The sequence below is a fragment of the Cricetulus griseus genome, chromosome 3 (assembly GCF_003668045.3).
Source record: "Cricetulus griseus strain 17A/GY chromosome 3, alternate assembly CriGri-PICRH-1.0, whole genome shotgun sequence".
NCBI classification, from domain to species: domain Eukaryota; kingdom Metazoa; phylum Chordata; class Mammalia; order Rodentia; family Cricetidae; genus Cricetulus; species Cricetulus griseus.
In genome coordinates, this window is record NC_048596.1 from 168,419,459 (window position 1) to 168,491,547 (window position 72,089).

General features: G+C 43.6%; 2 long non-coding RNA genes across 8 annotated transcripts; one reads left to right on the top strand and one right to left on the bottom strand.

Annotated features, from left to right (window-relative positions):
• Positions 1 to 4,660: 4,660 nt before the first annotated feature.
• On the bottom strand, positions 4,661 to 49,134 carry LOC113834615. 4 transcript variants are annotated; one of them, XR_004769257.1, is made up of 4 exons: positions 47,937 to 48,449; positions 47,647 to 47,819; positions 45,844 to 46,913; positions 4,661 to 5,665 (listed from the first exon to the last, which is right to left on the bottom strand). It is a non-coding gene; the product is annotated as an uncharacterized LOC113834615 (long non-coding RNA). The 4 variants fall into 4 exon arrangements; XR_004769258.1 differs by lacking the exons at positions 47,647 to 47,819; positions 47,937 to 48,449 and adding an exon at positions 48,493 to 49,134; XR_004769256.1 differs by having other exon boundaries at positions 47,647 to 48,441.
• LOC118238590 lies at positions 46,387 to 49,946 on the top strand. 4 transcript variants are annotated; one of them, XR_004769263.1, is made up of 4 exons: positions 46,387 to 46,526; positions 46,665 to 46,966; positions 49,132 to 49,171; positions 49,278 to 49,946. It is a non-coding gene; the product is annotated as an uncharacterized LOC118238590 (long non-coding RNA). The 4 variants fall into 4 exon arrangements; XR_004769262.1 differs by having other exon boundaries at positions 46,665 to 46,765; positions 46,878 to 46,966; positions 49,132 to 49,946; XR_004769261.1 differs by having other exon boundaries at positions 46,665 to 46,704; positions 46,878 to 46,966; positions 49,132 to 49,946.
• The last annotated feature ends 22,143 nt before the right edge of the window (positions 49,947 to 72,089 follow it).

A 72,089-nucleotide genomic window follows, 5' to 3' on the forward strand; every position in this document is an offset into this window, starting at 1 on the left:
TTTACTTGTTTGCCGTGTTGAAAACTCACACATGCTAGACTAGTGCTCTACACTGAACTAAATCTTCACACATTTCAAATCATACATTTGGAATCTGTTAGTAGTAAGTTATGATCTTTAGAAGATAGAAGGTTGTGTTTATGTTACTGTCTTTTCCACAATTCCTGTGTTCCTATATTTTAGATTTCCACATCTTCTCAAGGCAGTTTCTAGACACAGCCACCAGAGTGTCCCTCAAAGACGCAGTGAATTCCGTATCTAAAGCCAGACCTCACTCAGTCCATTTTCCAACTTAGGCCTAAAAGTCAGCTGGGGTCATTTGGTTTTCCACTTGGCTAGGATGATCAGTGCCTACACTTGGCTGATGTTTCCAGAAATCCTTCTTTCACGGAGAAACCCACCCCACAAGGCACAGATCTCAACTGTGAAGCCAGGGGCAGCTGCTGAGATATTTTGTTTCTCACTATGCTGCTGCCCCCAGTCTCTGGTTTTTATGAGTTTGTTTGTTTGTTTGTTTGTTTGTTTTGTTTTTGTTTTTTAACTATTGCTTTCTAATGCTCCTTGGCTGTCGATCGCCACAGACACGCAGCTGTTTATCTGTAGCCTTGGTTCTTTGTGAAGGAGAGGGTGCATGCTGGGTAACATGTTGGCCTATCCCTTTATCTCTGCTTTTAAAAAGCTTCAAGATAGGGTAAGTAGCTTCAGTATGAGCTTGTGCACATTTCTAGCATCTAACTTCAGGTACAAAGGTTAGGTGGGGGCTGGAGAGATGGCTCAGTGGTTAAGAGCACTGGCAATCCTTCCAGAGGACCTGAGCTCAATTCCCAGCACCCACATTGTGGGTGGATGGTGGCTCACAACCATCTATAGTGGGATCTGACGCTCTCTTGTGGCATAAAAGTGTATATGCAGATAGAGCACTCATACATAAAATAAAAACATAAATCTTAAAAAAAAACAAAATAAACAAACAACAAAGATTGGATTGTCCCACAGTGGTGCTACAACAACTGTGTAAACCGTTATCCTTGAAGATCAATAGCTCCCTCAGTTTCTGAAGAAAATAAGGAAATGTCTGTGATTCTGATCCCTCTGATTTTGTATATAAGGAAGGGGCCGGGAGAGCTGGGATTGGTTCATTTCTTTACCTCTCATTGATCCTTTATTTTTTTTAATTTTTAAAATTTTTAATAAATAAATTACAACCCTGTTGCTCCTCCTAATCTTTTCTTTTCCCCGTTGCTCCCGCTAAAACTCATGGCCTTCATATGCTCGACATTCTTGAGGAGCCTGTAGTTCTTTGTCTAGGAGCAGGGCCCCATGAGATTTCCCTTCCATGTCATCATGTCTATTGGTGTTGTACTCATTTAGGCTGCCATGTTGTTGGGGTATCATGGGTGAAGCGGCCCTGTCATTTCTAGGGGATAGACTCCCACAGCAGATGGCTTGTGCTTTGGTTCTTACAATCTTTCTGACCCGTCTTCTTCAGTGTTCCCTGAGCCTTAGGTACAGGAGTGTTGTAGCTGTATTCATTTGGCTGGACATCCATGATGGGCTGTTTTCTGCAATTTTAGGGCTATCTTGCTGTGCTGGCTGTAGTTGTGGATCACGGGCATCATGACTAGGTAGGACTACTGGTTGCTTCCCTGCCTTGGATGCTTGCATAGCACCTTCAAGCACTGTGAAAGTTAGTGTGCGGGGAGGTTTTCAGGTCATATCCAGTTCAGATCTTCTGAATCCTGTGCCTGAAGTGCATCATGTTTTCAGCAATAGGGACTTACCTTTCACCTCTGGGAGGCAGCCAGGGACAATGGCAATATCCTATATTATTTTGAGAGTCTCTTGGACTACCCTGACCAACAACTTGAAAGGAGATTTCTCACACATTATTTTTGTTAGTCTAATGTTGTTTGCCCAAGTGGTTCAACTTCATCTAAATTATATATATATATATATATATATATATATATATATATATGCAACTTTATGTATAATATACACCTTTCCATAAATAAAAAGTAAGCTGATTCCTTGTGGCTTTTTCAAACATCATTAGTATCCCCCAACCCCCGCCGCTGCACACACACACACACACACACACACACACACACACACACCTAGGAAAGTTGTTTTGTTGTTGCTGCTCCTACTATTGGTTGTTGTTGTTTTGTTTGTTTGTTTTTAAACTCAATAAGCTTTAGTTTATTCAGAATGCAAAGAGGGTCATATTGGACATTCAGTAACGAGTGCATTGTCCTTGCTGTAGTGAAACATTCTTGCAGAAGTACCTTGGATGAGGTATGTGTGTGTGTGTGTATGTGCGTGTTGAGATTGAGACAGGGTTTCCTGTGAGAGTCTTGCCTAACCTGGAACTTGCATTGTAGACCAAGCTGGCTCCAAATTCACAGAGATCCACCTGACTATTCCTCTTGAGTGCAAGAAACTTCTTACAGCTAAGAAACCTATAACCTGGCAAATTCTTATAGTTAAGAAAATAAATAGTAACCAAAAAAGTGGAAGGAAAATAGTAGTCCTAAGTGTAAGAACAGTAGTGGCAGCGCGCACCCACAGCCCCAGGTCTTGGGTGTGTGGGGCAGGTAAGAAAGTCACTTTTAGCAACATAATGAGCTAAAGGCCAGATCTCATGAGAGATCTTGTTTCCCAAAAGACAAAAATCAAAACAAAATGAAATAAAATGGAGCTAGCAAGATGGCTCAGTGGTGGGTAAAGTATTTGCCAAACAAGCCCAAAGAATACAAGTTTGGTCCCTGGAACCTACCATGGAAGGAGAGAACACACTACTACAAGTTGTCCTCTGATCTCTATAGACAGGATGTGTGTGGCATGCATGAGTAACACATACTGGTGATAACAAATAATAATAATAAATTGAATTAAAAACAAAATGAATCTTAAAAGAAAAGCAATCAATGCACTGTTATTCTATCTGTCTTGGACCTTGCCAGGTGTTTTGTCTCTTCTGTTAAAGCTGAAGTTTGTCTCCATACAAAGCAGCCTATGTCTTGCTTTGGCCAATGTGATGTTCAAAGACATGATTCCCAGTTGTTCCAAATGCACTTGTGTAGAGTCACTTTTGCTAGTCCTTCTGTTTCTGTGCCCTTGTCCAAGGAAGGGTACATCCTGGGTAGCTCCAGAGTCCCAGGGCACAGAGTGGGAGACATTTAGAATGTATCTCTCTCAGGTGCTGAACCTGGTTCCCTAGGGTCAGCCTAGAGCTGTAAGAACAATTGTCATCGTTTTATTTCATGGAGCTTGGGCCATGATGCAGAACTGTGGCAGCACTAGACCATCACGAGAGAAAGCAAGCACTTTTCAGGACAAACGTGTTTGTCTAGACACAAAACACCAAATGTAAACGAGTTTAACATACTGCAAAATGCAGACAGTAAGAAGATGCCCCAAATTATAGGCAGCCTGATTTGAGTTACCCAAGTGTGACTTTGGGCAAACAGACTTCTCTAATCTTTCCTTTGCTTGTCTGTGTAGCCGGCTTCTCTGTGAGAACCCTCAAAATCACAAAACCAAGTGCCTGAATCTACATTTTCCAGAAACAACAGCTGTTAAGGGGACTATCACATATTAATCTCCCTTTGGAACACACAGTGCAAGTATCCAAATAAAAGGAATAAACATGTCTGGGATCAGTTTCGGAAGGTAAGTACTTTTTCTTCACCCAAGAAATAACAATAAATAATAATAAACCTCTTACAAGCAGTAGTTCTCAACCTGGGGTTCACTGTCCTTTTGTAGGTCTCATATCAGGTATTCTGCATATCAGATATTTACGTTACAATTCATAACAGTTGCAAAATTACAGTTATGAAGTATTAGCAAAGTAATTATACGGCGGGGGGGGGGTGGAGGGGGAGGGCTGTCACCACAACATGAGGAGCTGTGTTAAAGGGTAGCAGCATTGGGAAGGTTGAAAACCACTGGTCTAACACAAGATAAATGTCTACTTCCAGGATGGAGACAGCCTTCACAGGCATCAGAGTTAGTTCAGTCCCTTCCCCACTGCCCTTCCATCTTCATCTTCAGAGATGTTCTCTACTTCAGCATCTCTATCTGCCCTGTGGACACCTACTTGCAACTCCCCAACCTTAGATAGGCAAGATAATTTTGATAGCTACTTTGTAGTAGTGGTGAGTTGTTTGTTTCTCTTCAGAGTTACAATGTAAACTTTGTAGAATTATTATTATTGTTGTTGTTGTTACTTTGCTTTGTTTGTAATATATGATCTCCCCTATGTTGTCTTGAAGTAGGTAAGCCGCCTGCCTCAGATTCCCTGGTAATTTATTTTATTTTTAAACAAACCAAGTGTCTTTGAAAAGTAGATAAATGATGGATATTGCAAAAGAATGGCAAAGTGATTTGGAAATTGCTGCCTTAATGAATGCTTGCATGATCAAGCAGGAGCATTGCTTACCAGCAAAACGGGGGCGGGGGGGGGGCACGTTTGGCTGAAGCACTCAGTAGACTGGATGACAGTATTGATTGGCTCGCTCTCTCTTTCACCCACACATTGTGTTACCAGTCTATAAACATGGGGAACACTTCCAGAAAGTCAGTATAACATTCCCATTTCAACACCAGGGCACTGACAAGCAACCCCTTTAAATGGTCTGGAAAAAAAATTACAGACTTTCTGCTTTCCAATTTTATTGAAGCCAGCAGGAGCCATCTGTACACATACCAGACATGCAGGGTGACACCCATGACTCCAAATAGCCTGACAAATTAGGCCAAGTGTGTCTTTGTGTCCACAGTTATCAATTTCAAATCCCAGGGAAATGACTATAGAAGAGAATTGGTGTGTGTGTGTGTGTGTGTGTGTGTGTGTGTGTGTGTGTGCGCATGCGCGCGCATGTGCGTGCAAACAGCTATTGTTGAAGGCCAATAAGCTTTGCTGTGGGCCTTCCTCTGGCTTGTTCTCCAGTCTGGGAGCATCTGCTGCACATTTTTCATTTCTTTCCCGTTTTGAGCAATTTGGTTCATAAACTCCGTTTCCTTGTGGCTTCCTGGCGCTCTGATGACAAACCACGATACTTTGTTCCTGTCCTTTCGGGCCCTGAAGGGCACTGAAGAAAACATGAAGTTTGTTTTTAATTTTGCATCTGCCAAAACATTCCTGGGGTAACAATACAAGCTTGTAAAAATAAGATGCACCATCCCTCTCATTCCACAAAATAAACAAACCAAAAAGGAAATCAAACACAGTCCTGGAAAATGCAGCATAAATATTTTTACACCCATTCCCCCCTTTTCTGAGCTGGTGAAAACATCCTCCTGCAGTATGACTGAGGTGGCACGGAGCCTTCTCTGTTTACAATGAATAATGAGGATACACAACATCTGCAAATGAAAGGAATGCCAGGCCAGACTTTCCTTCACTGGGTTTCTTGTTTGTAAAATGAAGGTCTCTGCGGACAGTTTAAGTGAACGTGGAATCTGATTTCCTCACTGGTGTTGAGAGTTTTATGTTTAACTCATCTACTCAGAATAGATGTTCTCCGCGTCCATCCCCTCATCCACAGAGTTCACATGGACTCAAAGCAAAATCATCTTTCCATTTTCGGTTTTAGACTGTTCAGGATAACTTGGAGTCCCGAATTCCTGAATCTTGGCCAAGGTGATGTCATTAAATCTATAATGAAAACAGTGTCAGTGAGAGAATTAATTCATTATGGAGGAATTAAGTTAAATCCTCTATGATACGCCATTAGGCACCCATACTAACTTGCTCCAGTCAACCGGGGTGAAGCACGTTCAAATATAGAAATGAAAAACAAGTTCCAAACCTCAGACCTCATACACCATTAGGTAACTTTCAAAGTCATTTGACTCATAAACGTATTTTTAAATCTCAAGGTGTTTAGCATCTCATAATATCTTGAATATTACAAAGGACATCTGCCTTGGGATATAATTTACTAAATAATTCTTTGGTATTCTCACATTTTTTAAAAAAATTATTACTTAGTTCTTACAATAGTCAAAATAAACACAAGAATCACTTAACACTTAATTTTCCAGCTATGATACAACAGCATTGCTACAGCTGAACGTCACTTAGCCAAGATTTTAAGAATATTTCTAATCCCTAAGTTTATTATGTAGTCAAGGAATACATTTTTAACCAGGGCACTGCAGGGAGATAAACAAGGGGACCTGTTTCTGATCCTGCAGGGTTTTACAGGTCAGTCTGAAGCCCTGGTGTATTTTTGTGTAGAAGTCTGTTCTCTGGGAGCCAGGGGAAAAAGGAAGAGAAAGTATTAGCCTTTACAACAGGCTAGCTCTGCTTCTGTCACCAAATTTATGCTGAGTTAAGGGAAACGCCTCATCTCTCTTGCGCTAGCAGCCACATTTTTACATAGGCTAATGATTGCCTATGGAGGGGGTTGAGTTTCTTAGGAGAAAAATTACAAAGGTATTCAGGATGAAAACTTGCTTGTTAATAGAGTTAAAAAATAAAGGTTACTGCTTCAAAAATTAGGTCACTTCATTGCAAAAGAGCATGCAATCTTAGAAGAGAAGTAAGGAAAAAAATCACAGTTCTTATTCAGGGCACCTTGTGTGTGACATATGGCTGCTAAGTGACAAGGAGAAATTTCCTGTATTCAGTGAAAGGACTTGACAATTCGTCTAGTATACTTTCCATGGAAGCTGGCTGTCGAAAAAGTTGTAACCATCAAGCTCTGTGTTTAACGATGACTGGCCACACTCTTTGTCTGCTTGTCTGCAAAGATCACGGGCCACTTATTGCCACAACCTGTCACTGTCGGGGAAGATTTTTTTTAATGCCACTTTACAAAAAAGAAATTTTACTTTTACAGGTCAGCTCTCATTATAGCTCACACCCCCACCCCAAAGCTTCAAATTATAAAAGAAATTTCAAAACCTAGCCAATGACTTGCTTGCTTTATACAATATTGATTGGAAAGCCCTTAGAGTAACAAAGAAATTTTGATGGTACCTTTGTTTTCTTTATACTGGGATCTGGCCACGATCAGGAAAAACCTGTTTTAATTTTTATTCATTTAAAATGTATAGCTGCTCACTTCCCATTAGGCTTGAAGTGGCTTGCAAAAAGAAAACAAGCAAGCAAACAAAAGCATTAAGACTGCTACAGATAGGGGAAAAATTTTTAATATAAAGGAAGGAGAGGGGACAGCAGGAAAAAAAAAAAAACTAAGGACAGGAGGGAGGAATATTATTCCCGTAGGAAACCACAGCTTCTATCAGTGAGCATCACATGAATTCAGATGTCGAATTTCTTGTTCAGGGAAGACTCAGGGCCCAAGACTCTGTTGGTGACCCGGGAAAGCTTACAGGGCCTGGCTTTAGGCTGCCGCTCACTTCCACTGCTTGACATGCCTGCTGTTGGAGACATGAGTATTTTTTCCGCATCACTCCAGGAGTTATGCAAAGATTAGACACTCTATAAAGCGTAGTAGCTTGTAGTATTGTGCCCTGTATTCCCAAACGCCTCATCACCTGCAGCACTCGGTTAATATCTATTTGAAATACACAGAAAGCACGCTGTTTTCCCTTTAAACAACCTCCTGCTCAGTGGCCTCCTTCAGTAGGAGGCGGGGCTTGCCCCCCCCCCAGGAGAGATGGTTATGAGGCTATAACTCAGTGGATGTTTATCAAAAATCCTAGTTTTGTTCTTAGTGGATATTTTTACAAACACAATTGAAATAGCAGCAGTAGCAGCAGCAGCAGCAGCAGCAGCAGCAGCAGCAGCACCCCGGGGGTGCCTCCATTTCAACTGAAGAATATGCAAACACTCTATGGGCTTTCAAGCTTGGGAAAAAAAGAGGGGTACCTGTTTTTTCCTTTTCTGTAATTCTCACCCCTAAGTACCCATCTTTGCAAGAGTTCATGGCACTAACTTACATTTCCCTGATGTGCACAAAGGACAAGGTGCCTGCTTTCCCTTCCAATTGCTTGGCCTTCAATCAGTGTCACCATAAATGTGATATATGAATGTTAAATCCAAATATTTTATTGGTGCAGATAAATATGATTTGTAAAAAGAGTCAAATTAACAATCCATTACATACTAATGGGCTCTAATCAATAAGTTTAATTTGACTAAAAGGAGAGGGGCGGGGGAGAAAAGAGACTCAATTACACCCAAATGGTGCAATTTGAAATTATAAAGGTGAATGACTTCTACAACTTTTTGAGCTGAATTCTGGCTTGAGTTTTAGAGCCAAGGCTTGAACGATATTCAGAGTGGCCAGTTCATACGCTTTTCTTACTGCTTTTCTTAGAAAACACATTGATTTAAATACAAAAATCTAAAATGGCAAAAATACAAGTGTCCCAGTCCCATTTGCCTTGGCTTATTTTGTACCATTAAATAAAACAACGTCCCTAACCCTCACATTTCTTACAGTCTTAGCCTTCTCTACTTCCTTCCCCAGCGCCAGTGCTACCTTCTGGCCTCTGCACTTTCACAGCGTACTTAGCCACACCCAATGCCTCACGCCACATACTGTGTTTGTATAATTCCAACTTGAATTGGAATTCCAACTTGCCTTTCCAACTTGAAAATCTAATTTGTTCTTATCATCTGTGCTACGATAGTCCACCTGGTTGCTTTCTTCTTTCTTCTGTCTCCCCAGCTCCTAGTCAGGATGAATCACCCTATTGTAACTATTCTGACATCAATTGAGGGAAAGCGCTCAGGTCCCTGAAGTAGATGCCAGGCTTTTGGACAGGCCATAGCTTCCCCTGTAGGAAAGAGCTGTGTCTTTGTCCACAGGGCTCAGTCACAAATGTAAGTGTCCCTTGTGTTAGCTGATTTTGCATCTCACAGGGACGCATAGCTCAAGCTGGCAGGAGCTTTTGAGCATCTTTGGGCGCTCCTTTCCCTCTGGAAGACCTAAAGAAACAGAAGAGCTTCCTTTTTGCTGGGGCTTCTGCCTTCCCAGACATGGTGCCTGCCGTAATCCTGGTGTCAGTCTGCCCCCTAGCGTCGTGGACTAGGTCAAGCACCTGACCCCAGCCTCAGCCGCACTGACCAAGCCAGGCTGTTGCAGCTCATTCCAAGGAGCAGGAAGCAGCTCCCAGCTCCAGCCCGCTCTGGCGTGCGCTCGTGCGCTCAGAAGAGGAACAAAGCCCTGCGGACCATCTCACCCTCTCTGGGTGGCAAGGAAATCTCAATTATACACCCAAGGGATGTGGTTTATGAAAAACTAGAAAGAATGTCTCAATTGTATACGTAAATTGTTTTGTTTTACAAGCTGGGGTAAATCAGCACATTTGCAGCCCATATTTATCTGATCCACTCCATAAGTCTCTTTTTGAACGTATGCCATTGATGTGGGGTGGGTGCCTATGCAAAACACAACCGCCCCTAAATTCAATTAGGGCATTAGGAGGGAAAATGGAAATTTGGCTTTGGGTTTAGGCATGACTGCCGAGAACTTCTTGGAATTGGAATCATTCTTCTGCTGTAACTAAAGATTAAAATCGAAGGACAAAAGTCTCCAAGGATGCTGCTGGGTAGCCAGAACACAGATTTGGGTGAGGCCTTTAAAGACAAAGATGGCAAATGAGATGCCTGCCTTTTATCTGATCTCTAGCTCATTAAAAAACAAAACAAAACAAAAAAAAAACAACTGTGTATCCCCCAACACAGCATATTGAACATTTATTGAACTGGGTGTAGGGCTCTCCATGAACTCCATTCTGATTGTCTTATAGGAAAGACGAGAATACATGATTCTTCGAGCTTAAGCTATACTGGGAAAAACATTCCAAGAAAAAAAATATTTAAAAACATAGTGTTTTATCCTCAACCAACTCTTAGATGCAGAATATAGCCCCAGGGATGTGGATGATTAAAAAAAAAAGTAGGAGTGTTTAAATTATATGTATAAACTATTTTTGTTTTACAAGCTGGAGTAAATCACAGGCAGGTTGTGGTGATCAGGAAAGTTTTGAGTTGGTGCAGCAGCCTAGGCAGGAATAATCTCCCAGCTTTGACTATGGGCTGTTGAACCCTAATCTCTGATAACAGCCCTCGAGCCGCCAAGGCACTCCATATCCATGTGGCATTTACTCTTTCAGAAAGCCCCTCACTCTTGCCGGCACTTACAGCAAGATAATTAATAGTCCCCTGAGTTATAGATTCCGAGCCAAAGGTAGCAGTACATAATGGAAGTCAAGGTCACCCAAATACAGTAGCTTTTGTAACAAAGGGGATTAGTAGTGCAATTACCATCCTGTTGGGGAGATCTTGTAAGTTTTCATCATTTTAATTCTTAAATCTTCCTCTTGCCACTGAAGTTCCAATTCTCTGATTTATGATGGGGAAATAAAAGCTCTCCTGAACCGTACAAAAGGTTTCTCTTCGGATCATTCCAGATGGCTTCTAGGAGGCCAAAAGATGAGAGGAAGGAGAAAGGCAACCCTGTGGCCAGCAGGCCCTCCAGAGCCCTCCAATACCTGCCCTGCCTCTTCTTTGCTGCCCCTGGGTGGGATAGTGTATATCAAAACACAGTCATGTTCCACACTATTTATGGTTTTTTTGGCTGTTAAAAAAATACAGTTCTGTATGTAACATTACTATTCATTTTTAGTTGTTGGTATCCTTTCCCTTCTTTGGGGGCTGATTCTGCCCCAACTTGGCACCCCAGGTCTTGTGGAATTTGAAGGGCCTTGAAAAGTTTCAGAGCCTTTGCTTTGCGTTGCCAATGGAAACAGCAAGTCCATTTGCTGAGCTGTATCTGGGGCCGAACAGAGGAGCTTAGTTCCTAGCAAGACTGTTGAGGTCCTAAATTTGCTCCTGCTGGGCAAATCTCTCCTTTGCTGTCATTAAAACATACACACACACACACACACACACACACACACACACACACACACACCTCAAGTACGTGCTGCAAAGAGTTTTGCTTTTTTTTTTTTAAGTAAAGCACTCAGGTCTAAAAAGTGTAATAAATTTAATAGGATAGCCTTCAAGAGCAAGCAGAATGGAAACTGCACTGGGTACTTGGGTGAGCGGGTGAGTGTGGTGACAGCCAGCGTCACTCAGTGCCTCCTGAAATGGTCCCCAACTAACACAGCACTCCTTTTGATGATCAGATGGGCTTGCTGTCTTTTTGCTCTGGACAAAAGAGCAAGCAGACACAATCATCTTTTGAGAAGGATGGCGTCATTATTGTCTGCATAGCAGGACTGTAATTAAGCACCAGAAATAGGGCAGCTGAGAAGGGACAAAGAAAGGAAGGCAGGGACGGTGAGCAGCATCGTGGGGGAAAGCCTGAACAAAGATAGTGACTGAAACCGAGCAAGCGCCTGCACCGATGAGATGAGGTCATTCTGGGAAAGAGTCTGGCTGGATGGTGAACTCAGGAAAACAGGCAAGGGAGGCTCAAGTGAGGTACTTAGCCTTCAGACTCTACCTCGTGGCCTCCTCTTCCAGGAAGATCTCAGGGTTGTCTCTGAAAAGAATTAGTCACTAACCAAATATTTACTGAGCCCCCATTGTGCTCTTGTTGTTTTAGTAACTTTTGAGAGGGTTTGAGCATGGAGCACGAACAACCACCTCAAGGGGCTGTGTATATATTCTTGAGGGTCTTTCTTTCTAGATTTGTCTCTTTCTGCCCAAACTTACATTATACACCATTAACATGCTCTTCATCAGTGTGCATGGGACTGGGTGACAGGCAGAGTAGAACAGGACATAGAAACTGTGAATCTGTTCTTCCAGCTGAGCTCAGCTCTGGCTTCTTGCTGCTGGCCATGTGGTCTATAAGAGAGGCTGGAGCCGTGAGTGTGCACATCCTTTCCATTTTATCTCTAGGTAGGTATAATATCACTATATCTATGTACAAGGAAGCTCTGTGATGAATTAATCTAAGCACAAAGCTTATCACAACGCCTGATGTGCCATTGATCCTCAACAAGGAGCAACCATCACTGTTGTTATTCTAAGCTAGCCTCAAATGGGTATCCTCCTGTTTCAGCTTCTTGAATACTGGGAATACAGGAACACACCACCATGCCTGGCTAACAACATTATTTTTTTAATGACTGAAAAACGTAGAAAAGTATATACGAATATCATCTACTGTTCAAATCTAAAAATAATCATAAGCAAAAGTCTAGGGATTATCTTCACCATCTTGCTTCCTCTAAGCCAGCATAACATGTCTATATGTATGCATACAAATATTCATATACACATATATACACGCTATTTATTATATACATACACTTACTATTTTGCAATTGTTAATTTCAGATATCTATATATACATACATATTTTTTAAACATTTTCACATTACCAAATTCTTCCAAAATATAACTTCTCATAGCTTTTTTATACTTTTTGGTTGTGAGCCTAACCTTTAACAACTGAGCCATCTCGTCAACCCTTTCATAGCTCAATTTTTTGTTTTGTTTTGTTTTTCTTTGTTTTGTTCTGGGACAGGGTCTCTTCACATAACCCTGGCTGTCCTAGAGCTCATAGAGATATATCTGTCTCTGTCCTCTGAGCACTGGGATTAAAGGTGTTTAACACCATATCCAGTCCTATCACAGTTCTTTTAAACAAACCTCAATGACTAGAAATATCAGCTTGTTAAGTTCTCAAAGAGTAAACTATTAAATAAAAATGATTTTTAAAAGCCCCTGTAATTACTCTTAAATATAATGATTTGTAAATATTTTTGATAATGTCTTCCAGGTAATTCTTAAACATGACCTTGATTTTTTAATCTTTTGACAGAGATTGCCAAATTCCCGGCCCCCCCCCAAGAATATAGGCTGCCTTTCTGTCCTACTGAACAGTATGGAGGAATTTGTGACCCTGTTGTCACTAACCCTGGGGTTCATCCCTTTCTCACCTTTAATCTAGGGGTTGCTAGCATAGTACAGCGTGAACACTTGCCCAGTAGTCCAAGACTCTGAACTATTTATTTACAAATATGTGAATAAATATTATCACTTAGATTGACCCCAAATATTACCTCTTTCTGTTTTACAATGTGTTTCCTTGAAGGTAATGCAGTGACGGTTAAGTCTTCACCAGATCTTTATTGTTTTTGATAAACTGCCTGACTAAATCTTTTGTCTAGTTCTCTCCTGGAATAATATTTTTCTTAACTAAACTACTGTGTCTTAGGTCAAGCATGCTGTTGACCACCTACCATCCTAGCACCATGGAGGTTGAGGAAAAGGAAACACAACTTCTAGGCCAGCCTGAATATAGAGTGAATCTGTGTCAAAACCAAACCAAAACATAAATCTAAAACCTGAGTCAGTCATCACGGCCCATAGTGTAATTGCTAAAACTAAAGCTCTGTTGAAATTGTATTTGCTGAAGCTTATCTTCTAGTTTATATTTTGCTATCTTTTCATGTCTTAATCAAAATTCTAGAGTAAAACACAATAAACATGCTGTCACTGAGGCCCTGACTTTTTGTCTGTCCATGGTTACTAACCCCTAAGTGTCCATGTGTAGCAGAATCCAGTCCAGCAGGACCCCAGGTTTCTTCAGGAACCAGAACCCTCTGGCTTCATAGCAGAGCCTTTCCAGAACCCCAGGACTGCCTGCCAGCTGTGAGGCTGAGGCAGCCTCATATTTAACTCAGATCTGTGGTAAACGGCCAGACTCTAGAGAGTTTAGGGCAGGAATATTGTCTCTGAATGAAATAGGGAAGGAAGGGAGGGGTGGGGAGAGGGAGGGAGGAAGGAAGAAAGAGAGAGGGAGGGAAGAAAGGAGGAAGGAAAGAAGGGATAACTAGGATTTGATTTTGTTGGGGATTTTTGTTTGTTTCTGTTTATTGAGCAACCTAATTTAGGTGTAAAAATCAAACTTCATTCTGAACAACATGGCAACAAGCTAGAAGCAGTGAATGGTGACATTAAAGCAGAGAGGCTGTAAGAAAAAGCTTTTACCAAAGCCCAAGGGGAAGCTGGCCATGGGCACTGACTGATTCATGGAGGACTAGCCTGAGCTGGCTGGAGGCCCATCAATCTACCACCCCTTAACCCCTCCAGGAATCTGTTAATTGCCTCCTTGATGACCTGTTCTGAAGCCACATAAAGGACACTGACTTGTTCTGTTCATACACAGACTCATCCAGCTCTTTCTCATCACAACTCCCATTATCCCCCTGTAAATTCCAGCTTGGGAGAAGTTGACTCCAACATAGCCTTCTGGTACATCTTTGGCTCATCCTGGATAGCCAGAGTTCTGTTTCCCTTGTGTCCCTAGCTCTCCTTGTAGGCATAGACCCATGATCCAGGTCAGGCCAATCAGTTAGGGCTGTCCCTGGAAATTCTCCCAACCCATGAAGAACAAAAGCCGTTTTCCCCTAGGTGAAGGTGTCATACTGGAGGAGTGGAGAGACTGATGGCCATCTTGCTGACCTGGGAGGCCACAAAGTTGGGAGATATAGAAATAATGAGAGTGAATTCTGGGAATATTATTGAACACACAGATGGAGCCAAGCCTGATGCCCACTGTGAGCCAATCACAACCCTGTTTTCCTAAACACACATTTGAATTGGGCATCCCATTACTTACTGTGAAAGGAGTTCTAACCCATTCATACAATCTATCCCAAAAGGTGAACCTTGTCCTTGAATAATCAAATTGTAGGCCTCCACTCATTCCAAACCAGACAAGGGGGACATCACCAACCCAAAGCAAAGGAACTTGGAAACACACACAAAGGGGGGGGGCGCAATTGAAAACAGATGGAGGTTGGCTGCAGGGAGATGGGGTGGTCTTTTACTATAGAGATCCCACCGCACATGCCACTGAATGAAGGAACTTTAGGATAGATTTGAACTCAGTCTAAGGAAAAGCTATCCACTTCAAGCTGTGAAGAGAGAATGGACTGCTTCCCATAGAAGCAATAAGGAAAAAACTGCCCCCCCATGGTGTCACAGGGGAAATTAACTAGAAGCACTCTCCATTCCTGGCCCCCCTAAGTTATGACCCCCAGGATGAAGATGTGGGAGTTTAAACCAAGTCGTTCTCATTTGTGGCTCAGGTTTTCTAACACAGGGATTACGTTTGTGAGGGTGAAGTTGCTATGGAGATGATTTTCAATCATAGCTTCCATGCTGAAAGCAATGAAACCATGAAACTATCATCGGAATATGAGCCCTACTCCCACCTGGAGCCGTGCCTACTTCTCCTGTTACCCACCACCTGTGTGAGCCCTGGGGGTTCCTCAGATGCAGCTTAGCTGCTGAAGGTCCAGCACCTTGGGCCAGAAAGAGTAGGAAGCAGATGCTTCCCTCTGTGAGTCCATGGAATACCCATGAGACCATCAGGAAACCCTAGTCCAGCATGGAAGCTTCGTTTTTGCTCCCAGGTCTCTCTCTTCACAGTCTTCACCCTAGAGCCTCCATTCATTACTGAAGTGGAAGTTGAGTCTTTCACTTCTCTGTGTTATGAACAAAAATTCTTAATGAATTTCTTAGAGTTTTTGGTCATATTTTAGCAAAACTAAAAGTTAACATTGTGCCATACATTCTTTTTTTTTATTTCGAGATAGGGTTTTTCTGTGGCTTTGGAGGCTCTTCTGGAACTAGCTCTTGTAGACCAGGCTCACACTCACAGAGATCTGCCTGCCTGTGCCTCCTGAGTGCTGGGATTAAAGGCATGCGCCACCAACGACTGGCTCATGCCATACATTCTTATCTGGGACATAATTTTGAAGATGATGGGGCTGGAGACATGGCTCCATGGCTAAGAGTGTGTTATATATACTCTTGCAGAGGACACAAATTCTATTCCCAGCATCCATGTTGGGTGGCTCACAACTTCCTGTAACTCAATCTCTAAGGGTAGTTAACACTTCTGGATTCCATGGGTGCTGATACTAGTGTATACATACCTACACAGAGATACACAAATACACATGATTTAAAAAGTTAAAATTTAAAAGGCGCTGCTGGGCATTGGTGGCTCATGCCTTTAATCCCAGCACTCTGGAGGCAGAGGCAGATGGATCTCTGTGAGTGTGAGGCCACCCTGGTCTACAAGAGCTAGTTCCAGGACAGCCTCCAAAGCCATAGAGAAACCCTGTCTCGAAAAACCAATAAATAAATAAATAAATAAATAAATAAATAAATAATTTAAAATGCATTACATATTAAAAGTAATTTTTCCATTGCTCTATCTTACATGTTGAGGGAATATGAACAAAATACAATGTTATCTATTTATGAAGATGTGATAAGGAAACCCATTATTTTGTACATTAACAAAAAGTTAAAGATGTTTAAATATTTAAGAATTTTTATATAAAATAGCTTACCTAGTTAATAGTGTTGGTTTTCCCATGTTGGCGCCTATAAATTATGTGTGTGTGTGTGTGTGTGTGTGTGTGTGTGTGTGTGTGTGTGCAAGTGTGTGCCCTAGGCTCTGTTGATGTTGTTCAAAATCCAGTTAAAGTTCATGGGAATTTCCAAACTACAGATTAGCTGTTTCTAGGCTTTTAAAAATCTATTATTCTGCTGTGTCAGCAGTACCTGAATCGCAGGTGTTTCGTGGGATTTTTTTGTAGGGCTAATAGAGCCACTGGGAGGAAGCTGGCTTTTTACTAAACTTCCTTTAAGACAGAAACCAGAGGTTTGCTTCTTATCCCAGCATCCCCTCTCCCTTCTCTCCTCATCTGGGTGAATATCTATCATACCAGTGACTCTTGGGATCCGTAATCCACCAAAGATAAAGATGCAGATGCTCTTGAAAAGTTCCCAAAGTGGCCCAAACGGACACTGGGGAAGCTTTTGCTTCCCAGAGTATCTTCTGGTTGACTTTTATTTAGAGGAAAACATATATTAATATTTTTGGTCATGAATCCAAAGCTATCACCCTGCCTGAAAAAGCAATGTGCTGGAGATACTCCCAGGGATGCCTTGTGGGTGGACCTGGTCATCACTGAATGTTTCCTAATGTAGAATGTCTGCATTTTACAGAGTATCTCCAGAGGAGAAGTAAGATTTGCTTTCATTTGCATCTTTGCCCTTTCTTTGACTTCTGGATTATCTTGAGTAGTTGTGTGCTCGCTTAAGAGTAACTTCAGGGTTGTTGAGATGCTCAGTGAGTAAGGGTACCTGTATCAAACCTGATGGCCTTCCTTCCCTCCTTGAAGGGACATGGTAGAATGAAAGAGTCTACCTATTATTTGCTTTCTAGTCTGATGGAGGCATATTCTCAGCTGAGGCTCCTTTTTCTAAGATGAGTAAAATTTGTGTCAGGTTGACAAAAAACAAAATCAAAAACAAAAAACCAACCAGCACACCAACTTTGACAAGTTTACCTTTGACCTCCACATGCAAGTTGTGGCAAGTATATACAAACACTTACACACACACACACACACACACACCCCTAGTCATCAATCCTTACAAATCAAGGAAACAAACAAAAAGAATGAATTTTGATGAAGTGTAATCTATGACATTAACAAATGTTTTTATACAACAAGTGCAAATTTAAGCAAAGTCTAGCTCCTTTCTTGATAGAGCGGACTGGCATCCCGGAGGCCTTTTCGGGCACAATGGAGTTGAGGAGAGCTGGGTTTCGTGCGCTTGTCTGCAGATGAGCAGGCAGATGTGTTAATGCCTGTCTCCCAGGCCTGAGTATGATTTTTAATAATCGAATATGGAGCTCGAGCCAACATTTTATTCAGGCACTAAATTTAAAAGTGGAGCCAAGAGACCTTAAAAAATTTATGATTCCACAAATGCAGGGAATTTTCCCCCACAATCCCTGTCTCAGCTAACAGCATAAAACCAGCCCTGCGTGGCTTGGTTCTTTCCCAAGCTCCAGCTCAGAGGTGCTTTTGTATCTCAACATGGGGTCCCCAGAGACAGCTAGGGGGTCGGGTGTTGAGCCAATACCCACCCCAACTCTAATCTGGTACAGAGGCAGCCTCCTGAAGGCAGGAACCAGGTCCTGGTCCTGTGGCCTCTCACACCCCTGGGAGCAGGCACCTGAGTAACCTGGGATAAAGATGGTGTCTCCATTTGAAAGAGTAATTGCTTACACAAGTTACGACTTCCCCCAAGGAAATCAGGCCAGATAAATCCTCCCCGAACTGATGACAACTTGAACTTGGCAGTTGGGGATGGCAACCTAGGTGTCTTTGGGCCTCTCCTGTGAAGTAATTCTGTCTCCTTTCAGGATTTTCATCCAAATGCCCCAGTGCCAACAGCCATGTCCTCTTTTCCCCTCCTGCCCTTCCTCAGCCAGGTGGGATCTGGGGCCATTGTCTGTCTGACCAAAGCTGCCAGGCCCATTACAGGATCTTGACCTCAGAAGTGAGCAGAGACTAGAGGAAGCAGCATGCCCTGGGCAGCAGGACCAGAGCACCTAGGCCCAGAAGGAAGAAGTTTACTGGGTAGACACCACTCCCTTAGGCGTCTGTTGGCCAGGCCTCATTCCTTCATTAAGTCATTCAACAAGCATCCATAAGTACCTACCATGTACCTAAGTAAGTGGATATAATGCGGAATGGTACACACAACAGAGAAAAAAATAGAATGGGGCAGGGGACAGTGAAGTCTGAGTGTTTTATAAAGGCTAGTTGAGGATGGCATGTGGCATGACATTTCAGCAGAGACTTGAAGGCAGTGAAGGCACAAATTATCTGGGACCGTGATAGAAAAGCAGTGTAGGCAGAGAGAACCACAAGGACAAATCCTGAGACAAGAGCAACAGAAAAGGCGAATTTGACTAAGAGCAGGATGCTTAAGAGGAAAAGGAGATGGTGGGAGATCTAAAAGGCAAGGAAGACCCTTAGAGCCCATTGTGAAGATCTGATCTCCCCTCCCAGCAGAAGCCATGGAAGCATTCTGTCCAGGGGAATGACATGGCCAGAGTCACATTTTTCAAGACTATTTTGGTTCTTCTAACAGAGATTGTGACAAGAGTGGAATGATGGAGACAAAACACCAGTGACATGGACATTCTGCAAAGACTAATGGTTGCTCATGAGAGTGAGAGTCTGTTGGCTTAGACTAGATTGTCAGGCATTTGCTTTAGATACACTAAGTTTGAGATGCCTTTTAGACATCAAAGTACAGATGTTAAGTAGACAACCAGATAGGTCACTTTCAAGTTCAACAGAGAAGTGGCAGCTGGAGATGGGGCTTAAGATGATATTGAAAGCCAAGAGCCTGGAGAAACACGAGGAGGGAAACAGTCAAAGGTGGTGTGACAAGAAACATGGTAGGTAGAGAGGGAAGAAGCAGTACCAGGGTGTTTCCACAGTCAAGGTTGGGAGATGTGGAAAACCTCCAACTAGGAAACGGTTTCCATGGAGCTGGATGACACACCCTGGAGAGTGTGGCGTCTTAGAAGCTGAGAAAAACTGGGTTGTCAACACCCTGGTGAGGTTGAGTCAGGTGACATCTGAGACTTGGCAACACTGAGACCAACAGTGGCTTCGATGAGAACTTCCTTAGTGGAAATGTACCTGATTGGACTAAGTTCAAAAGTGAATAAAGAGCCGGCAGAGAGTGTAATAAGAAAAGGTCATTGTCAGGAGTTTACCATGAAAGTCTATGACCTCATTTTTTTGTGTGGGATACAGACACCCATCAGGGTGCAGGAACAGGCACCTACAGTGACAATGTATTCCCGAGAACACCAACGCCTGAGACTCTATCATGTGCGACAAATATTTTCTAAACTGTGTGAAATATTTAGAAATATTTTCTAAACTGTTTTCATAACTGGAATGTCCGAGATGTTCTCTTTCCTTAACAGAAAACTCCCTTCATGTAAATAAAAAGAACTGCATGATTTCTGACAGTGAACTGACTTCTTGCTGTAGGTATTTGGAGGCTTCTTGACCCCTCACTCAGAAGTTTAAAGGTTGCTAAACAGCCTGATTTTTGTCCAGATCAATAAAGAAATAATATCTGGGCTGGAGGTGTGGCTCAATGCACAAGACCCTGGGTTCAATACCCAGCACTGGGGAAAAAAGAAAAGAAAAATCTGGTTTTCAAAATTCATCTGTGACAAGAGGCTCTGAAGTATTATTTTCACCAACATCATCTCACTAATCTTCATAGCCACAAAGGAAGAACAGGAATTCATATTGTTGTCACGCACACACACACACACACACACACACACACACACACACTCACACACATTTAAAGAAAGCAGAAACCTGTGGTGCTGAAAATAAGTGGTGCTGGCATTGTGGTGCCCTTCTACAATCCCAGTACTCAGAGGCTGAAGCAGGACGATCAGATGGACAGGAGGAGGGAAGGAAGGTAAATCTTCCATGCAATGCTATTTATCCTGTATCCAAATTCCCAGGGGATCCAGTGGTCCCAGTGTACACCAACTATATGATGGGTATGTCCAGCACGGAATACTAGGCACATAACAAGTTTCACCCATGTGCATTCACACACACACACACACACACACACACACACAGAGAGAGAGAGAGAGAGAGAGAGAGAGAGAGAGAGAGAGAGAGAGAGAGAGAGAGAGGTGCTGTCCTTGACATCAGATTTGCATGTTGAGCAATCTTAATTGCCTTGAAGGGTAAAAATAAAATAAAAATGGAGCCTTCCCACTTTGGGTTCTGTGAAAAATGGAGCCTTCACCTAACCAACTTGTTTGTCCTTGTCTTTCACAAATGTTCCAGTGATGGTTGTCAAAACTTCCCACCAGCCATTTGGAATAAAAGTCAAATGACTCAGTGGCAAACTATTCAATCAGAGTGGAGCTAGACCACTGTGCTGCTCTGATGGACGGCTGCCTAGATGCCACCTTCCTAATAGTAATAGGTCCATGTCGATTTTGACCTCATATCCAAAGTTCTCCATCTGGAGTATTATTAATTTCCAGCCATTGGGTATTGATTTATTTTAACCAGCCAGCAACAGCAATTATGGGATTGGAACACATGCAGGTAGACACCCACAGTTGGAAAGAAAGTTCGTGACAAAGTCAAATTTACATATTCATTTGTTTGAATGAGGTGTTTCCAATGGGCCAAGAAATTAATAATGATTTAATGAAACTGTGGGTGTGGAAATTGATTAACACTTAGAAAATACAGGTTAGGGTTCACCTCCCTTCTTACGCCCAAGTAACTCTCAGTCCAATCAAAGACAGAAGAGTAAAACTAAAACGATGGGGCTGGAGAGATGCTCAGCTATCACCAGCACTTGTTGTTTTGCAGAGGACCTGGATATAAAGAAACAAGGCCCAAGGGCACACAGGGACAGAGCAAAATCCCTGTTCAAACCATGTGCTGGAAGGCCCGGCTCTTTGTGATAAATCTAACGCAGGTGAGGAACTAAATGCCTGAGGCCTATTTCTGCCTTAAACTCACAGATCATCTATTTTGGGAAGATGGCACAAGTCAGAACAAACAACAACAGCATCCAGACCCTGGCTGCCTTACTAGGAAACCTATACTTAGAGCTCGTGTGACCTTCTGCTAGTCCCACATAATACTGCTAAAGTATGGAGATCATACTGCGTGTGCATTAAGGAGAATGGGGCTGGGCCAGCACAGCCAGCCAGCAAGAAGTGTTCAGTAGATTATCAAGTACTGATGATGACATGGGCCAAGCACATGCTGTGACCAAACACCCTTGGGACACATTGGTGGCATAAGCCAGATCCTGCCAAACAGTTTGCAGGAAAAGTCCGAGAGAGGAGATGCCAAGAGGCACCAAGTTCAGTAGTGATGACGGTTAAACATGTAATTTCCAGGTAAAAGTGGGGTTACACCATGGTACCAGGAAATGGGTTGGGGTTAAGGGTTTCCACTCTTCAAACATTTCCATGTGTTTCCATGTAAGAACACATAGGAAACACTGACAGGCAACTTCAAAGCCAACAGTCATCAGTATAGATGACCTTACTAAGGCAGTTCACGGAAGCTGTGAGAGGGAATTAACCAAGCATGATTTGGGAAGAGCAGCAGAGTTTGGAAAGGCTGGGGTTTCAAAGACAGCCCTGGAGCTTGCAAACCTGTGGTGTGGGGCCATTCTTAGCTGTTATTTTCAAAGAATTTAGCATTGTTTGAATGCATTAACTCTAAATTCTGTGATTAATATGTACCTCTGTATTTATATTTGCTTTATTACTTTTAAATGATTATTATTTCATAGCAGAATGTAAGATAAAAAATGAGGGAAGACAAAATAAAAAGCTAAACAATGTCTCTCCTGCCCCTGTATTTCTCCATCAGTCTCACCTATGTGAATTCTTCATAATGTCACTGACTTCTTTTGTGTATGGCCTGCTGCACCGAGCCCCATACCGGGTGGAAATTGAGACAGGAAAGATCGTAAGGACATGTTCCCTTTCCTCTGCTTGCCCCTTTCCTAAATCACTTTTGACCCCACTGTAAGGAGACAATATTGAAAATACTCAAAAATAACCCCACTAAAACATGAATCAGAAAGTGGCGGCTCCTGGACATGTTTTTAAAATTGCTTAGTTGCATTCAGGTCCCTTTAGTGCTTGGAGGACTTTAATAAAATTGATTTTCTGAGTATAGCCTTTTAGCAGCTACTGTATAAGCTTGAAATATGAACCCTTCATTGTTGAAAGTGTTTCATTTTTGCCCTGTTACTAATGATGAAGGGAGAGTGTGGGTTTGGAATTCTCCATGGCTGACATTCTCATAATTAAATAGTGTTAATAATAAAGCTTTGCAGATTTTGAACAAACTGGCGCAGAGGTGGAGCAGTGTGCCATATTTCATTTAGAGACCGCAGCAATTAGCCCTTAATGAACAGTAGTACACAGAGACATATAAAGGAGTTGTTTCCACACATTTGTCAGATCACAAAAGGCAACATTTTCATTCTGCTGATTGAAAACGATTCTTGGGATTCCTGCGGAAGGGCTCTTAAGTAATTGCATTGTGAAACTCCAATAAATAAAAATAAAGAGAGGAACATTAATTGCTTTTATATCTGCAGTCTGATTTCAGCCAAGCTCAGTACACTTAGAGCTCTGACTCTCGGGCTGTCCAGCAACAGATCCAAAATCAAAGTCTCATTGTGGATAACATTTAGATGGCAGTGTTTTCATTCCTAAGTTTAGAAGAGTTTTGTTCTCAGACATACTGTTACTCCTTTCTGAGCTGGCATGGGACTGTTTCCACAGGGCTCCTGGGGTAGGGTGACACTGAATTGTTGCCAAAGGGAAATGACAATGTTTTATCCTGAAGGGGAGATATGTGAAAAAACTCAACTGTCTCAACTGTCAAGGTCCTAACGGCTCAGGAATAGCTGACTTTTTATGGTCTGTCCTTGCCCGGTCCCATTGCCCGCCCCCCCACCCAATTCCTTGCCGGAAGCTTTTAAAGTAAGTTATATTTTAATAGTAGACAAATTCTAAAACTTATTTTACACCATTAAAAGTGTAATTCTTGGTTTTGAGATTCGGTATTCTCATTTCTACAATATTGGGAGGAAGGAAAGGAAAGACTTCTGGGTTTCACAAAATATACACACTCAGCTTCCCATGCAACCTGCATATTAGTACTTCCAAGGGACCAGCCAGAGGATTCTTCCTTTGGTGGAGGCATACCCAGTGTCCAGGAAACTGTGTAAGCATACACTAAAGGGGCTGCTGAGTTCTGTGAATGGATGCAGGCCTACCTGTAGTTTGAGCCAAAGAATTGTGGAGGATGGCAGGTGTAGCCAACATAGGGTCACCAGAAGATGTGCCAGCCCCTCTTTTAAGAACTCTCCTCAGGCTAACCTACCATGGAGTTGTATATGTTCCTGTTAAAGGGAGGTTTACCCTTTGGTGACACTCAAAACAGTCTGAGAAAAGGTAAGTGCTACTAAGGGCTGAGTGATGGGTAGTTTTTGCTGTCACCTTGACACATGGTGGAAAGAATCAAGCAGGGAAGAGAGTCTCAGTGAGGGACTGTGTAGAACAGGTTCACCCATGAGCATGTCTGTGGGGTACTGTCTTGACTGTGTTAACTGACGTGGGAATATCTAGCCTAAAGGTGGGCAGTGCCATTCCCTGGGTTTATTTGAAGAAAACTAAAGAAAAGAGGACTGAAGAGATGGCTCAGTGGTCTGGGTGTACAGTCTACCGCTCTTGCAGAGGACCCAGGTTTGGTTTCTAATGCCTATATCAGACAACTCACAAGCACCTGTAACTCTAGCTCCAGGGGTCCCATACCTTCTGGCCTCATCAGCACATAAACTCATGCAGGCATGCACACATATAACTAAATAAAAGTATAAATGAGCCCTTTAAAAAAGTGTAGACAGTGCAAGCTGAATAGTAAGCATACATTCATTTCCCTGTTCTCAACTGTGGATGAGATGTGACTAGGTGTTTTGAGTTCTTGCCACATTGACTTCCCCACAATGATGGACTGCAACCTAAATTTGTGAGCTAAAATGAGCCCTTTCTTCTTGTCAATGCATTCCACCACAGGCTGTAAGGCAAGTCATCTGGGGACAGGGACTCCCCACAGAAGGGCAAGTGCTCAGTGGTGTATGGTAGAATGCAGAAGCCAGACAATCAGATGTTACAATAAAATTCCCTTCTGCTCTGGAAATCCCTGAGTGATGGAGCTTCCCTTTTCTGGAGTCTCAGTGTCCCCATATAGAGAAGAAACCCACACTTGATGTCACCGGTCACTTCTTGTTCTGATAATGCAGCTGCTGGCCTGGAAACTGCCCGAGGCTGGTCCTGACTTCTAAACCGTGCTGCCTCTTTGCACCTTAGAAGACAGGCCTGGGTAAAGACTCCCTTCTAACATGTGCCAAGATGAACAACAGCTGATCCAGGGCTACTCCAGTGTGGGACATGCTAACTCCACTTTCAGGGATTTTAGGAACTAGATCCTTAAGACCAGAGAAATAAATTAGTTCTTCTTTTTCAGTATGATGGTCTTTTGAAACAACAGCAGCAAAGATTAAGAAGAGCCAGATACAAGTACCTACGGTCAGGAAGCAGTCTACTTTTACCACTTTTAATCTTTTATGTCCAGTTTCCCCCAATCCTTCCAAGGTCACTAGAAGGAAATGTTCCTCATAACCCAGGTACCTGATGCCCTTCTGGCCCGTGTCACTGGCTCATCATCTATCAGCTGAGCTGATGGACACAGCAGTCATTTCCTAAGTGTTTTTGCTGTACCAAATTCTTTCTGTGGTGTTTGTCATTTAATCTATTGAGGTAGGATTGTTGGAATTAATGGGATTACTGTCCCACTGGATGTCACCAGCCGACCTTGTTAATGAAATCCAGAGAGGGGAAGGGAGTGTTCCAAGAGCATGTGGGGGTGGGTCAGTCAGAAGTCTAGGGCCAGATTGGATCCCTCTGAAAGTGTCAGCCCTAGCAGGCCTGAATGAGGCAGCACTTTCCACATCTGATTCTGACCCTGGCCTCCCCTAGTGTAGGGAGCTTTGAGAAGCCTGCACACATACTCAGCAGGGGCTCTGTATCTCAGCCCTGCCCCAGTTCTCTTACCTCTGAGTGTAGAATAGGCTATAAAATTCCCTTCTGGATACAGGAACCCTGAGAACACATACAAAATTCCAGAGTATGCCCTTTGACCACTTGTTCATGTTTTGAAGAGAAATGTTCATTCAGACCTTTTGCCTGTTTTGAGTCAGGTTGCTTGCTTTTTCATTGTTGAGATTTAGGGACTCTTTATATATTCTGGCTATTAATTTCTTGTCTTACACATGATACAAATATCTTTTCTCACCTGTGCGCGCTGCTTGGGAGAACCCTTTGTTGCAAAGAAGGTCTACGTTTTTATTTAGTCCAATTTCCCACCTCTGTTTTTTTTCTTTACCTCCCCTGCCCCTTCACTATCTCTGTTCTTAGAGTCAGAGCCAAGGAACCATTGCCTTGTAACTCTTATGTAGCCAAGGAATGTAACATTCCTCCACCCACTTTCATTTTTATTTCTCAAAAAATGTATTTATATATCTATGTCTCCTTTGGACAGCTGGCAAGATGACTCAGTGCCACCAAGCCCTATGACCAGGAGTTGGATCCCCGAGTCCCACATGGTAAAAGGAGAGAACCAATTCTCTCAAAAGCTGTCCTTTTATACACACACACACACACACACACACACTCACACACACACACAAACACACACACACACTCACACACACACACAAACACACACACTCACACACACACAAACACACACACTCATACACACACACACACACTCACACACACACACTCACACACACACAAACACACACACAAACACACACACTCATACACACACTCACTCACACACATACACACACACACACACTCACACACACACACTCACACACACACAAACACACACACTCACACACACACACTCACACACACGCACAAACACACACACTCATACACACACACACACTCACACACACACTCACACACACACTCACTCACACACTCACACACACACACAAACACACACACTCATACACACACTCACTCACACACATACACACACACACAGAGCACAGGAATGATATGATTTTAACAATCACACTCAGAGAACCTCTCTGTAAAAAGAGAACCCATAGAATCCCCGAATACTCCGGTGTCCTCAGACACTGTAGGGTTCGGGAGCATTGTCAAGTGATTTAACTCCCTCCCTTTAGACAGGGACACCATGTTCCTTAAAGTCCAGTTTCTGGAAACAGCCAGGCCCTCCCTCTCTACTCTTCTATCTTCGGTCCTGAAGCTGAGGAATGTCTTTAGCCAGGACTGGTAGAGGACCAAGTGGTTTAGAGAGCAGTGAAGAGAAAATTTCCATGTGTGCTGTGGAGGAATGGCTCATCCCTAGCCATGATGCGGTCCTAACCCCTGCTGTGGGGTGGCATTTAGAGGCAGGGTCTTACGGAGAAATTAGATGGTGAAAGCAGAGCCCATGTGAGTGGATCAATGAACGCCCTTGAAAGAGACCAAGAGTTCTGTGAGGGTGTGGATCTGAAATGTCTCTAACAGGCTTGTGTTCTAAACTTTTACTTCGGAGCTTACAGCATTTATTTTGGCTTGTGGAACCTCTAAGGGGTGAAGCCTGTCTAGGAGGAGTAGGTCACCAGGATGGGCCCTTAGAGATTATACATGGTCTTGGGTCCAGCCTGCTTCCTGGTCTGCTATGGACAGAGATAGGCCTGCCACCTTATCTCGCCCCACCCTACTTCTAAAAGTAGGAGACAAATGAAAGTCCTCCTTGAAGTTCCTTGTGTTTGGGTGTTTTGTCTCAGTGGTGGAAGAATGTCTAGTGTAAGCTCCCTCTCTCCCCTTTCCTGAGAATACAAGAGCACAGGCCCTTTTCAAACCTGAATACAGATCCTCACCAGACACCAGACCTGCCAGCACCTTGATCTTACATTTCTCTGCCTCTGGAAATGTGAGGAACAAATGTTTGCTGTCTATGTAATCTGATACAGCAATTCCAAGATGACAGAAACAATGCCTATGGATGTTGCTGGAATAAAAACACGGTGTTAGCATGAAATGCAATCACACAACCTTACTTAGTGTTTTCTTCGTAGAACAGTCTGTAGATAACAAGGTGAGGAAAGATAGTTTCTTTTTTTGGGGGGGGGCGAAATACCCACTCAGGTTTAACTAGGTAATTAATTAATTCACAAGTAGATCCAAGTAGGAACAATTGCGATACAATGACTTCGATAAGGAATGGGCCCTCCGGTAAGTGATGATCAAAGAGATGAAACCATTTTGATTGGGCATCTTCTTGCAATTCTATTTCAATATAAATAAGCTGACAGCAGAAGCAAGCCATTAACCCCAAAGCCGCTGGCTGTTCATTAGCCAAGGCATAATTTTACATTTCATTATTATTCATGTTGGCTAAATTTCCATTAAAACCAATTTAGTAAACTGGCCCTCCATGAGCTTGAAATTAATGGAGGAGGAGAAGGCAGGGAGGGGACAAGTGAGGCAGCACTTCAGCACGGAGGGAAGAGAAGCTCACGGGTGGGGAGGCAGATTGCTACTTTAATTACAGATAATGTCTCAATTCACTTAAAAAAAAATGAGTCTTCAGAAGATGCCTGGGATTTTTTTTTTTCCTGGCCAGAGCATCTGGTTCATTCTCCAAGTGGGCATTTGCTACCATTGGATTTCTGATAGAGTGGAGGGAAGCTACTCCCTTTAGCATCCCTGGTTCCTTGCTGAGCTATCTCCAGTAGGGAAGGGAGAACTGAGAGCCTAGCCCTTGGCAAATTACCACCCCACCCCATTTAATAAGCAGTCTCTTTACTACACCCTGGGCTAACACCTTTCATGAATTAGCTCATTTAATTTCTAATCTCTCTAATGAGGCAGAATCTGTTATTATCCCCATTTCACATACAGGATAGCTAAGGCAGAAGATGAGTAATTTATCTTGCAGCCCACACAGTAAAGAGCTGAGATTCAAACCCAGACTTGTGCTCCACTAAGCTGCACTGCCTCTGCACAAAATTACTAAGCAACACTTTTCCCTCCCTGTGATGGGAATTGAACCCCAGGCTTTACACATGCTAGTTGAATGTTTTACTGCTGAGCTACATCTCCACCACTTAATGACTTTTTATATTGAGACAGGAACTCACTCGGTTGCCTACATTGACCTTGAACTCACTCTGTAGTGTAGGCTAATTTAAACTTGCAATCCTCCTGCCTCAGACTCCTGAGTTGCTGGGCTTCCAGGATTGTGTGGGCAGACTCATCCTGAACACATTTTATCAGAGCCTGAATAGAAACAATCCCAAAGCCTACTAGCTTGCTAGCAGAGACAGACCCCCAAGAAAGAGTGGGGCACAATTTGTAGGGTCCTTGAAGCCAGGCCATTGGATTTGAACTGCCCCTTCAGGGATTCACCAAGTACAAATCCAGACCCTGATGGGATGTCTGTGAACAAAATTTACAATAACATCTAATGGTTATAAAGTTAAGTTTGTCACATGATTTAGCTTGCAGAAGCACATGTGTGGGGACAGTCATTTCAGAAGAAAAGGATAACATTTGAACACTGGCATACAAGATTTCTCTGTATCAGGCATCTCTGAAAGTGTTCGAATTTCAATTGTCCTAATTCATACACCAACTCTATGAGGCAGGTACTCCACTGAGTAATGAGGAAGCTGAGGCCACCAGAGAAGGTGACTCTATGCTAGTTGTCACAGCTGGCAGGAAGTAGGGCAGTGGTGGAAGCCAGTGTTTGGATCCGCAGGAAGATAACCAGTGCAGGGAAAGGATAGGAGATGGCAGAGATCAGAAAAATGTCTGTCTTCTGCATCAGCTCAGGTGACGACTCCATCACCTGCTCTTCCCAGAGACTACCAGGGCAATGCTGCCCCGAAGCCAGTTCCTGTGCTATGAGGAGGGTTGGCAGCAGTGAAGAGCTTTTTTGCCAGGGGGCAGGGTTCCCAGCATAATTTGAGTATCAGGTGGATCAAGTGTCCACATCATAAATGAACTCAGCATTTGGGGCCCAGATGCCATTTTGGGGAGGGTAGAGCTTTTCTTTCACACACCTGGATCAGTAGTCCACCCCACTCTGGAAGCCAGAGGCCCAGCAAACTGCTCTCCCAGAGGCTGTGGAATGTGGGAGAACAGCAAGAGTGTAGACTGCACAGTTCCCACACAGCAGGAAGCACTCTGCATCCCAAGAGGAAGTAAAAATGCCTGCCTCTTCCCTGACTAGGGAAGCCACTCATCAGCAAGCATCAGAGCTGGACCAAAGCTAATGTCCTACCTCAAAACAGCCTATGCTCCAGCTCCATCGGGAGCCCTGTGGTTGGTAAGCTCCCTCTTTGGGTCACTGTCACAAACAATGGTCCCAACCCACCTGCTTTCCCATAATCCCTGCAGAGGCCAAGCCCATGTTCCAGAGACATTCTCTCTGCCTCCTATGTCTGTGTCTGATGACTGGCCCAGAAGAGCAGAGTGACTCTGCCACTAAAAGGATTTAGGCATAATCCCCCATTTGGCCACCTTCTCACTAAATGGCCTTGGGCAAGCAAACCCTGCAATCCTTCTGTCCCAGGAGGGTGTCTTCTTCTGAAAGGGAATGAATGAGAGCAGAGCCAGTTTTATGTATGTGAGGGTGGGGTGTTCCACACTCCAGATGGCACAGCAGAGACTCAAACACAGACCCATATTCTAGACGATGTTAAACGAAGTGTTTAACTCAGTGCTGACCACACACTAAAAACCAGGTGGAAAATCACCCTGACTGCTCGAATATTAATGCATCTCAGGTCTGATGTCTGGGAACTGGGTCTCAGAAAGTTGCAAGGCTAAGTGACGAGGTGATAACTCATGCCTGAGTTGTGTTCCACATCAAGTAGCTACTCTGACCTTCCAGATCCCGTATCACCCCCTTCATCAGCTCTGCTTTCCTCTTATGGCCTCCACAAGCCCTCACTTCTTTACCTAATCAGAGGCCGTGAAGATCAATCCTGGGAAAGGGATGCTGCCCTCAGAAAGGCATCCCAAGCCATGCCATTTGTGGTGCAAAAAGGCCATAGGCACTCTCTCAGTGACACACGCACAAAAGCTCTTGTTGTGGACACAAATAAGAAGAGTTGAACCCTCACCCGGTGTAATTCACTCCATTTATTGACCAGAGTTCTCCCCCTCTACCCCCGCAACCCCGGGTGCCTTTGCATTTGTCAGCGGTTCAGAGACCCCTGGCATTCAGCGTGATTTGTAATGTAAATTATATAATTGTACTTTCACATATTTTAACATCAAATGAAATGATTGACTACAGAATCAGAGCTGTCTACAGGTGGGGGTCAATTACCATCTGAATAATCGCAGAGGCACACAAGAATAGCATAGCCGCTGAGCGTGACATATTTTTATCTCTATGCATTTCAATGAAGTCGGGCTGGTACATAAAAGGTTATCACCTAGGAAACATATTTTCCTAAGCACAAGTTAAACATGCAAGGGAGATCAGCAAAGATATTCAATTTAGCCAGTCAACCCTAACCTATTAATATTTTAACAAAATCCAGTGAGGATAATTTTTTTCTTTGATCCCATTTCATGTGAGCAGCCGGGAAAGGGAAGAAAAATTAAAAACAAAATAGTCAAGCATACAGAATGAGGGTATGTATTAAGTGGGGTATTTAATGTTTCTGGCATTTCATAGCCCAGGGGAAAGTGTGGATGGATCTAACAATCAAGAGCTGTGTTCCCTTGGCCACAAAGTTCGAGAAGCATAAAATAATCTATAGCTCCAAGCTGACAAATCATACCTGACACCCAGCTTCATCTCACCGGGACTCCCAAGATCAGCATTAATCACGTGTTACATGGAGTCAAAAGAAAAGCAAATCACACCATACTGAAAGTGAGGCAGAAGGTCTTCCGGAAGGGATTTTAATCAATACTAGGTGGACTGATAACCAGGAGCTACTGTTTTAATCTCCCAATATGAAAAGAAATGAATGCAAAGCACAAAGCCACCAGGAGCTGATGGAGCCCAGGATGTCCTGAAGAACCAAGAGTAGTTAGACGCTCAACTTTCTTTCTTAGCTCAACTTTCTTTCTTAGTTGGTGACAGGAGATTTTGTTTTCAAAGGGAGTCAAACCGGGCTTAGGCCTCTTATTTCCGGAGATAATGTTTTCTCTCCTCACAGCACTTCCCTCTTTCTCTAGAGCAGTGTGATTCTCCACCTTCCTAATGCTGCCACCACTTAACACAGTTCCTCATGTTGTGGGATTTCTCCCTCCCCCCACAACCATAAAATTATTTCACTGCTACTTCCTAACTGTGACTTTGCTATCGTTACGAATCATAGTGAGAATATCTGATATGCTACCCCCCATTGAGACCAACAGGTTGAGAACCGCTGCTCCAAGTAGGCATGCACCAGCAGACCTGAGGAACAGGGCTGTGTATCACAGGGAATGATTCTGAAACACGCCTGTAATTCATGAGAAGCCCAGCCAATGCCACTGTGAAGTTCTTGGTCACAATGATGTGACAGACACTATTAGAACTTGAAATGTGCCCTGTCCAAATTCCTGTGTTGATCTTGGACCCCTCACTACTTTGCAATAGGGCCTTAATGTGATGGGTTAGGATGAGATCACGCTGCAGTAGGGTGGACCACCAATCCAATACAAAAATGCCCATAGTAAAAGGGGAAATCAGGACACAGACACACAAGGAGATTGTCATATGAAGGTGAAGGCAGAGATTAGAACCCAAAAGACGGCTAGCAAACCACAATGGTGCTTATTCTTCCCCTCAGCTCTGGGACAGCCAGCCTTGCTGACACCTTGATCATGGACATCTGGTATCCAGACTTTGGATGGAGTCAGTTTTTGTGGTTTAGGCCTCAGCTCATAGTGCTTTCCTATAGCAATACCAGCAAACCATAGATGCACTGGATTTCATGCCTGTGTATTTCAAAATTTTGAAGATTTAAGGTTATGGCTTGTATTTATCTTGCCTGGAACTGAAGCCAACGCATTGGAAAGCTGAACAAATATATATAAATACCCACCTCAGACAGATGAGACCTAAGCCCCCGATCCAACCTTATCTGAAGCTCTATCTTTGTCCTTGAAGTTACATGTTTTATCCCATTTTTAATTATAATGATTAGAAGCCTGGCAGTAGTGGTGCTCACCTTTAATCTCAGCACTCATGAAGCAGAGGCAGAGGCAGGCAAGCTCTGTGAATTTAAGGCCAGCCTTGTCTACAGAGTGTGTTCTAGGACAGCCAGGGCTACACAGAGAAGCCCTATCTCAAAAAACTAAACAAAAAAATTATACTGGTTAGAATTGAATTTTGATTACAAAGGACCACTAAATTATTTATTCTAGAAGCAGTCAGTGTGAACTCCAGATAACTTGAGAGACAGGAAGTCTTAGGACAAAGGACATAACCATAAAGGATTTGTTGATTAGACCCCAGATAGAGTTCCTCCAATTTGGAACAGTGTGTTTTTTAGGGACAAAATGGACAGATTCTGAGCAGAGGGATTGGGTGATGAGGGAGTGTGTGTTGAACTTAGGAGGTTGTGTGATTGTTTTCTGGAAAAATAAAAAAGGCCTAGGGAAAACATGGTCAGTGAGCTCAGATGGACACAAGAGTGTTCCTTTCTTTTCTTTTCTGTTGATGTGATCAAATAAAGCACATACACTTACTTGTGCATACACACACACACACACACACACACACACACACACACACACACACACGAAATTAAATGAAGAAAAAAGATAATCCCTCCTAGGCATGCTCATAGGCCCATCTTCTAGGAGATTCTAGATTAGTTTGGGGTTTACTTGTGGGAACTCCAGGAATAGAACTGAGAGGCCATGGGAGACAGGCTTAGAGTGAGAAGGTGGGAGCAAGCACCCATCTCTGTCGGGGGAATTGGGGTTCATGGATGGGGACCACTATCACTTGATGTACAAACTGAGTGGATCAGCAGGTTGGAGGACTTAAAGGCTTTCCCCAGACAGGACTCTTAGTTCTAAAATTCCTTCACAGAAACTCAAGTGAGTGTGGTCATATCCTTTGTTAGTTTAAGACTTCCATTTCCATACTTTTAAGTTAGAGGAGTTGACCTTGACAATCTAAGTCCTCTAGTTGGGCCATGTCAGTATTCAGAAACCCCTATTTAGTCAGTTCTTTGTACTTCATCCTCTGTCCACCTGCCTGGGGACTTGTGGACTCACCTGGAAAACACAAAGTCAAACATTCATCTTTGTTCAAAGGAATGGCTAAGGCTATCAAGATGTGACTCTTGGTGACAGAAAGCACATAAAATGAGAGATAACCGTTCATATTCTTTCCACTTTGTGCTAATTAAATTACCTATCCCTTAACTGAGAGATTAAAGCTGATATTAAACATACAATCAATCTGGCTATAGATTTCTTTTATAGATGGCCCACATTAGGCATTTAATATAGTCAAGTGGTCAGTTGAGGGAGAACCTGGATGAAAGCCTACCACCCAACCATGCAGCTCTTGATTCAGGCTTTAGGTTTCTTTGGAAGAACATGCATGGGCTTTGTGTTGAGGCTCAGGGTGGACGTTGGGAGGTGGAGGTGAGGGTGAGAGGTGGGAGTGGAGGCAGGGTTCCATCTTGACCCCTGCTATTATCACCCTAGCAACCCCTCAGATCACCAGGCACCTTTCAGCTCAGTCAGTCCTCCCTTTAGGTTTGGTGTTTCGGACAAACTTGAACAGCAGAAGAGAAAATATTCTCCCATTTTTGGCCAGCATGGCTGTCAGCTGGACCAAGAGAGGAAAACCACTGCTGTGTACAGTCAGGAAAGAAAGCAAAGTGATCACTGGGCAAATCTCAGTTCACTGTACAGAAAAGGGAGCCTGAGGCTGCTCAGCAAGCAACACACAGCAGCTGCCTTCCCCTTGCTTCGCTTAAGTTCTTCCTGGACACTAACTTACTTTCAAATCAGCCATCCTGTTTTTAAAAAATCCTTGGGCCAGGGGACATGGCTCACAAGGCAAGGGGCACTTAGTGCCAAGCCTGACAACCTGAGTTTGACTCCAGGACCTCTATGGTAGAAGGAAAGAATGGATTTCTCCAAGTTGTTATCTGACCTCTACAAGCATGCTGTGGGTGCCCGTATACCCACACAGTAAACAAATACATGTAGTTAAAAAAAATGAAATCCTTGAAACTAAACCCCAGTATAGACTGGAAAGCAATCCTTTATGAAAGCCCAGTGACTGATATTTTAGCACAAAAACTGATCTTTTCACCAACCTACTTCTCAGGTTGGAAGGATTCTAGGAAGTTAGGAAGTTATAATGTTTCTTTGTCTCAAAAAATTAACTCTCTGTGAAAATGCATCTTTTTGTGTTAACTCTCTTGTTAGGTTTGCCGAGCACACACACAGGGACCACTGGAGCCTCCCATCCCCTGTGTGCTGGCTTGTGTTACCTTTCTGTCACTGTGACTAAATATCTGACAGGAGTTTAAGGGAGGAATGATTTCTTTTGGCTCATGCTTTAGACTGGGCAATTCATCTGGTGAGGGAGGCTGTGAGTGTGTGGGGATGCAGGGGCGCTTGTCACACACATGCCAATAGCTCAGGCTGGAAGTGGGCTCATACTCCATGCCACTAATGCCCTATCTAGGACCCATGTCCAAAAGCTTACAGCTTACACACACACACACACACACACACCAAATAGTGACACCAGCTAAGAATCAGATATCCAAATATGTGAGCTGTGGGGAATATTTTTACATCCAAACATGATCACTTTTGAGGGAATTCAGGCAGGGGTCATTGTTTTCAGTTGGAAAACAGGTTTCCAGAAGAAAGTCCTGCCCAAGGCCATAGAGCTGGAAAAGCAGGGTTTTCCTGGCTAGATGCCCACTAGGGTCTTCAAAGACAATTAAAAGAAACAGGCACTTTAGAGCAGTCATCTTCCAACTTTTAGACAAGACTCAAAGTGTGTCCCCAAGACCAGCAGTGTGAACAGTACCAGGAGCTGGCTGGTGAATAAGTTCTTCATTCTGCTCTTGACATTCTGAAGCCAGATTTGGAGGTGGGCTTCAAACCTGCATTTAAACACCTCTGGGATTCTAGTCCATGTTCAGATTTCAGAGATGCTGCACTGGAGGGTGGTGATGTTGTGTGACTTTGCTTAAGGGCAGGTCAGAAATGTGGGCACCATAAATTTGAGCTCATCATCTCCGAATCCTTTTAGCGAAGGCCAGAGTCCAAAGCGCTGAAAAGCTTGTTATGACTCAAAGCTAAGACAGCTTTGGCTCTGAGAACACAGGAATAAAGGCTTGCTAGCTCGCTTGCTTGCTGGCTCTCAAAGCCTGGCCCCAAATCCTCTGCCTCTCACACACCATCAGTGCAGAACTGAGCCCAACTCAGCCGCACGGCTGATTATATTCTGGGACAGGGTGACCAGTTATTCTGATCCTGTAATCTTTGGAAAACAAAGAGCCTGGATGTCTGGGGTGAGCAGAGGGGGCCATGGGGTTCTCGTTTCATCTGTATCATGCTTGGCAGACTCTGAATATGGCCGTATGTTTCTTCTACTACCCACACTTACTCCCTCTGGGATTTAAACATTCTGCTCAGGGACATATTAATATGCAATGAAAACAAATATTACCAAAAAGATGGAAAGTACAAGAGTCAAAGGCATCAGTGATTATGAAAGTTGAGAGAATGGATTTAAAAAAAAAAAACAAAACAAAACTGGGGACTGAGCCTGGAGTTTTACAAATGCTAGGCAAGCAATCCATCACTGAGTTATACCCCAGCTATTTATTTATTTATTTATTTATTTAGAAGTGGGGTCTTACTAAATTGCCTGGGCTGGCTTAAACTCATAATCCTTGGTTTAAGCCTCCAGTGTATCCCTAGTTACAAGCATAAAGAATGGGTTCATTTCCCCACCCTCACATAGATTCTGACGCATTGGGGCATGGAGAAGACTGTCACTCAAACTCTCCAGTCTGTCCTGTGATGCAATGGCTCAGCACAGAAACTCTAGAAGCAATACAGACTGCCAGAGGCACTGCTGAGGCAAGAGGCAGCAGATGGGAAAGAAAGCAGGATTTTCCTGAGGCATGGCCATGCAGGACAAAGGGTACACTCCACGGATGGTAGAAAGCAGGGCTTCTGCTGACAGCTAGTTCTCAAACTGAGCTTGGCTGGACACAATAGCTTCATTTTAACACTTGGCTCAAGTGAACAGTGTCATATTAAAAGGCAAATTTACAGGTACTAATTAAAAAAAAAGTTCGGAGCCAGGTGTGTTAGAACATGCCAGCTATAAGGACACTAAAGCAGGAAAGACAGTGAGTTTGAGGCAACTTAAGGAAACACTGTCTCAAATTAAAATGCAAAAGTACAGGATTGGGGGTATAACTTAGTGATGGGAGTACCATACTGGCCTAGATGAACAAAGCCATGGATTCAATCCCATGAAACAGGGACAAACCTCATGACATTTTATGCTAAATTTAAACATCACTGAATCTTAAACAATACCAGAGAAGTTGCTTGTACTAGAGCTATGGGCCCCCATGGTAGCCATCTCCCCTCCTGGTGTTTGCCACCTGCTCAGCAAACAGTGGTGTGAATATGGCCTAGCAAAAGCTGCCTCTGCGTTTATAACATCTGACATCTAAAACCCAGGTATGTTGTAGTTCAGGCCAATATAGAATTATGTCTTCTGGGCAGTTGTGCTCTAGGGAGCAACTGGCATAGAGAAATGGGTGTCATATTGGGAATCTTCAAAAGATAGATCATATTCAAGTCTAAAATCAATGACCTAATAAATGCTCATATCATCCATACAACAAAATAAAAATGCAGTAAGTTAGACAATTGGAGTTTTTAAGTAAAGCTATTCTAATTATTGAAATATCTTTAGATTTCTTTCTTTCTTGCCTGCCCATCGTGTGATTATAGGCATCGGGCTTTGGTTGGATCTTAACATTCCTCTGAAAGCCAAAAGGTTGAAGGCTTGGTCCTCAAGCTGCTTCTGCTGGACAGTGGTGGAAACACTGAAAGGTGGGCCTTGATGAGAAGTTTGAGGTCATTGGAGGTATGTCCTTGAAGGGGGTCATGGAGCCTCAGCCCCCTTCCTCTTATTCTTTCAATTCCTAGGCCCAAGGAGGGTGGTATACTCCATTCATGATGTGCTTCTAGAAGCTCAAAGTAACAGGGCTAATGTTCTATGGATGCAAACTTGCAAAGCCGTGAGCTTGGCTAGATCTGTTCTCTTTAATGGCTGATTGTATCAGGTCTTCGTTATAGCATCTGGACACTGATTAAGACATCCTGTGCTCTGGTCTCTGCTGTATATGACCAGTACCTATAGCACTGCAGTCACTTACCAAATGGTTGTTGGGTAAATACCATTATATGTATTGAGATATGCAAGTATTTTCAGCATCTTTTAAATATGAAGATCCCAGAGCATCTCCAGGAAGAAATTTGTTGGGAAGTTTTTTATATTTTATATAAAGGATGGAACCTAGAATCTTGTGTGTACTAGTCAAGCATTCTAACCCTGAGCTGTATCCCAGATCTTTGTATATTTTTATTTTGAAACAGGATATTGCTAAGTTTCCCAGGCTGGACTTGAACTTGAGACCTTCCTAGTGCAGCCTGTCATGTAGCTGAGATTACAGGTATGCATCACCATCTAGTTCACCATATTGTTTAACCGATGAGGAAACTGAATCAAAGCACAGCTAACCTGCATGCTCAGTGTTGTCCAGATGCTGCACAGTACAGCCAGGATTCAGGGACAGGCACTTACATGCTGAGATCTGTCCATCATGTACTCTTCCTCCCCCTGCTGACTGTTATTGTGGCTGTATTTCTAAGGCAGGAACTAATAAACCAAGGGCCCCTGGAGCCAGGCTGGGCCTTGGAATCTCTTTTTCTCTTTTTGATACAAAGTAGGAACTCACCAAGAGCCTGTTGAACCTGTTATTAAAATTGCTATTTGTCTGAGAATAAAAACAGAAAGGCTGTTAAAGAGACCCTGCGAGCTAATGAAAAAGCAAGTTGTTATAAAGATGGAGATCCTCTCACAGTTCCGTTTCTGTTTCCTTTCTTTCATCGCTCAGCATTTATAGGTTCCTGTTTTCCCATATATAAAACTTGGAAATTTTTGTTTTACTACATCCTTTCACAAGGACCTTCAAGGGGCAAAATGTGCTAGAAGAAAATGCAAACCATGTAAATATTTATAAAGCTAAAGTTAGTTTATAACTTTCAGAGGGTTGTTTTCTATGCATTATCTCTTTGTTCCCAATGAGGAATGCCCTTAGAAATAGCAACAGTTCTTAGCTCCACTAAAAGGAGCAGAGATAGGCTAGTACTGCATCCCCAGCCAAAGATGCCAGAGATTGAGCCAAGGCTGAGCTAGCCTGTTTCTTCTTCTAAGTCAAGGGTAACAGTGGAACAACAGCCACTGGGGAAAATAGGCTGGAACTCTAGATAACCTTTGAGTATTGGGGGATGGGTAGAGAACATAGTCAAGGCTAGTTCCTGGCCAAGCAACCCTTCAAGTGAAGACCAGAAGGAAGGTTCCCCAGAATCTGGAACAAGCCGAAAGTAAAGAGGGAGAATGTCTCAAGAAAGTGGCATGCCAGGTGGTTCAAAGAATGTTCTAGAAATGGCCAAGCATGCCATCCATGTCAGAGGACAGATGCTGGCAGAGAGAGGGAAAGAAAGGGAATCGGGACTTTGAACATCTTCAAGTACTTCGACTTTTTCCCTTTGAGTAATTGGAAGTACACAAACTTTCCTCGGTGGACAATGGATATAGAAAGTCCTGGGTTTGAATCCCCAAACAGCCTGTTTTTTGTTTAAGTCTGAATTACTCATTGGTCTGGCTGTTTCATGGCTAGAAAGAGGTCATCCCTGAGAGGTCCCAGCCTAGACCTGAAGTCAAACTGTGAAGTTTGACCCTCCCCAGAGTGCAGCTCCTGCTAAGACCAGACTGAGCCAGAACAGAGGAGAGGGCAGATAGAGAAAGTGCCCTGCTGCCATGACACCATCTCCCTCATGAAGGGCAGGGCTTCCTTCTCCTTGCTGAGTTTCTTGTTTTCAGTTTGAGACAGAATCTTACAGCCCAGGCTGGCCTCTAACTTGCTGTGTGGCAGAAGATGACCTTGAACTTGTGATTCTCCAGATTTCATCTCCTTAGTGCTGGAATTATAGGGTTTACTGCTGTGTTTACAGGAAGGATTTGCTCATTCTCCGTGCTAGGGCTGGGTGTAATTGGGGACTCATCATCTTGTTTGCAAGACTGATGCTTTCTAGTTCTCGAATCACCTTTGAAGTGTCTCTTTGAGGCCTGTCCTCCCAGACTGGGAAAGATAATGGCTTTCCTGTAGGACTCCGGCTGGCTTTACCCAGCCTGACAAAGCTTCCCAGTCATCAATAAGGCTGGCTTTTGTGTTGCTGCTATTGAAATCTATAGTCTAAGAAACAGATTCATTCACAAGGAAACAGACAGCTACTAGCCAGTAGACGGGAGGCAACAAATGATCGCGTTTTAATACATTATTTATCACCTGTTCAATTCAAACATCTTTCTTGTGCAGCTCATCAGTTCAGCAACACTGAAAGCCTCTTACTCACTCGCTGCTGTATCAATACAGACAACAAAGGTGTCCTGATACTACCGAAGCAGTCACTGATTACCTGAGAACTTCTTGGTTTTTGCCTTTAGTATTCTGTTTGGAGCACTCTTTTTCTGGGTCAAGCCATTTCAGTGGTGGAAACAACCTTCTTTCATTCTCAAGCATACACGGCAGCACTCTATACGTTGAGAGGATATGGGTTTGAACACCGGCAGGTGTACGAACTCCCAACATGCTGGGGAGATGTATTTGTCATGTTGTTAACTGAGATGTGTGTGACTTGGCTCTTGCAAATGTTTCCTTTAGGGCTGAAAACTCTCCAAGACCCAGCTAAGGCTTCATGTCCCTTTGCAAAGCTGTGCCCACCTGGCCATTTTCAAAGTGCTGGAGGTTGGTCTGGGGCCAAGCATCTCAGGTTTCTTAAAGGCCAGGGCTCTTTCTATTTGCCATGGTGGATGGTGTGGAGTCATTACTGTGCTATAGTAGTCATGACTGCCATTTATAAAGCTACCTGTCCTTATCTGAGAAAAGATCCTTTATGCATATGCAAATGTATCTCCCTTTTCTTGGTTTGTATACCTCTCCTTTGTGCTGTATAGTAACCATTGAGGGATGTTCAGAATCCAAACTTCGTCACACATTATTGCTCTAAGTAATAATGGATTTGGAATCTAAATCTGGAGTTCACTGGTAGGAATCAGTGAACCTTGTTCCTCTTATGTACATGTAACAATGTCCCCTGTCAACAACTGTCAGTAGAAACACATGTGGGGGAGAATAGTATTAATTATATTCAATTCCATGTCATAAAGGAGTGATCCATATAATCACCACCATGTTTTGTACATATAAAAATATTTCCTGTAAATATACACAGGCAAGTGCATTGCCATTATCCAGGATCCAGGTGGGAAAAGATAAAGTCAAGGACTTTAGTTTATTCCAAGTGCATATTTTAGTTCTGGTAAAGGAGTTAATACTTTCAGGGATTTGTGACACAATTATAGATCTAATTACTTAAGTTCCTGGTACCAAGTAGGTTATTTCTACCTGATCTTCAAAGCCCAGACTCCCCAAGACAGAGACGTACAACCTTGGCCAAGTCAGTATTAAGCAAATGATTTAACATCTAATGAGTTAAGAGGTTCCCTAAAATTATTTTCCAATCCTGGTGTCCAGGAACCCAGGGAAGAATCTAGTCATGGGTGTGCATTTATTTAATAGAGATTGAAGAAAATCACTTGGAAGCTAAGAGTGTTGGTATTCTAATAAAAGAATAGATTTAGCTTATAAGAAAAAAAATCTGGATTTTTGGAGAAATTGTTTTTCATTTAATCAGAAGCACATGACAGAAAAAGGAAGCACATTTGTATATAGTGGCAACTATATTTCTGATAATAAATTTCATGAAATGTTTTCTGTACCAATCAGAATAGGCAGCTGAGAACCTTCCTCTCTGAAAATAAGACAGTTATTCAATGAGTACATTCTTAGGAAAGCTTTCTCACTTTCTTTCATGAAAATATTAGATTTTGGAAGTTTAAAATAACTGTATACCTGTGGATAGCCTCGATTCATGTAACTACATTCAGGTCAGATCTTTTATAAGAATAGTTATTGTTGATAAATATATGGTATTTTCAAAAAGCATTTTTAGATATCCATTTATGGAAGCTTTTTAGAGGATTAAGTTCTTCCTTTGGTTCTTAGTTTCCTTTCTCATGTGAGTAGCAGCAGAAGAAAGCAACCAGCCATTTGAATTAGCTTATTACAAAATGTGGAGTATGTATAAACTTTAAATGATATAATATTTGGATTAATAAAACAGAATATAAACACTATAGAACAGTCAAAAACTACTATTCTTGAAGCCAGAAAAAAATCATTTGGAGACATATAACATATTAAAAATATGGGGACATATAACATATTAAAAATGCAATAGCAGAGATTGAACTGATTGACTCACAATTCTATAATTTATGGAAGAAAGAAAAACATTAGAGGGTAAGTTTAAGCTGTTTTGAAGACACTTTCCCTTGGTTTTCTGATATGTTCTTTTCAAATATTCTGAAAATTTAAGAAGTATGTGTTTCAGGTACTTATGGCTAAGTTTTGATATTTGATTGGGTTATTCCATATTTTCATCTTTCCAAAAAGAGTTTATGTTTTAACACTTTCAGGATGTTAAAGATGTCCTCAAAATGGTTCATTGGACATGGTGAGTGTCAATGAATATTTACTGTATAATGAGATCTGAGGTTAACAACAATAAAACTGCAAATCAGAATAGAAATATGTTTCCTAACTTTTCCATGTAAACAATATTTCAATGTGTATAAAAGTGTTTAGTTCCTCAGTTTTGTGCTACATATGATTTGAAGCAGTCTGACCCGGATGGCACCAGATTGAATCAGTCTTCCCACTCCACGAGGGCTCCATGTTTATCAAGGTCTCTTCCTTCTAAAACTGGGAGCCCTGTTAGGATTAGCAACATGTTCTAAGATGGGCCCATAGGGTACTTGCCTCTGTGCCTTGCTAACCAAGCTTAGGATTTGACAATGGGCATGAAATGTTCATAAAGAATTGCTTTGATGATGCTTCACAAACAGAAAGAAGGTCTCTGGGGGAGGAAGGAAGGTTGGGGAGGGGCTGGAATTTTATCTTACCTTCTCATGTGTTCCTATTGGGGAAAGAAAAACCAGGAAATCCCTTGAAGCTCTGAGAATCAGACAATACCAGGCTTCCAGCTGGACACTACAGAAGCCAAGTGCCACACCCCACTGCAGGTCTCAGTGGGGCCCCAGGACTTCACATCTTTAACAAGTCTGAGTGGTGCTGAGGATGTGGTTATGGGGACTGTTCCCTTCCCAGGGTTAGGGCAACAACTAAAAGAGAAAGATGCTGACAGTCCATGGTTTGTTAGGCTAAAACAGGCCTGCCTGGATCTCACACTCTTTTGCATCTCTTCTCTGAACCTGGGGGCTTGACATGAACTTCTGGAGATGCCTGGCCACTCTGGGATGAGGTAAGAGGCTCCAGAGTCATCATCACTTTGAAACTATTTTGAGGAAGATCCACCTCAGTGTCCCTAGATTATAGTCACTGAGGTAAGACACAACCTCGACATTTCCTAGCCAGACATCTTGGCAGATGATTTAACCTCCGTGCCCCTAATTTCCTCATCTACAAATGGGAAGAACAAGAATTAGCTGCTTCCTGGACTGTAGTCCATGAACATGGTATGTGTAAAGTAGTGGCTCATAGCAAGCAAGAGAATTAGTCAGAAAAAAGGCAGTTCAGAGGGTACAAATGAGGAGGTTACAATGCAGGAACTACACACAGAAGAGTATAAAAATGTTCAGGTACTCAGAGAGGAAACTAAGCCTCTGGAGGTCAGAGAGATCCACAGCTTGCAGGAGGACCACCCTGGAAAGAGCTACTGTAGTCATATAAGGGATAAGCCACTGCCCAGGATTCTGCATCAGTGTGAGATTGTGGTAAAATATATATATGCTGGCATCTCTTTCTTCCCCCTGCTGTTCTTCAAGGTCTCTGATTAGCAATAGCAGAAGGCAAGAGGACCAGCTACAGTGTGCAGGAGTCTGCCTCCCACAGGGCAGAGCAGAGAGAGAAACACATCAAGGATGGAGCAGTGGCAGGTGGGGGGTCTGGAACACAGTGCCGGATAGGTGTGTAGTTGCTACTGGATGAAGATTTACACCAGTTTCTTGGAAATTTCAATTTATGCTTGTGGTATACTTTCAATCTTAAAGGTATTTCATATCTCAGGGGATGTTTGCACCAACACTCTAAAACACCATGTCATTTGGAGTTCAAGTTACACGAGCACTCTAGTCATTATCAAAGTGTGGGAGAATCTGTGATGTGGCAGACTTGAATACTTTCTCTCTGCCCAGTGCAGCATTCCTGGAAGTGGCTTCTCCCTTAGAACAGAAAGCAAGTTCAGTCACTTGGCCCTGACTCGATGAAATTAATGTTTGGTCTATTGATCAGGCAGGTGTTACCTGGGTGTGTCGGGTGGGGAAAGACACATCTAGCACACTCAGAACAGCAAACATTTGTGATATGTTGACTTTGTCTTATTTATATCATGCAGCAATAAATGTGTTTGTTGTTGCTAAGTCCCTAAGCCATATCCCTTTCAGAAGCTATCAGACTGGCTGGGCCAAGAGCACAGAGGGAGACTCTTTTCCTGGAGTGGTGTAGAAAAGCCTGGAAGCCTGGCATCTCTCTGAAATGCTGTATCAAAGGCCCAGCCCAGCACACAGGGCAGTGGGTATACGAGGCCTGCCTCTGAGAATCCTCCAAGGAGGCCTCGAGGAGCCAAGGCACACTTAAGCTTGTCTCCAAAGAACCCAAAACTCATCCCAGACTTGCTTTGTCTGTTTAGCAAACTCACTGCACACCTCACCTGTCTTTGCGCCTGCCGTCTAGGAGGGTCTTTGAAATTTATTTTCTCCTTTTAGCCTGCTGTATTTTTAATGTCTGAGTGAAAGAACAAAGGAAGGCGAACACCAGACAAGATCGTTTCATTCCTCCATGAGCTGCGGTGTAGCTCCGCTCAAGCTCAGCTAACATCAATGTTTTAAAATTCCGTCTTTGCTAGAGAACCGGTGCTGGGGTAGTCATCCACGCCAAAGTCAGGGCCCTGTTTCTGCCTTTCATTTGGGGACATAAAAGGCCCGTGCATCAATCATTAACAATCTATTAACACTAGCAGCTCAGAGAGGTTTTCCTGGTATGGTCAACCTCATTGGAAGAAATTCCTGCTGCCCAGCTGGCCGTCTGTCCGTGTGATCCACCCATACTGGCTGTTTTCAGCTTTGAAAGGGCTCACTGACTCCTCTTTCATCTCTCCCTGAGTAATAGATACCTGGTAGGCTGGCTCTCCTCCTCCCCCACTGTCAGCTTCCCCACCTGCCTCCTCAGACTTCTGGCTTGAAGAACCGCTTGCGTGAACACTGACACTATTGATTGTGTGTAAGTGGCGTGCGGGGCTGCTAGACATCTACCTGGATATGCAGGCAAGAGGATAGGGCTGGTTCATCTACATGAGCAGAGCAGGGAGGGTCTTGGAAGTCTCTGCTTGGTGTTCCCGACTGTTGAATTTAATTGGTTTAAACCAGTCGGCAGGAAGAGGTCTAGCTCATCAATCAGAACCTGCTTTGGAAAAGGCTGATGGATTGGGTGCACATCTGGAAGTTCTGCAAAACCTAGAGAGTTTTGGTCTAGACTTTCCTTTCCTCCCTCTGTGACAAAATACACACCACACAAATGTTACCATTGTGACTACTTAAAGATAGACTCAGAGACATTGAAGCAGCTCCATGGCATTGCACCACACCCACCCACAGCTTTCATGAATCTTCCTAACTTAAAGACTCTCCATGCAACCTTAGTCAGTAAATCAGCCTGTCTCAGCCCCCATTGTCCTTAAAAACCACTGTTTGACCTCTCTCTGAGTTTAACCCTCAGCTTTATATATGTGAAGTCACACAGTGACTGGCTGTGACTGGCTCCTTTCAATGCACATGCCAGCATTTTATAATAAATAATTCTATAATAAGTAAAATATTTATAATATATTTTATTATAAAAAACTATTTATAATAAGCAAATAGTATTTATTTAGTCATTTATTTACTTTACCACAGTCTGCATGTCCCCTCACTTACCCATGGATGTCCTGTTGTCTCTAACTTTGGCCGATTGCGAACGGTGTTATTATAAACACGTGTGCAGAGACTGCCCTCCAGAATCTCTGCTCTTGATTGTCTGGGTTAGAAACCCAGAGGTAGACCACCAGAGCACTTGTCAGTCCTGTGTTTAGAATTTTCAGGCTCTGTCATACTGCTTTCCATACCAGTTATCCTGTGCCTTACCTACACCCAGCACTACACGGGAGGTCCAAGTTTTGTAGGGATTACTGAAGTGCCAGTGCTCTCCCCCCAATGCTTTTTTCCCCTCCTCCTCAGCGGAGGGGAAGACCACAGGCAACTTAATGGGATATTTAGCTGAACTCACCCCTCAGCTGCCTCTTGTATGTGATTGATATCTAGAAGCTCTGTGGCATTTCTTTCAAAGTAGAGTCTCATCCTGGTCCAGCTGGCCCCTCCCCAGTGTCCTCCATGTTCCTTCTGCTGCAGGGTGCCCTGGCATTTTCTTCCTTCAACAATGAAATGAGATTCCCTGGGAGGTGTACATGCCATGTGGTGTGTCCGTTTGCCTATTATGGACAAGGGTTGCTTCTGCCTTCTAGATAATGTAAATAACGTTGTTAACAATGTAGGTTTACAAATATCTTCTCTGGTTCCTCTGGACCCGCTGGCAGGTGGGAATGAAGTTTCTGTATCTTCAGGTAAGTCACGTTTAATTTTTTGAGGTACCACCTTACCGTTTATCCTCAGGGGCTGTACCATCTAACTTTCTGTCAGTAACACACAGGGCTCTTGCCAACAATTGTTACCTTTTCTTGTTATTGTTGTTTTCATTTTAGTGCTGACTTTGATACTGAGTCATCAAATGACCTTCACCAGGTGAGGAAGTCACTAGTCTCTGACCAGCTTTCCTGCTTGGAGCAGCTGTTCTCCTCTGACAGTGAGCATAAGTTGCTGGCCACAGTGTCTTCATTCGGCCTCTGTCTCATTCTCTTGGTGCCAGTTTCTTCACCTTACAAATGGGAACAATGTATTCCTCTCCTCTCTCTCAGAGAGCTGCTGTGCCAGACAAAGGCGTTGAGGACCAGCTGTAGGGAAGGAAATTGAAGGGCTGGAGAACTATGGAATGAGAAGATACAAGGTAGTGAAACAAAGCAAGTCTTTGGTCCCAAATCTGATGGATTCCTCCTCCCACCAATCTTTGGAGCTGACTGTGGCAGTCCTTATGCTGGCTCTTAACACCTTACACAGCTGAGCTTCAGGAGAGAATCAGCCACCTAGCCAAGGACTCAGCACCTACCTGCTCAATAAATACTTGGAGAATAAATAACTGAGCGGGATGAGTCAAAAGATAAGAATAGTGAGTAATGGGCAAGCTCTCACATTAAGTCAAGCCTTGAGAGTAGAAAACTGTTATCTCTACCACCTGCTGAGTCTTCTGCCTTGTTTTATATCACCAGCAACTACTAATTCTTTTTCCTGCCTTCTTTTTCTCTTTTCTTTCTTTTCTTTTTAATTACTAAGGCATCAATAAAATAAATATGCTAAAGGCAATAGTTTAAATCACAACCCTACCAATGAGATAGGTATGATTAAAGCATACATTTGTTCCAGTTTGAAACGCTATCTACACTATCTAATTCCAAACCCCATTTCCCCTTAGTACAGCAGCTACTTTGTTTATATATGTGATGGATGGCTGTTCCTTTTCAAGCTAAATGTGTTTACATTCACTGCTTAATTTATCAAATATTATTGAGAACCTACTAAACATCGGACACTATATGTTATAGGAGTTACAAAAGCAAGTACGTCACGTACATTATTTATTTAGCCAGAAGAGGTTGTGTCATGCTGCAGTAACAAGCCTGCTCAGAAATGTAAAGCAGTGTGGTGATTTCTCTTTTGTACTGTGTGTCCACCACCGGCCAGCAGGGGGCTCTGCAAACAGATTCCTTTATTCAGAGACTGGTGTTCAATGGGTGCTTCTGTTTCTGCAGCAGTGGGGAAAGGAGGTAGAAAATCATGCTTCCTCCTGGAAGTAATGTATCACTTTTGCTTACATTCCCTTGTCCGTGCCAAAACTTTAAAAGGGCTTGAGGAGTACCTACCATGTGCTGGATGGAAGAAAGAAGTGGGGTGTTTGTGCGGCACATGACTGATACCCCCAACTCACTCTTTGTCCCTTGGGAGGACATACCTGAATCACCAGCTCCACAGCACTGTGATATGCAACAGTTGGTCTGACGAAGGAGACAGCTAGGGAGTGACTAACAGCTCTGTGACGCATGCAGCATGCTGTGCTAGGCTATGGGGTGATTCATGTCCTGGTTGGTGTGGTAAAAGATTTCATCACACTACACAGAACAGCACGCAATTCCAAACTTAGAATTTTTTTTTTACTGTAATTTTCCGTTTCATATTCTGGGATCTCACTTAACCACAGGTCATTGAAAACTTTGAAAGTAAACCTCTGGAACACGGATTACTAATGTATCTCCCAAGAGCGGAAGATGGGCACCCCAAGCAATAAAACACAGCAGGAAGGAACACATATGGGAAACCATGCCTTGCCCAGGCACATAGACAAGGAATCCAGCTTGGTCAAACAGTCTTTTCTCACATACAAGTGTACTCCTGGCTGTGCGTGTGCGCAGATATACTCACCACCATTATCATATCAGCTCCTGGTTTTCTATAACATACTCTGCAGCCACTGTCTTCTGTCCACCTGATTCCAAAGCTTCTTTGGTCCTCACTGAGATGATGTGCACTGTCGGTGGTGTCTAGAACCTCGGGGTGTCAGAGCAGACAGAGTCCCAAGGATCCTGGCTGTACCAACCATTAGCAAGCACTTTAGATACTAGATTCAGAGGCTCCAAAGAGCACAGGGAAAGTGCGAAGTGATTGCAACAGGACTAAAAACCCAGCACTTAGGGAGCTAAGGCAGGGGGATTGTGAATGGGACACCAACCTGGGCTGTTCTCAAAAGAGAAGGTACAAGTTGGGCACGAGAGAGATCACAGCCAGGACAGCAGCATGCTCAAGGGATGTGGGAGGCTGGATGGTAGCCACACACACACCCTTCAAGTCTACCTACAATCTGAGGGGGGGGGGGCTGTCTTATTTGATCATTTCAAGATAAAATGATCCTGGACTTAAGGTGGGACCATGAATGTGATGGATGACTGGGGTCTTCAGCTTTCCCACAGCCCCAGGGAAAACCAGAAGCATAGGTTAGACTGAAATGCTGGTACTCCTGTCACTACTCAGATCTGCACTCCTTCCCTTTCATTTCTTGTCCAGGAAGGAACCAAGAACCCAGTGAGAGGTGACTAGTATGACGGTGGGTGTCATTTCTCTCTCCCCATTCCCTCCCAGCCACCTTTCCCTCCCACTCGTCCCTCCTGGCTCCTTGTTTGTGATTCCTCGCTGCCTTGTTTAACTATCAGAACCCGTGCCAAAACCCATACTTAGCTGCTGAAAGCTCCTTGCCGGGTTGCCTCTGAAGTTAATGGCAGAGTCTTTGAAAATGACCTTAGAAGCAAATCATAAGCAACCGAGGACATGAAACTACCTCAAGTCCGTCTGTTGGAGTGCGAGCCACCTCCAAGCTTCCATTCCCATGTAAAACAGAAGATATGATTTATAATTTATAGCGCATCGGTACAGCCCTGATTGAAGCAAACCACTTTGATGAAGAGTTGGTTTCATGCTAGTGTCGTGGAACACCACTCCAAATCAGAAAATATTTAGAACTCCAACTCCTCTGCTCTGACTTTGAAGTAAAGAGATTTGTATTTTATGTGCTTCTCTGAACGAAAAAAAAATAAAGAAAAATGTGTGTACACTCCAACATGCATGTGGTAGGAATATGAAAACATTTACATGTGTATCAGCACCAAAATGTAATTACTGCATTAGGCACTGAAAATATTTATAGACTCATATCTCATGTGGAAGACCTGGTTCCAATAATTCTCAGAAAATTGTGAAATTCAGACTTTGTTTTCTTGGGACTAACTTAATTTATTTGAAATTGACAACACATGAAGGACAAAAATCAAAGCCCGTCAACTTTCCACCACCCCAGCTAATGACCTATTAAAGTTGTGAGTATATACTGTGTCTCTATTTGTAGGTGAACATGTCATGGGGAAAGAAGGAATGAGGTACTTTTCTCATCATTGTAACAAATAACTGGAAAGCAGCAACTTCAGGGAGAAATTGATTTGGGGGATTCACAATTTCATGGTGGGGTGAGAGAGTTCCATGGTGGTAAGAGGGTGAGTGATTTGTTCACATATTGATGAACCAGGAAGCAGCCAGAACATGCAAGGAAACTGGGGGCCACAAGGCTCCCTGACCTAAGCATCCCATTCCCTTGAACCTGACTCCACCTCCTAAAGGTTCCCCAAACTTCAAAAACAGCATCACCTAAGGGGTACAGAGTATTCAAGCACATGAGCTTGTAGGATATAGTCCACACTCAAGGCTAAGAGTTAGCCTCTGGCCTCCATAGGCTAAAGGCCATCTCATAATATGTAATATATTTAATCTAACTTCAAAAGTCCCCAAAATCTCATAGCCATGAGCCCCTGTGAGATAACAAAAAAAAATCACAGTCTCATGGCACAGAGGAAACATTTATATCCCAATCAAGAGGAATGGGGTACAGGGAGAAAAGTTCAGCCAAGACCAAACCCCAGCAGAGCAAATACCATTGCAACTCTTCATTTATAGCATTTAGGTCTTCTGGTAGCATAGTCTGGTCTCTAGTAGGCTTAGGTATAGTTCTGTCTTGAAGCAGCTCCACGCAGTGTTGCCACCTTTTCTCAGCAGAAGTTCCATGTTTGTGATATGTCCTGGTGTCTCCATTGCAACTCAGGTTTCATTTTCAGGGTTACAAGCAAGGACCTCTCAGGTTCTTTTGCAAAGGATCTAACATTGCTATATACTATAGTGCTTGGTTTCACCAGCTTATTTTCCGGATCTTCAGTGTAAGGCTTCATGACCCCATAACTCCTGCATTCTGCATACCTACAAACCCAGCAAGCAGCATCGATGCTCTGCTCACCTCACTGAAGATGTAGACACCTCTCACTTGGGCCAGTACTATAGTGGCGTGCAACTGAAAACACAGTGGGAAAACACTGCCCCAGCTTCTGTGTTCCACGAGGACACATGTGTGCTTGGGACTTTGTGAACAAAGGAATGGCCAACTCAGAGCTGAAGAATCATTGTGGGAAGGTGATGGGATGGGGTGCATTCGAGACAATGCAACTGCAAAGATCCTATGACTCAAGCACTTAGGACGAGAGTCCTGGAAGGGTGGCCATAGGAAGGACATCATACTGGGGTTCGAGAACAAATGAGAACTAGAGAAAGGTACTGGCTTGAGAAGAAGGCAATGACACAAGACTCATTCTTACCTGAGAATGGAAGGAAAATTGGGGGAGAAGAACTGAGCGTGAATTTCAAGACAGCCGACAGGAGCTTCTGCTTAAGAGCGATGGAATAGAGGAGTCGATAGTGGTGGTGTTAGGACTGGAAGGGAAAACATGCTCATCCTCAGGACATAGATTTAAGAAGCTTTTTTTCTGGGGCTGGAGATGTGGCTCTGTGCTTAAGAGCACTGGCTGCTCTTCCAGAGGACCCAGGTTCAATTCTCAGGACCCACAGGGTAGCTCAAGACTGTCTGTAATTCCAGGGGTTTTCCAATACCCTCACACAGACATACACACAGGCAAAACAGCAATGAATATAACATAAAAATATTAAAAAAAAAAAGCTTGTTTCTGACAGGTATGCTCATGTGACTTGTTTCAGCCAATGAATTGTGAGCAGAAGTGACATGACCATTCAGGATAGAGGCTTTAAGGGGTGATGGTGACTGGTTCTGCTATTGGTCTATCATGTCAAATTCTGGCTGTTTATTACTCCTAGGTCTCTGGGTGGGAGAGCCCCAGAGCAGAGCCCAGATGGCCTACTGGATCCAGAACATGAGGCAGAATCATCAGAAACCCTGTGATGGGGCAAGTGTTTGCCTAGGCATCAGAATTAAGCCTGCCCTACAGAGACAAGAGGGGAAAGGATGTAGGTAGGGAAGAAAGGAGAGGGAGGTAATTCTCCAGACTATCTGCCCAGAGCTTACCTCCAGCTCTCCAGTCCAGCTCAGCCTTGCTAGTGTGTCTCCAGCTCCCAATTCCAACTGATGCTTTTCAGTATGACACGGAGGAAAGTGAGCATGCCTTCTGCGAGTGTGACGCTGAATGGCAGTGAAGTACTTGAGCGAAGAAACAGTCTCTGCAAGGGCTTCCTCCACATTGTTATTCTGCACAGATGTCTGCACGCACTTGACATAAGAAGATTCAATTAAACTGTCTGGCCACTGTTTCATGATACAACCACAGAGTTGTTCTAAAGGGTCAAGGCATGATGGGAATATTTAACTCCTGGTAGGAGCAGAGAGTAATTGGAGCAAGCTGGAAGATGTTTCAGCATCTGAAGGATGTGGTGATCATTTAGCAGAGGGGCTTATGGGCAAGACTGGCCACAGGGGAATAATGACATAATGCACTTGTCAAAGGAGCCTAGGAGCATTGCACCCTCGACAAGGACAGAGGGAAAAGATCAGAAACCCCAGTTTAACTGGGCATGCACACCTTTAATACCAGCACTTGGGAGGCAGAGGCAGATGGATCTCTGAGTTCAAGGCTGACCTGGTCTACAGAGTGAGTTCCAGGACATTCAGGGCTACACAGAGAAATCCTGTCTCAATGCCCCTCCCTCCAACAAAAAGTGTTGTAGGTCCTCGAAGTTGAGAGCTCTCTGACTCAGCCTTATTATGCCCTACTTCCTGTTTTTGCTGGATTATTCTACTCAATCAATGCTGGATGCCCTGATTACCAGAATGAAGGTGAAAAAATTAATATAGAGAAGGCGAAGGCTTGCTTTAGGTGTCAGGGACAAGGATGATAGGCAAATGTCCTCAGGTGACAGGTAAGTATGCCAGACCTAAGGACCTACCTACAACTGGAGGCTATAAGGGGCACAGTTGCCTTTCTCTCGTACTAGTATTGACATGTGCAGAATAGTATGTGGTTGATGTTTTCATTTACTTACTTATTTTTGCCATGCTAGGGGAGGTCAAACTCAGGGCTTTGTGTATACCAGATAAGGCCTCTACTGCCGAGCTACATCTCCAATCCTAAAAGGAGAGTGGGCTCTGGAGCAGGGAGGCTTGTGGAGGGGGACACACACACACACAAAGCACCCCTTCTCTGTTCACTGTAGGAACTCCAAACTTTCCTGTCTGTTTCCCATCATGCATTTCCACACTCAGTTCCAATTTCATATTGCTTTAGAGCAGTGGTTCCCAACCTTCCTAATGCTGTGACCCTTTAGTACAATTCCTCATGTTGTGGTGACCCCCAGTCATATAATTACTTTCATTGATACTTCATAACTGTAATTTTGCTATTGTTAATGAATTGCAGTGTAAAGATCTGTGTTTTCTGATGGCCTTAGATGACCCCTGTGAAAGGTCATTCAACCCCCAAAGGGGTTGCGACCCACAAGTTGAGACTTGCTGCTTTAGACAGTTCTGTTTCTTCTCCACATCCTCTGGACTTCTGGAAGAGGACTGTCTTTGAGGGGCTGCCACTTTGGCCCTGACCTGCCCCTACAGATCCTAGGGACTGTATGGAGATTGTTTAGCCATGGTTCCAATCATCTGAGAGCCCCATTGTAGCACAGGGAACCATCAAGTCCTTGGCCTTCTGGCCGATGTCCCAGTTTCCATCCATGTGGGGATTCAGAGCTCAACCCCCGGCACATCTCCAGGTTCTCTCCTCCTTTCCCAAAGCCTACTTGAAAAATTTCTAGAAACGATGTGCCTCTTCCTGGTCACTCTTGCCAAAGCAATTTGTAATAGATCTTTCATTTTGGCCACCAGCTCACAAAAAAGGACATGGAGATTTATTATTAATGGTGAAATTTGGCCTTAGTTTAGGCTTGTTTCTAACTAACTCTTTTAACTTAAATTAACCCATATTTTTTAATATACATTCTTCCACACACTTGTTACCTCATCTCCTTTTTGCCTCTCTGTTCCCAGAAGTCCCTCCTAACCTCATCCTGCCTAGCTAATGGCCATTCAGCTCTTTATGAAACCAATCATAGTGACACATCTTCACATAGTATAAAAGAATATTTAGCAACAGCAATTGTCATTTTGCAGCTTCAAAACTACTGCACTTTGGTTTTAGGTGCTCAGGATTGAGTTGGGACTGGTGTGTGTTGAACACGTATTCTGCTACTGAGCTACAACTTAGGACTATCAGGACTATACTGTCTGCACCCCTAGATCCACGATTCTGATTCCTTGTCCATGGAGATAGCAAGAACAGCATGGTCTTCACCAGTTACTACATCCTGCTTTACTCACCACTGAGCTTGCATGGTCTCAGGAAGAGGAAAAGAGGGTCTTGGGAGATCTCTTCTTCATCCACCAATCTGGCTTCATGTTTGCAGCATGGGTCCTTTACTCTACACCTTGTTGTCAAAGTCTTTCACTGAGCTTCTGATACCTGCCACCTGCCAATTCCATACCTCACTGTCCCTTCTTGATTGACAATAGAGGAGAGTTTTCCTGTCATCTTCTCTGTCACTATTACACAAGGGAGTCTCTTTGAGTACTGATATTGTACTGTGTGATCATTTGAAATCACCATAGAAACACACCTCTGGCTTCATCTATGAGAGTTTCCAGAAAAGTTTAACTGGATGGGGAAGCCAAGCTTTGAATGTGGTGACATTATTTTATGGACCAGTTTCTCAGACTGAATAGAAAGGAGACAGCAAGCTGAGTACCAGCATTCACATTTCTCTGCTTCTTGACCGGGCTCCATGTGACCAGCAGCCCCATGCTCCTGCTGACCTCTGTTCCCCTCCACAGTGGACTATATGCCATCACATCATGAGCCAAAGTCAGCCCTTCCTTGCTTACATTGCTGTTGCCAGGATGTTGTCACAGCAGTGAGCCAAATAACTAATGCATCCCCTAACTCCATCACCCTTTGGCTTTGAACTCCTTGAGAACAAAATGATGGTGTGACTATAACGAAGAATGGTGCCTGGGAAAGGGGCTGCTGTGAGAATGAAGCGAACACCTTCTAGCATCTTCAGACCAGAGTCCTTGCAGTGAAGGACTGCAAGGCTCAAGAAAGTCTATGCCCCTTCTCCAGCATCCCAGACCTCTGTTATCTGTGTTCCCTTCTCCTTAAAGTATGTTGACTCTGGCAGCATAGCTGTTCCTGCTGTTCTGTCTTCTCAGAGTTCTTCAACAGGCCAAATAGGCAGTAGCCTCAGTGCCTTTGTACTGGTTGCTTGCTGCCTGTGCCTGGAATTCAATTCTGTTCCCTCAAATATCTAGATGACTGACTCCTTCCCTCCTTCAAGTCTCTGCTTATACACCTTCCCAGAGAAGACTTCTATGATCTTCCAATAAAAACAAGCACCTTGTTGTAGCATTTACTACCCCCACCCCAGTGTTTCTGATGCTCCGTATCACCTTCTGACCAGCCATTATCTGTGTTCTTGTGAATATGTGGATCATGTGTCTCTCACTAGAGTGTGAATTTCTTGAAGACAGACATTTGCTCTGTTTTGTTCTCTACTGTATTCCCAGTACTTATGACAGCTCCAGAATACAACAATCTCAAAAAGTACTTGAAAATGCATGCATACACAAAGAGCAAATACTAATCTCCAAACACTCAGCATGCCAGCTCTATGGTAAAGACAAACGAAACTGTTGACAATTACATTGTCATCTTGGCACACCCTCAAGTCCCAGATATGTATTAGTAACAAGGATAACAAAAATCAAGTACTGACTGTATACTAAGAAATAAATACACACATACATATATTCTTATACTGTCACTACCAGAAGGGAAGTTACAGTTCCATTTGGTAAATGAGGTGAGAAGAAAACACACGGCTACCCAGAGGCTGGGTTGATATTTAAACCAAGCCATCTATCTTTGGAGTGGAGAGGGGCAACAAAGGTTCTCAGGCCAACTCCAGTCCATTGTATGTTTGTTTGCAGCCTGCAAGCGAAAAATGGGCCAGTCCTTCCTTCCTCGCTTGCTTCCTTATTTGCAATATATTTAAATTTTTTATTTGCTTGTTGTCAGTAGAGGGGATTGAACTCAGGGCCTTGCACATCTCCAACTATAACATTTTAAAATAATTAGAAAAAGTATGCAACAGGAACTGTATGTGATCCACAACACCTAAAATTGGAAGAGGTAGCAAAAAGAAAGCCCAGAGATCAAGTGATACAGCCAGAAGGAACAAAATCACAGTGTGAGAGGCCTCTTACACTCATTTAGTCCTAGTTCCTTGTTCTTTGCAGTCACTGAGCAAAAAAAAAAAAAAAAGCAGCAGCTGAGTCTTGAGGTCTGGTGCACTGCGTTCACACCACCCAGAATTCACCAAGTCTTAGCCCAGTGGAGGGGGGTGGGCAGAGGAAGCTCGCTTCCTTCCCCCCTTACTTGCTGCTCCTACAGGTCTTCCCCAGCCTGGCAGGAGACCTGTTTCTTCCCTTCTGTCCTTAACCACTCCTCACACCACTGCAACTCACATGTGTGCACATGAGGACTGATGGCTCTGTGCTTTAAGAGAAGGGTAAAACTGACTTTATGTGAGCTGAGCAAGGGAAGCACAAGGCCTCCAGTTTCCTCTCCACATCATACAGGAAGAGCTGGACCACACTGGGAGTCTGCTGGGTCTTTTGATGTTCCTCTTCCTGCTGGCAGCAAGCAGGACGGAAGAGGACTTCATCTTCTCCATGCAAACTCACAACAGCAGGCTTACACTCTCGCTTGAAATGAATCAGAGATGAAAAAACAAAGAAGGGACAGAGGAATGATTGTTGTCTCTGAGCTTTCTAGATGAAGAGACCCTTAAAAACCAACTACAGGGCATGTGAAAGAACTCACAAATACCTCAAAAGGGCATATCCACAGGGGAGCCTGAGTCTGTGCCTGAGCCCATTCAGGTGGGGTCACAAGCTGCCCCCCAACACACACACACACACACACACACACACACACACACACACACACACACACACACCTGAGTTGGGATTTCTGAAAGCCAAGACTCCAGAACTGACGTTGCTTTTGTCAGCTAGGATACCAGATCTGAAACGTCCCAAGACTCTCTTGACAGACTTGGATTTATGGTCCAATTTTTGGCACACGCCAATGGTCTGTGACAGCCCAGGAACAGGTATGAAAGAAGTTAATAGTGGCTATCCTGGCTTAGGCCTAAGACAAGAGGGAGACAGGAAAAGTCCTATCTGCCCCAGGGGAACTGTGGGAAAGAAAGAGGGAAAGAGAGCAGACAAGAGCTTAAGTAGGCAGGGGTCTTTCTTCTTTGGGGGTGCTGCCACGTCCTGGGGTATTATTAAAAAGTTGAGGAGTTAGGCATGGTGGGTTCCTGGTACTTGATGGGAGGAGGATCATAAGATGAGGGAGGGGTTCTGGGGGAGGGATGTCCCAAGATGAGGGAAGGGAGTCCCAGGACCAGGAAAGGTTGAATGGTATTTATCTGGAGTGAATCTGTCCTGTTTGGGTGGGTCCAATTCGGCTCCCTGGAAATTATTAGAAAGGGAAAGAGGGGGGAGAGAAAAGAGGTAAAGAGACAGAGAGAAGACAGAAGAGAAGAGGAAGACAGGGAAAGAATGTCCTGTCTGCCCCAGGGTAACAGTGGGAAAGAGAGCCTTCCCTTCCCACTGCCTTCTGAAAGTGCTTCCTTAATGAATCCGTGCCCTAGAACCCTTGTCTCAGCATCTTCTGGAGGAAATACGACCAAAGGCACTCATTGTTTATTTGCTTTCCTCCACCTATAAACTCTTGAGGGCAGGGAGCTTTGTTCAGTTTTAGATTCTCAGTAACTGGAACAGTGCCTCGCATACAGAAGGAGCTCAATAGATACATATTGAGTGGCTGCATAATAGGTGGAAATAAATCGGCACTACTTCTCAAGAGTGCGCTCTTCATTCCATTTTATGGGCCACTATGTTACTAGAGTCATCAATAACACAAAGTTGATGCTCGGTTAGTATTTATTGATCAATTCTTACAGCCCCTGTCTGCTCTACTTAGCAGCTTCTTTTGAGGAAACTGTTAATGTGTCTGACCTCTTACCAGGTTGTCAGCCCTAATGGTCTGGCCCTGAGGGACTCAGAGCTAGACAGGTCCTAGACAAATAGTGAAAGGGCCACAGATAGATAATCAAGATGACAAACTTTCAGCTTCTTCCCCACCTTCCTGACAGACATAGGCTCAGCAGGTTTTTCTCTTGAGGTCATGGCTCCAGTCATGCCAACAGGTGCAGGCTAGCCAGATGTACTCAAGGCAAGTTTTAAACACCTTTACCTAACAGCAGGAGCCTATCAGCTCCCTTTCTTTGTTTAAGCTGACCAACCCAAAATTAGGGAACAGGGACCTGTCCCATGCCACAACACACAACCCCTAGCCCTCTAGGGGAAAATGGATTTGGGTTCCATTTGCACTTTGCAGGGACTCTTTTTCTTCATGAGCACCCCCCCCCCACCGTGGGTGTATGTATGTGTGTAAGACTGCATGTTTAAGTGTGTGAGTGTGTATTCATGTATGAGTGTGTATGTGTAAGTGTGTGTTTAAGTGTGTGTGTGTATGCATGTATAAGCTGTGTGTGTGTTTGTGTGTGTGTGTGTGTCTGCTTCTTCACTTGTAATGACATTTGTTACTTGTTGCTGCCCAATGTGTTTGAGATTTTTTGCCTGCCTTTTAATTCTTCAACTGGATGAGAGGATGAACCATGCTCAAGACCTCTAAATAGCAACAGCCCTGCCTGGCTTGTCTCTTCCTCCTCCTTATGTCATGGGCTCAGAGTAGGTTCTCAGCACAAGAGTGCTGAAGTGCAAGTGCCATTTGTTTGTTCCATGATGCAGCAGCCAGCCCCTTTGTCATCTCTCTGCCACCAGACTCTTGGTCCGCATGATGGTCAGCCTGCAGCATCATGAAATTATCCCTTTGAAGGATCCTTAAGTTTCACCCCAGAAGTCCCAGATATCTCAGTCTTAGACTCAGAGCCAGCAATTAGAAAGAAGGGACTGATATAATGGTCTTGCTGAGACCTGCCATTCAGAAATAGTGTGATAGTGGGCTGCCAAAGAGGAGAAAACACCATGGAAGGACCATTTAAACTTTCAAGAGACATGGCATGGTGGAATCACACCTGTGATTCCAGTATGTAGGAGACAGCAGCAGGAAGATTCTAGGCTGGGAATATTTGGGCCCACAGGTTAGGGCAAGACATTGGTGGGATTTGTCTTAGTTTGGACTGCTATTACATAACAGAATGCTAAGTGACTTTATAACAGAAATGTACTTCTCAAGTTCCTGAGCCAGGAAGTTCAAGGTGAAGGTGAAACTGAGCTGAGACCTGGCTCCCTACTTTGTGGATAACCACTTCACATGGCAGAAAACAAGCCATGACTTCCCAGCCTCATGTGTGAACACCCATCCCCTTAAGTGACTTCCCAAAGACATACCCCTAAAGCTGTCATACAGAGGAGTTGGGGCTGGTCATGGGTATTCAGTCCACAGCAGACTTACCACATGGTCATCATTCTTTTCACAGCTGGTGGTGTTCACAGTCTCTATGCTTTTTCCTCTGAGCCTCACCACTCCAGATGGAGTATTGTGGGTCTGGAACTTTGGGGGTGCCAGTGAGACACCCCAAGACCTCCTTAAGTTTTACACCCTACACTTTGTGCTTCAGTGCTTTGAGCTGGTCCTAGAAGTGGGTAGTGCTATCATGTCCATTTTATAGATAAGAACATTGAGACAAAGAAAGGCAAAATTCACACAATCAGGTCACTCTAGCTACATGAAACATCTCTCTCAGAAGCACTTGGGAATAGACTGGCCCCTGGAAGCTGTGACCTGCTTGGCTAGGGGAGAAAAGTTTATTTGGCTCTCAGCTCTGGAGTTAGGGAAGTCCAGGGTACTACAGCATCTAGAGAGGGCCTCCCCCATGCTGCACCACTAACATATCACTAAGCATCACTTCCCATGTTGAGCCATTAAAACAGGCAATTCAGGCATGTCTTCCTCTTCTCCTAAAGCCATTCATGCCTAACTTTCAGGAAGCAGAGGCAGGAGGATCACCGAAAATTCAAGGTCAGTCTGTTTTGCACAGTGAGCTTGTGACTGCCCAGGATTACAATAAAAAGACCTTGTTTCAAAAATATAAAAAAAAGAAAGCGCTGGCACCATCATGGGTATCCACTCTCAAGACTAATCTAATGCAAATTATATCCTGACTCCAAGTACACTGAACATAAGAATGTGGGACTTTAGTTTCCACACATGACCTTTCTGGACAGGACCAAACTTTAGCAGCCCACAGGGCAGAGAGAAGCCTAATCATAGGTTTTGAGGTCTCTTGGGTCGAGAAAGTGTCCAAAGAGAGTCTGGGTCCTGAGGATGGGCAGACACTGGGAGGCTTTAGGGTATATGAACTGGGAAAGTTCCTGGAGGACTGGTAGATAGAAAGGACCTGCCTCTTTAAGAGGATGGGAGCTACCTGTGCAAGAGAAGGATTTGGGAGGTGTTGGGGTGGTGGGAGGTTAGTGTAGGGAGAAGGAGTGCAAGAAAGCCTGTAGGGCTGTTCCAGGAGGGGCAGGAGCTTGTGGGAGGGCAAGGGGGTTAATGTGGAGGAGACAAAGAAAGTTGGATGGGGGAGGGCAGCAGCTAGGTTTTTTTATTTTGTTTTTGTTTTTAACTCAGTGGGCCAGAAGAAGACTCAGGAGTGGGAATGCATGGCCAAAGAAGCAAATAGGAATCTTGGAATTGAATGCAGAAGGACCTGAGGAAGATGAGGGTCTGCCAAGACTAAGAGAACAGGAGCGCTAGGTCATGGTAGGATGAAAGAGGTTCTGAGAGAGTGTGAGGTCACAGCATGGAGGAAAAAGTGTCTGGGTACATCTGGGATGAAGTTCTAACAGGAGGGCACTGCAGAGGAACATTAATGAATCAGGGCACAGATTCTAATAGGGTCATATCTCTCAATTCATTGGTTCAAAGAAAATTTGCCAACACAAAGTTTCCTGAAAGCATAGTGACCAACAAATACTTTTAAAAATGCAACATAATGTATCCAGGATGTTTCTGTCAGCTTTGGTTCCTGTCGTACCATGTAACTTCATGTTCTGAACACACTTGCACACTTTATACACGGTGTGACTCCAGGAGCCCTGTCTGATACCCCTCTGCTCAGGCTTGAGACTCTGTGACTATGTGATGAATTACAGAGTTTTTAAATTGTGAATACAGTGTTTTCAACTCTAGAAGCACAATGGTTTAATTAACCAAAAACAAAGAATATTTTCCTGCCCTCATTCCTCAACACATGTCAAATTGGTATATACTTGGATTGTACTGTGTTAGAATATTTGATTTTAAAAATTGCTATTTGAGCTGCCAATTTGAGCTTCATTAAAAAGATCATTAAATGAATCTTGGCTTTGGGATTAGGAAAGAATTTTCAGCAATTTCAAAAATAGCCTTGAACATATTTCTGCCACTTTGTACTAAATGTTTATGCAAGTGGCTTTCTCAGCACTGATGACTATGGAATCAAAATATTGATCAACTCTGTAAACCATTGAAATGCTCTGTCCTGGAGTATCAAAAATTCAGCCAAGATTTAATGCTCCTTTTTCACTTTGCTTTTAGAAAGAATAATTTGTTGAGTATATTGTAAGGACCAGTAGGCTAGACCTGCAGCCAATAATTGTTTCTTTATGTAAACATAAACATATCCATCTCATTACTATGCAAATTTCTTTTCCTCTCTAATAAGTGGTAAAATGATATGTCTATAAAAATTGCCTTAAAATAAATTCTTTTATAATTTGTTATTAGTAAACATTTGGTTTGTAGACATACTTTATATTTCTACATGTAGGGCCACATAGAAATTTCTTGGGTGAAAAGGAATCACAAAGGGGAAAAGTTTAAGACCTGAGCTAGGATGTAAGTGAAGCCTCTGAGGAGACAGGGTGTAGAGTCAAAGGTGTGATGGATGTACAGGCATGTGGCAACCGATGTTTCTGGGGAAGCACTTTGGAAGCAGGGAAGAAGCCTATCAGAGAGGTGTTGGGGCTGATGGATGAAGGGTCATTCAGGGAAATGATTAAGCTTTTGTAGCAACAGAAGCTTCTCTTAAGACCCCCAAATATTAAGTGATGGGTTAGCTTCTTTAGTTATCAATCTGACACAGTCTGGAATCGCCTAGGAAGAGAGTCTCAATTAGGTTGTCCTGTGGGCATGCCTGTCAGGAATTTCTTAATTGGGTTGGTGGGGGTGAGAAGATCCACTGAAAGTGGATGGCATCATATCACAGGCTAGGCCCTGAATTGAATGCAAATACAAGAGCAAATTGAGAACATGAATATATACATTAGTTTATTGCTTTCTGTTCTTAAATGCATATGTGATGGGACCAATTGCTTTGACTTCTTGCTGCCTTGAATTCCCCTCAGTGGTAAACTGTAACCTGGAATTGTGAGCCATAAATAACCTTTCTCTTCTGAGTTGCTTTTGTCAGGGTAGTTTACCACATCATCAGGAAAGGAAATTAAGACAATTAGAGGCAGAAAGTGTCCAAAAATTACAAGGACTTAGAGGAAATGAAAGCAGGCTTTTCTCTGTGTCTTTATGTGTTGGTTTGGGAAATTGCTGGGTCAGTCAAAAACATTTCCCCATTAGGAGAATGTCTAACTCAGTACATGAGTTACCATTTTTGTTCACCAGCAAGAGAGACTGAATTAAGGTTGGTTTGAAATTAGTGTAAGCTTCAGAGAACAACACCACAGAACAACACTTTTCCCCATTTGGAGGGACCTCATTAATCACTTGGGACTCCTCAGTGTCAGTGTCCTATGCCTTTTGCCATTGCTCTACACCATCACTGCCTTGTTCCAGATAGTCACCAGCACTCCAGCCTTCATGTATAGTTCTAGCCTGATGAAAGGAGGAAGCTGAAAATTGCTTATCTCCTACTATAAGCACTCCCCAAAGTTGTATATCTTGCTTTGACATATGTCAATTGACTAGAATATAACTGTATACATCATATCTAGCTGCAAGGGAAGCATGACAATGCAAACATCTAACTACCAATTATGTTAAGCATCCATTGTATAAAGGAAGAACTGAAAATGCATTGGGGGACAGAAAGAACTCTGTTCTCTGCTGTATAGCTTGAAGAAGCCAACCAGAAACTCTTGGGATGGTATATTAGTACTATTCCTGCCTAAGAATATATCCCTAAACTTCACAGTTCAAACACTTCAGTAACACAGCTTCTACAGCCAGGAATCTAGAAGCAGCTTATGAATGCTGCTTGGTCTGTAATGGACTGCAGAGTGTGGACATCAGTAGGCAGGCTTGCTTATGATCAACTGAAAGACTACCAACTATGCACAGACGAATAAGAAGCAGAAATGGTACCAAGACTCAGGAAGCCTGGTTGGCCCTGGGCAGCCATGGTTCAACACTTAAAGAGTGTACCTTAATCTGTCTAGGCTGCCATAGAAAAAGACTAGGCAACTCTTGAGAAACATTTCTTATAGTTCTGGAAGGTTGAAAATAGAAGATGAGACACTAGCAGATTTGGAGTCCTTTGAAGGTGTTTCTCATAGAGAGAGCCTTCTTATTGTATCATTAGCATGCACAAAGGGGCAAACAAGTTCTCTCATGCCCTTTTTACATACCTTAATCACCTCCCAAAGGTTTCACCTTTTGATACATACATACATACATACATGCATACATACATACATACATACATACATACATAAATACATATGTGTGTATGTGTTTTAGTATATGAATTTGGGAGGCAGAGTCAAACACTCAGAACATAGGAAGGTATAATAATAGCATGCTTCAATCATGACCTCCTACCATCATTTGAAGACGAAATGCTCATGCAATGAAGGCTAGTCCCCAACTTATCACTCTACAGAGAGGTGATTAATTGAGAGAGAACTGATCTCATTGATACATTAATCCACTGATGACTTCATAGGTGGATGGGCTGTTAGGAGCTGGGGTAGGAGGAGGAATTAGTCACACTGGAGGGTGTGACTTTGAAAAAGTATGTCTTGTCCTTAGTCTCTCACTGCCCTTTTCTCTGCTTCCTGGCTGCCATGTGGTAAGCAGCTTTCCCCTCCCTTGCCTTTACATTGTGATATGCTGCTGCTGTGCCACAGGCACAAAAGCAATGGAGCCAGCAACCAGCAAAATCATTCCTCCTGGAAGTTGTTCTCTCAAGTAGTTTGTCTCAGTGATGGGAAACTGACTCATTTTCTGATACCAACACAAGCACTCCTGAGGGACAAGCCTGTCTACTGACTCAGAGAGGAGATGGCTTTACCCCTACTACCCTCAGTGTAGGGCCAAGACCACGGAGGAGGTCAACACATTGGTTCAGTGCAGACCTGGCACAGCTGGAGTGGTGAGGAGTGTGCAGAGGAGTCACCAGCTGCTCATAGATCCTGCTGGCTTTCTGAGGAGATGCTGACGTGGGTCTCACAGCACAGTCCAGGCTGCCTTTGAACTCACACTTTTCCTGACTCAGCTTCCCCAGGGCTGGGACTGCTGGTGTTCAACACCATGCTTGTTTGTTGATTGCCTTTTATAGTATCTGAAGTGTATTCTCTGGTCAGTCCAGAGACTAACAGAACCCTCATTTCCTGTTAGCTGCAACTGGGAACTCAGCACTGTCTGCATGGACTGAGCATGACAAAAGCTGTTAAACGCTGTATCAGATGGCAGCAGGGAAACTTTGTGCCTGAGTCACTAAGTTCTTTCTTCAGAGGCAATTGTCTTTACCTTTATATTCTCTCAGGCATAGGGGTTACTCGGGTGACCATTCTTGGTGACTAGTAGACACTGGCTAATTTGTATAACCACTGCCCACGAAGGGAGGGATAATTGCCTGCAAAGTACATTATAGGAGACAAGCTGCCATTGAATTTGATCTTAATATTCTAGTCTGTGACCCAGCAGTTGCACCAGAGCTTGGTTTAAGGGGGCAGGGGGCAGGGGGAGTGAAGTTAGCAGAAAAACCCACACACATTCTTTCAATTTCTAAAGGGAAATTTGACTCGAACTGTAGAACAAAGGAGGAAGAAATAGAAGTAAAAGAAAATCAAAGAAAAAGTGATTTGGATTCAAGGGGATCAGATGTTTCATTTATTGCAGGTTGGAGACCTCCAATCAGTCAAATGAAAGGGGTATTTGTATTCAAATACTTAGGAGGCAGAGGGAAAGCCTTGATTGGGGGTGGGAGACTTAAGTTACAGCAATCTTGCTGAGAGATATGAACCCACCTTCCAGGCTATCTGTTCCCAATATTGAAGGTCTTCTGTATTACAAACCTGAGATGAAAGGTGTTCTGACGTCTGGGTCTGGAAGCCAGACACGGAGAAATTAGAAGCATTCTCAAAGAGCATGCTGCTCAGAGGTAGAACCCAGAATGGTGTGAGAGGGTAGTTGCTTTCTAAAATGAAAAGATGCCAACATAACACAAAGATCCCACGTCCCTTCTATGGCCAGGTGTAGATGGGACTCATGAAAGCGTCTTCTGTCAGAAGGCAGGGCATGGGGTGGGGTGGGGTGGAGGGGAGCACCCTGGGTACCATCTTTCTTTTGTACAGTGATGGATGGGACTTGGCCTGCCTGGCTCTCATGCCAAGCACCTAGGAGGTATTTGATAAGTAGAAGTTAAATGTGGGACACAGTCTTTAAGGCAAGGTCAGGTCATATACACCCTGAGGGTGTGTCTTAAACTGAGTACCTATATGTCTCATTGCCTCACCCGGTTCCTTCCCATCCTTCCTCCAGTCACTAGAATAGAAAGTCCGTGACGGCAGAAATTTTAAATGATGAAACCTTGGGTAGATCTTTCCCCCTCTTAGGCCTCAGTTTTTAAAATACAGAGGTTAGACTGCTGGAGATTTCTCCCCTGGATGAGCACTGCTGATGGGCTAAGACGGTATTATACAAGGCTGTAACATCAAATAAAGTGTCAGGGCAGTGGCAATGTCTTTCACAGCTTACCAGTGACTCTAAACCTCCACACAGAGCAGGGAAAAGCCACAAGCTCCCATCCTAACTGTTATCTGTCTACTTTTGGCAAGTGATGGCACATTTTTCTTGGAATAGCTGATGTGGGGAAGAGTTTTTTGTCAAATGTATGTGAGCCAATGCTGGCTGTTACAAAGACACAGTGAGTTGGGTGCAAATATATCAAGCACTGTGTAGAATAGGCAAAGCCTTTGCTTTGGGGAAAACTGTCCCAGCTGACTTCCAAAATTCCTTTTAGGAACACTGGCCAGCTCAAGTCTAGGTTTATGCTGCTCTGATTGGGGTAAAGTATAACAGGAGCCTCTGGTGAAGACACAGCTGCACACAGAACTCTGGGACAATGGCTATTTATCCAGACTGCAGGTAGCTATCGAGGTTCTATCACATGCTCACTGCTGGGCCATTCGACACTGTGGTTTCAGATGTCCACAGACAGTGGACAATAGTAGGAAAAACAGGGAAAGGTGGTCTGAGGAAGCAGAGGATGTGAGCTAGGCAATGGGTACTCAGGTACGTACGTCAAGGCAACCCTCAAGTCATGTGGGACCCAGCCTGGCCATCACCTGGCATATCAGTCATCATTGCAGCATAGGGACATGCTCTAGAGTTTTCACTGTCATCGATAAGTACCCCGAATTGTGATCTGTAAGAATACCTCAGATAATTCCAAGGCTTATCCAGGGTTGAGAACCGCTGATGTAGACCAAGAAACCTTGAACGTGTGTGCTTTGGCATTTCTTAAAGGCATCAGCCTTTTGGGTCATGAAGTCAGTAACTGTTTTCCAAATGAATTAACTAGAGAGTGAATAAGTCAATATGTTGCCACTCATCCTAGTGACAAAACAGCGCCTGTTCTTTGCAAACTGATGCCAGTGTCTGTCATTATATCTCTGCAGGTCTTGCTTCATTCAACCCTTACAGCCACCCACAGGCAAGGTAGACTCAGCCACACCTCATTTTACATATGAGAAAACAGCTGCAGGCAGAGATGAAAGCTTGTCTAAGGCCACCCCCCTCCCCCGAAAGATTTATTCCCAGCTATTGTGCCTTCCCACCTCCCTGCAGAAGGTCTCTGTGCCTTGGTCTGGGCACAGGCGTCAGGGTGAAGAGTGTATATAGAAAAGTGAACACAACATGAAGTCATTTTTACATTTAAGACAACAGTATAGCCCATGCTATAAGAGGCTTGTGTTCAATTCCAAGCACCCCCTGCCAAATTAAAATAAGACTGAGCACAAAGAAAGCATCTAGAGATGGTCTTTATTTCCCCCACACTGTGTTCCCTCACTGTGCTCTTGGTTTGTTAGACTCGAGACTACTTTTCCTCTATTTCTCTGTGAAGGAAAAAGCAATAGTGTGAGTACAGAAACTATCCTCCTGTCCAAGGCTAGAGGAGACTTGAGGGTGAAGTGGAGAGTACGGAAAATTGTGACTCAGAATCTGTCAAGTGTCTCCAGATCTCACAGCTTATCAAAGAAGCAAGACATTGAGATCTAGGTATGTAATATCCCAAGTTCCATGTGAACTCTCATTTTAAAATAACTGTGTGGAAATTAAACTGGTCTGCGGGAAATTCCAAGCTGGAGAGAAGTCCTCAGGGACCTGGACTCAGATCATTGGGTGACCAGAGGCAAGCCCCAGGCCTCCCTGGACTGCAAGGAAATAGATAACATTATGTATTTGAGCCTCAACTTTTAGTGACACTTCTATATATTAAACACTGTGCCAGATGGGGGATTCGAGATTAAATCAAGGTGCCCATCACAAAGGGGGAGGGGATGCATAAACTCCAGGCTTTCAGGATAGAGGTTGCTGGGAGATAAAAACTGGTTGTGGGGATTGATAGTCTCCAGGGAAGTAAGAGCAGAGAGAAAATGGCTTCCTTGATGCAGGATGCACTGTACAATCAGCCTGGACCTGTTACTTGTTCAAAGACAAGCATATTCGCCCACAGACTTCTTTGTAGAACATGTAAATAGATGCCAGGAACCCAGTGTGCTTGTCTGTTCTGACTGTGTCTGTTGTTTTGTTTTGTTTTCTTTGAGACAGGGTTTCTTTGTGTAGCCTTGGCTGTCTTGGGACTAGCTCCGTAGACCAGGAAGGCCTTGAACTCATGGAAATCTTCCTGCCTCCACCTCCGAGTGCTGGTATTAAAGGTATGTGCCACCACTGCTCTGCATTTTAATAATATACTCAAGAATAAACCCAGACACTTTGGTCTTCCCTCTGGGGGTCCCTCTGGATTTACTAGAGACACCATTCATCGAGAGCCAGGGGCAGACATTTTACACTGTCTCTAGTTCCAGATCTTCCTCACTGTACATATGGACTTACAAAAGTGCCCCATAAATTGGCATCTCCTTGTTTCCTAACCCTAGTCACACCTCCACCTCTCACTTTAGCCTTCTGCTTCCCATGTGGACTTCTGTTGAACTCTCCTTTGTGGTCCCTCTTTCTTGTCTCTCTGGCAAATACATCCATTGCTGTCTGCAAAACTCAGATCTGAACACAGCCTTACTAGCTTTAATCCTCACACAGCTTCTGCTGACCTTGGGGTAAAATGCAGTGGGTATGTGGTCTGGTGCACCCTGAACCCGCCTGTCCTTCATTAACACCCTCTTAGAAAGAGGCTCATATACTCTTTTATATTCCTGTCTAACAAAGGCTCCCCAAAGGCTTGGTGACCTCTGCAGGCTGCCCAGGCTTCTTTCTTCCTTGAGTCACCTTCTTGCTGGTTTTTTCAGTTGTAGAACCACACAGCCTGGCCGGAGAGTTCCAACCTTTGGACATTCTCACCAGCTAAGTTTCTTGTGGTCTCCCTGAGCTCTCACCAGTGCAAAACAAGCTGCAGACAGAGGGAGAGTGAAGACTAGTAATGGAGGTGGAATCTTCAGAATTCCAGAGAGAGGGAGCTGGAGAGATAGCTCAGTTAAGGGCACTGGCTGTTCTTCCAGAGGACCTGGGTTCAATTCCCAGCACCCACATTGCAGCTCACAACTGTCTGTAACTCATTTCAGGGGATCTAATATCTTCACACCAATGCACATAAAGTTAAAGAAATTTTAAAAAATTCCAGATGAAAAAGCCGTCCTAAAAATCATGATTTTCTGCTGAATAGTACTCCATTGTGTAAATGTATCACACTTTTTCCATCCATTCCTCAGTTGAGGGGCATCTAGGTTGCTTCCAGTTTCTGGCTATTACAAATAATGCTGCTATGAACATAGTTGAATAGATGCCCTTGTTGTATGAATGTGCATGTTTGGGGTATATGCCTAGGAGTGGAATTGCTGGATCTTGTGGTAGACTGATTCCCTTTTTCTTGAGGAACCACCATACTGATTTCCAAAGTGGTTGCACCAATTGGCACTCCCACCAGCAGTAGAGGAGTGATTCCCTTTCTCCACATCCTCTCCAGCATAAACTGTCATTGGTGTTTTTGATTTTGGCCATTCTGACAGGTGTAAGATGGAATCTCAGAGTTGTTTTGATTTGCATTTCCCTGATGGCTAAGGATGTTGAGTACTTTTTTATGTGTCTTTCAGCCATTTTAAATTCCTCTATTGAGAATTGTCTATTTAGTTCTGTGTCCACTTTTTAATTGGATTAGTTGGTATGAGGAAGTCAGTTTGAAGGTCTGGACAATCTATGGGGCCACTGGTAGTGGATCAGTATTTACCCCTAGTACACAATAAACTAGGGAGGCCTCTCCGCATAGAGAGATACTCTCTCAGCCTAGACACACTGGGGAGGGTCTAGGCCCTGCTCCAAATGATTTGACAGACTTTGAAGATCCCCTATGGAAGGCCTCGCCTTCCCTGGGGAGCAGAAATGGGTTGGGATAGGGGGGGTCAGTGGGGGAGGAGGGGAGGGAGAGGGAACTGAGATTGACATGTAAAAGAAGCTTGTTTCTAATTTAAATTAAAAAATGAAAAAAATCATTATTTTCTTGGCTGAAGAGATGGTTTCAGCTATTGAGAATATATACTACTCTCATAGAGGACCCAAGGGCCCAAGTTCAGTTCCCACTACTCTCCTGCTGACTACTGCCTATAACTCTGGCTCCAGGGGAAGCAGCGCCCTCTTCTGGCCTCCTTGGCACCTGCAGTCACATGCACATACCCTGAATTGGCATACATACAGACTCATACTTTAAAATAGAAATAAATCATTAGAAAGAAGCTATTTTGCAAAAGTCTCAAGCTGGTAGATCCCTTTCATAGTACATATCAAGCCACCCACAGAAAAAGAGAGCAATTTCATACATCAGAAAAAGGTGTGGGGCAGAAGGAAACAAAGCATCACCAGTGGGTGCCTTGGAGGTTCAGCAAGAGACCCAGATCGAACAGGAGGCTAGATCTTTCTGGAAGCATCTGGGCCCCATCATTGCTAGCTACTACTTACTCCTGATCAGCAAGGCAGCCACTTTGGGAACGGTGCAGGCAGCCAGGCATGAGTTCAGCTCAGGGTCTTTATCACATCCAGCAAAGGCTTGTATGGCTAGACTCTGAATCAGTCATCTGGAAGGACAGGACCATCCTCAGCAGGGCCATCCTCTTTTCTCTGGATACCTAGACATTTTCTGCATAAACCGAAGTCTCAAATGTAAACCATACTGATAACAAAGAGAATGTCAGCCAGGATCACATCCAAGTATTACCAAGTCCATGTAATACTTGGACTTTGGTGGAAAATCTTCTGTTATTAAAATGTTTGCTTAAGTTTTAAAAGCATCATATAATACAAAAGACACAACAACGCCAATGTGTGACCTCTCATATGGTCTCCTTGTATTTGCATGGTTCCATCTCTTTTGCTGTTAACTGACAAGTAATTTAGGTGGATTGTGCTCACTAACGAGGCATTTGACTTGTGGAAAATGGGCTTCTGAATGCAATATTTTTCCCAAATATTTCCCTGTTCATTCCCTCTGTGTCTCTGATTTCATGTGGGAATACCACTAATACTATGATTTTAAAAGATTTTTATGATCATAATACATATGTTTGTATATGGATATGTGCACATGTGTGCAGATGCCAGCAATGGCCAGCAGTGTTGAATCTCCCTAAATCTACAGTTACAGACAGTTGTGAACCACCGTACATGGGTGCTGGGAATTTAACCTGGGCTCTTGGCAAGAGCAATACATGCTCTTAAACTTGGAGCCATCTCTCCAGCCCAGCGATTTTTAATTTTAGGAACAAGAAGCGTTCTTAGGCATCGGGTGGCCTTGAATCCACTCCAGAATTTCACAGTCCAGGAAACTGAGGCTCAGAGAACAGACAAGCTAGTTCAGGGCCAACGAACAAGTGAAAACCTCCATCAGCACCTCGCATGTATTTGTAGATCACATAACCCCTGTTCGTGCCTGTTTGTCTTTTCCCTGTTCCCTTGTGCAAAAGTCCACCGGGTGGCCAGATGTGCTGAGTTCCAGGGAGCTTGAGGAAGTGGTTTGGAGGCAATAAGAAGCAGGCCCCAGCTGGATGCAAATCTGGCCTCACATCAGCTTAGAGATAAGAGGCCGGCGCCAGGGAAGCTGATGCATGGTCATGCGCCACAAGAATGATGTCCTCTGCCCAGTTTTATCTGTGGGCTCTGTTATCTGTGGGCTTTGGGATGACTGCTTTTCCCCCTTTGGCACAAGCAAAGCCAGCAGCCCCTTCTGCCCTGTGTAATGGAGAAGCATATCCCTATGGCAAGTTCTAGCCATGCCCATTCGCCTTCACTTCTCGTGGACCCCTTTTCGTGAAGCACTTCTCCTCCATGCCCTTCTATCAGCTCTTTGCATCTCTGGAGCCGCTGCAGTAGAGGGAGCATGCCAGACCCAAAGGCATGAGGCTCTAAGGGCAGGGACACCGACTGTTTGCCTGGGGGTTGGATTCCTGGGAAGTGTCAGATGACACCTCTAGCATCTGGCATGGTTACCTTAAAACTGCATACCACCTTGTTTGTCCCTATATATCCCACTTAACTTATTTTCATGTTCACACAGATCATGCCTACACAGTCTGTCTCCCGCCCCCCCCCCCCGCCGCTTTA